Source organism: Eulemur rufifrons, chromosome 7 (genome assembly GCF_041146395.1).
Source record: "Eulemur rufifrons isolate Redbay chromosome 7, OSU_ERuf_1, whole genome shotgun sequence".
Lineage (NCBI taxonomy): Eukaryota > Metazoa > Chordata > Mammalia > Primates > Lemuridae > Eulemur > Eulemur rufifrons.
The window spans coordinates 117167282-117228522 of NC_090989.1; the positions used below are offsets into that span (position 1 = coordinate 117167282).

Genomic DNA, 61241 nt, shown 5'->3' on the forward strand with positions numbered 1-61241 from the left:
TTGGGAAAGTTATCCCTGACTCCTTCCCTTCATCCTTCATTAGTCTTTTGACAATAGCTGGGCCATTTTTCACTCTATATTCCTGACTCCAGTATATTTACTGAAAGATAAATGTTCTGTTTTATATTCCTCAAATCATGCATAGTCAGAGCCATTTACCTAAATTTCACAGCACAAGAATACATATATTAGAGCCCCCAAGTGTCACCATCAAATTGATCTCACTTTGGGGACTCATGGTATACCTATCTCAGCCCACACCTCCATTCTTCAGAGTGGTGAAGAGGTCCCTTCTCAGACCTGACATCTCAGAATGAAGTATCAGAGCAATAAGCCAACCCATTTTCTGGCCCATGGAGTCAAACAACTTGGAGAACAGCCCTGAACCAAAGGTCCTTGTCCAAGCACCAGCTATGCCCCTAACTTAGTCCAGGTAATCCTCAGCTTGATCTTAGGGTCTTAAAGCAGAATCCCACTGCCCCTCTGCCTCATATAGGGCCTCCCTCTAGGCCCAGCTTGCTTTTAGCAGACTCATGTTCTCAGAACATGCCCTTCTTACACAACCCTGCTGTTTGGAAGCCCATGGGGCACCTTCCTGGGATGAAAGGGAGGTTCAGGCTCTCAAGTCAGACTTCAACTCTCTTTCCAAGGGGACCTAGAATACCCCTGAGGAAAAGGCTTTGGAGCCAGAGAGGTCTGGGTATAAATCCTGGCTCAGCTACTCACAAATTGTTATTAGTCATGGGACTTAACCTCCATAAGCCTTTTTCATCTGTAAAATGGGGATGATTAAACATAACTCACAGAGTTCTTGTAAGCTGAAATAAGATGAAGTATGATGCTGCCTGGCACAATGTCAAGTAGAGCTCAACAGGTTTGAGTTCTACCTTTTCAGCTTCACCAGCCTGGCCAGAAGTGCTGGCTACATGGCTGACAGACTCCACATTTGAGGCCTGAGTACTGGTGACCTGTGTGCATAGTGGGTGGACACTGGGTGTATGTTTTCCTCAAGTGCGGGTGAAGTATTCTGGGTGAGTTCAGGAGCCCAGTGGGAGCCCAGCCAACTCTGAGTGACCTGCTTTAGGGCTTTGTGTACGGTGGAGATAACTGGGACAGCCACACCTGGCCACACTAGGACTTTGTGCCTGGGTCACCCATTGTCTTTCTGAACCTTGCAAAGGGAAGGAAAGTTCTTTTGAGTTGTGCTTATGACCTTTGAACCTCTTATCTGCAGAGCCATAAACCTGGTCCACTAGTATAAAAGCAACTCATTCCAACACATTCTCCCTGCAGCCTGCTCCTTGACGTCCACCACACACCCACAGGGAACCAGAAGCTGCCGCTATGACAAGGGACCAGAATGGAACCTGGGAGATGGAGAGTAATGACAACTTTGATGGCTACATGAAGGCCCTAGGTAAGGGGGAGGCTGGGGTTGCGGAGGGAACAGGATGTTGGGAGGACTGTGGTCTGGTCCTCTAGACAGTGCCGCTGTGGGGTTCAACAGACCTGTATGCAAATCCTCACTCCTCACATACAGCTGTGTAATATCAAGCAAGTCGTAAAAATTCTCTGAGGCTCAGTTTCCTCGTCTGCAAATTGGGAATAATGATAAATGAGATTTTGTTTAGAAGGTCCTTAGCAGAGTGCCTGGCCCACAGAAAACATACGCTGAATGAAGGACACACACACACACACTCCCAAACCTGAGAGGATGATGTAGTTGCTCCCCTGCCATGTGACCACCATCTTTTGACAACCACTTGGACCTGATGTTACCCACCAATGACCCTTGCATTGCTCTTTTGTCAGTCTTATAATGGGGAAGCAGAAAAGGAAGCAAATCTCTCAGCCTGGGAAAATCAGGCGCGCGGGAGGCTAGGAGAGGCTTTTGTAATGTAGCTCACACAACCCACTGTTTACCTGACTTCTGAACTGGGCTCCAGGCCAAAGGCTGCCAGTCTGTGTGCGTCCTGAGTTGACTACAGGGTGGGTCTCTTGTGGAGCTGGCAGAAAACACATCGCCCTGTGCAGCCTGCGGGCCCCGCGTGAGACCAGAGTGAGTGGGCCCACAGCAAGGGGCTCCCGTGCCCCTGCACTGGGCAAGGAGCTTCAGCTGCCTGTCCCACATCATCCCTGCAGCAGCCTCTTCATCCCCTGTTCCAGCTTCGCTGTTCCCCACAGGTGGAGTTACCTCATAGGACCTGCCCACACACGTAGGATGAGGAAGAAACATGGCTGTGGGTGAGGCTGGAGGCCCAATAACATGGAAATGATGGTGGGAGGTCTTTCCAAGAATGGGAATCATGGGTTTTTATGTGCAGTTAACTCCTAGCTTGAACATCTCCACATCAATGAACAAGGAGAGCAGTGACGTATTTCACAATTTATGGAGCTTAGCACCTTCTTCACGTACTTCAGACACGCTTCCAGCACTGACCAGCTTTCTTCTCATTCTGGTCATCAGAATTTTACTTCAGTATACTTGAGGGGGATGAAGGAAGAGGCAAAAATCCTCCTATCGGTGCCCACCCTCAACCCTGTGGCACTTGTTTTTGAGAACCATGAGTGGCCAACAGAAATGGAATTCTGATTCTACACATGGGTAAATGGTTTGGAGCATAGCTCGGAACTATATTTCTTAACAACACTATACACATGAGGAAGCCAAACCAGAAGGGTCAACACAACTGGGGCTACGACTTGCTTTGGGACCTTGAGCCAGTGTTTTAACCCTTTAGAACCTCAGTTTCCTCGTCTGCCAAATAAGGATAATAGCACCAGCCTTGCCTTTCTCTCCAGATGATGTTGGGTATAGTTGTGGTTTTGAGCAACTGAAAGTGCTTTAACGAGGGCTGTTTGGAAGTTTCAAGGTTTCAGCAGTATGCTGAATAAGCCAGACTCATTTAATATAATTAGAAAGCAACCTTGTGTCTTTTGCTGCTTATGCTTAAATAGTAAAAAGTCCTGTAGTGACTTTAGGTTTAAAATCCAGTCTCAGTTTAGTTGATGGCTCTGCAGGGTGGGCCCCTAAAGCTCATCTCTCCAGGCCCAAGGTGGGAGGCAAACATTCCTACCACCCTCTTTCCCCTCTAGGGGGTTGGGAGGATGCAGGGCACACCATCAGCTCTCCCCAGGAAATCCTCTAACAACAGCCTTCCTCTGCCCACTTGCACACCAGCTTACACCCTCGATGTGAGTCAGGGGCTCATGAGGCGTGAATGTGTTATTAGGATATCTCCATCAGATGATGGTTTGGATTGTTTTCTAATTCTCCTTGGTATCAAATACTTGTCATTTCTTAGAGCCTCAGTCAAAACTTCCAATTTAATATCATATTACATTGATTTAACCTTAATGAACAAATTGTGTAACCTCTGTGTACTAAGGTCTCTGCAGCGTAGAGAGTTAGGCTGACACTTTGCTGATTAAGATTAACACTGTAGGCGGTAGTACTAGCTACACCCAGAATGTGGATGTGCTTGGTGCCTGGTTTCCCCAGCTGCTGACAGCCCGCAGTGTCTCAGGACCCCAGGAATGTGCCCAGCTCAAGTCCATGATGCCATGTGCAGAAGTGCCTTAGCCAGAGTCACCTTCCCACCACTGAAACAAACAAGACACCTGGCCCCTCTCACCTGCCCAGGAGGATGTGGGTGGGGCAGCAACTGGCAGTGATTAAAGACAGGTCTCAAGGGGCTGAGCCAGAAGCAGGCAAGGTGGGGCTTCCCCCTCAATCTAAAAGCAGCCCCGCAGAGCTGTACAGTTTCCTGCATGCCCAGGCTACAAGGCAGATTTGCTTTCCCAACACTGAGAACTCAACGAAACTTGCCTTCCTTGCCCTTTTGAGCACTGAGTCTCTTGGCATTTGGGAAGAGCATGTGTGGAGATTTCTGCAATTCCCCAGATGTGTAAATACTAAGTATGATGCCATTCCCTGTCTAAGAACTATTAATTTCTTAGACTTTAACCCCCAGCACTAGGGCGCTGGCTTTCTCTGCGGGCCTGGTTGTTAGCTCAGTAAGAAAAGAGAAACTCTGCTGAGATGTGGGTCTGGGCAGCAAACTGGCTTTGTCACTAGCCCAGTGAGTCACGCCACACACTGGCCTCCCCGCATGATTCAGCAGAGGGACACCTCATGGCAACCTTTGGGTTTGCCTGAAATTGTCAGTCACTAAGAGTTCAAAGGGTAAGTGAGCCAGGGATCGATGGTACCTCCTCTCCTGCCTTCTTGGCCAGCTGGTGTTTCTTAAGTCCCCAGATTGTTTCTTGACAGCAAGGAAAGCAGGTGGGGAACTCTTTTTCCCTGAGGAATTTGTCATGTCCCAAGGTCCTCCTTCAGGTCAGATCAGGGAAGAAGGAGTGGGAGGGGTGGTCTTCATTTTAAAGGGGAGGCCAAGGAGGACAGATATAAGGAGGTCCCAGCAATGTGAAAGAAGAGGGAGAGAGTCCATTAACTCTCACGGGACTCCTCTACCAAAGCTTTAGAAGTTGCCTTGGAACCAGGGAACAGAAGTTGCCTTGGAACCAGGGAACGTGCCATCTGAAGCAGAACCAAAACTGGTCTCTCTTCTCAAGGAGCACAAATTGGTGTAGATTGTCAAGATACAGTCATACACAAATGGTGCTCCTGTTTTTAATTAGCATGTGACAAATCACCCAAAAATGTAGTGGTTTGAAACAACCACAGTCATTTAATTATTATCTCTCACAGTTCTGGGGATTGACTGGGTTCACCTGGGTGTTCTTGCTCAAAGGCTCTCAATCGGTTACAACTGGACAGTGGCTGGGGCCGGAGCCATCTCGAAGGCTTCCCCACTCACGTGTGTGTCTGGCAGTCGGTGCTGGCTGGCAGCTGAGGCTTTAGCGGGGGCTGTTGACATCTACATGTGGTCTCCCCATGTGGCCCGGGTTTCCTCACAGCATGCTGGCTGGCTGTGTTTGACAGGAGAGGAGGCAGAACATGGCCTTTTGTGACCCAGCCCCAGAAATCACCAGGTGTCATATTCACTGTATTTTATTGGTCGAAGTGTTACAAGCCCACCTGTGTTTAAAAGGAAGTGATGTAGATCCTTCCCTCAGTGGGATGAACGTCAAAGTCACATTGTAAGAACAACATGGAGGATGAGAGGTATTGTCACAGCCATTTAAGAAAATATCTGCCACAGATGGGCCAGTGGGTGACTATATGCCTTGGGCCCTAAAGAGCAATAATATCATTAGAACAATAGTAAGAAAAAGCATGTGCAGGGTGGTGAAGGGAGCTATAGTACGTGAGTCAGTACTTCCTGAGGACTTCTGGGTAGGGTTTTGAAGGAAGAAGAGGAGTACTCCATGCAGAGATGGAGGCAGGCCTGGCCCCATGGGCACGTGCACAGGCATGGCCTGGGAGACCAAAGGGAAGTACATTGCCAGAGGGCGAAGTGAAGGAGGCAGAGAAGGAAGAGTCTGGAAAGGCAACAGGAGCTTTAAGGCAGTGTGCCACGTGTGGACTTCATCCTGCAAGGGGGAGGTTGGGGAGGAATTATATGCAGAGGAGGGAGACGTTATCAAGGCTCACTCTGACAGCAGAGGACTGAAGAGGTTATTGCAATGGCCTTGGGAAGGTGGTGACAGGTGGGAGAGCAGTGCTGAGAAGGGTGGATGGGGAGGTGTCCAGAGCAGGCAACAGACTAGATGTGGTGTCTGGATTGGGAAGAACCAGGGAGGGGTCAGCCTAGAAAACGAAACACCACCATGTAACTTTAATCAGTGAAGATGAGGAAGAAATGTGTCCTAAGATTATTTGGATAATGTTAAATTTAGACCATCTTTTAGGAACTCTTTATTCCCTAAATTGTAAATATTTGGAAATAACCCATTCTTCTCTTAATTCACAATAGAAGGTGAAAACCATCTTCAATGAAGAACTACTTTTTCATTTAAATTAACATGCACAGACTTTAAAGAGCAGTGACTACTCTAAACAGTTCCAGTGGATCTCTGGAAAGCTCCACTAGGAAGGTGGAAGCCTTAAAGGCTGAAATCAGACAGCCCCCACCTGAGTGGTCTCTGCCAGGTAACAGTTCCCGAATATCTGCAATGTGCAAAATTCCGTCCTGACCCTTTGGGAGCTCGAAATCTAGCATCAGAGGTGAGCATGTGCACAAATTATTCTCACACCATGATAAGCATCGTGCTAGAGCTTTATATACATTATTTCATTTTAATTAATTAAATTTTCAACAAATGCATTGATCACCTATGACACATCAGGGAGTGTGCTAGGCATTGGCGATACAGTGGGGACAAGGAGACAGGTTCCCTGCTGTCATGGAGTTTACATGCTAGTGGGGAGACAGATGAGTTTAGGTAGTGGTAAGTGCTTCATAGAAAATAAAAAAGAATAATGGGATGGAGTGTGATGGATGTTCAGGGAAGACCATGTGAGGGGGTCACAGTGGAGCCGAAGCTTGAGTGCTGAGAAGTGTTGTTCTGGGCACAGGGGACAGCAAGTGCCAAGGCTTTGGGTGTTTTCAAGGACACAAGAAGGCTGGTGCAGTGGGAATGTGTGAACAGGGAGAAGGCAAGGGAGAGGGTGAGAGTGGAAAGGTAGACAGAGAACAGACCACACTGGCCTTACGCTTATAAGACCAAATCAATCTTTATATTCTTTGAGGATCTCTCTGCCCACGGTGTGGAGAATGAATCATAGGAGGGCAAGGCTGGAAGCAGAGAGGCCCGCCAGGAGGCTGCTGTGCTGTCCACGCAGGGGCTGATGGTGACTTGGGCTAGGGCAGTGCCTGTGGGGCTGGAGCAGAGAGGATGGATTCAGCATATATTTGGGGGCTTGCAGATGATTATGGAGAGGAAATGGAGGAAATGAAGATGAGTCCCAGATTTAGGCCTGAGTAACTGGGAAGGCTGTGATCCCCTTGGCTAAAATGGGGAAGACATGGGGAGTGGTGAGTTTGGGTGGGGTGCCAGTTGGGGGGGATGCATATTTTGCATTTGCATATTTTGCATATTTTGGTTTCAGATACCTGTTACACACCCAGATGGAGTATTAAAATTGGTACATTGATATAAGACCTGGAGCTCAGGGTATAGTCAGGGATAAATACAGAAAGAATGTTTTCCATTTTATGGGGTGAGGAATCTGAAGCCCAAAGAAGTGAGAGACTTGCCCGTGGCCACATGTGGCTGGGAAATGGTGGCACCTGGACAGGAGCCCAGTCTACCAGCTTCTAACACCCATGGTCCTTTCCACAGCACTGCTCTAGGTGGGGGTACCAGACATGGGGAGAGGGGAGGAGCAGCTTTATTCTGAATAAGTTTGGTCAGGATGGAGACATCCAAAAGAGACAGGCAGGACCCTCAGAAATATTGTAAGAGTCACTCAAAGTCACTGGATAAAAATGAATGGCTGTGTGGAGGGATGGATAGATGAATAAATAAATGTCTGATGGCCCAAGGATGAATTTATTTCCCAAAATTTGGATTCCTACTGGTGCCCACACGTCAATGAAGTTATACACATTTGCAAAGTCTCTATTGAACCACATGGTACCTGGTTGGACTTTCGAAGGAGAAAGTGCTGAGTTGGAAAGAGCCCAGGTGGTAATAAGTGCAGGTCCTTCTTACAGCTCTGTCTTTGCATGTTTCGGCAGCGCCTCCACTCCCCATCCCCGTCCCCGTCGTCTCCATGGTGAGAACTAGACTATGGGGGTGGGTAGTGCATGGGGATCAGGGAGGCTCCCCAGGGTCTCCAGCCTCCGGTGGCCAGGAGGGAGTGAGAGGAGGAGGTAGGCAGGGAGCCAGTCTAATTCCTCTCTAAATGTGTTCTCTGGAGGAGGAAATGGCACGGAAAAAAGAGAAGATTGCTCTTCCACTCTGCTTCTCTCAATTGCCTAAGATTGTGGATGATTTGAGAATTAAAGAGTCCAGGTTCGAAGCCCATCAAAGCTGCACTTTGAATGGTTCTCAGATTTCATATGATGAATATGTGTGCCTCTCTGCTCTTTAATTTACAAAGAACACCTGCCCTTTTAGCCTGCAACTATAGCTTTTTTCACAAGCACATTACAAAGCATTTTAATGTTGAGTAGCATACTCATATTTCAACTTTATGGCTTGCATTGTTCAAAATGCAGTTATGAAAAGTATGGTTTAATAAAGTCAGTTCGGTGTTTTTTTTGTTTTTTTTTTTTTTCGTTCTGCAGCAACTATAAGCCACATATATTATTCAGAAATAGCTTGCCTTTGGACCTTTCCTTCTGAGATAGAAATTCATTTTACCTGGCTATAAATCAGACTCAGAGATACCTTTAATCCAGAAAATCAGATAAAACATACTTGATAACCCTGGTGTTAAAATAGCGTATCAGAAAAATAATTTTCTCTGCAAAGTACAAAGAGGAAGTGTTTTTGTAATCTGTGTGTGTGTGTGTGTGTGTGTGTGTGTGTGTTCTACAGCTGCAGTTAAACCCTTTTGATTAGAAATATCATGAATCCACCAAGGGGACATTTGGCTCCCTTCCCTGGGGTGGAGCAGAGGTGACATGATTTACTGGCCTGTGCAAACGCTAAAGGGTGGCCAAGAGGCCAAGCCATTTTTCAATCCAGAGGAGAAGTGATGCTTGATTCCATTTGCGTAGTCTTCTAATAAGATTCCCCCGGCACTGGTCAGAAAGATTGACTAGGGATGCAGTTTCCAGGACAAACCAGTCCTCTCAGCAATAGACATTTTTTAGCTGTGATCTAGCTTTCTAAGCAACCAGGGACAAGCGACAATTTTTATGGTGGTGGCATTAGTTGTGAATGACAGAGTGTGTCAGGAGCTCTATGCTCACTGGGGGACTCCAAACCCACCACTTAAATTCCCTGGGCCTCAGTTTCCACATCAATAGAGTGAAAATAGACTTATTCTTAGGGAAACACTTCAGTTCTAAATTTTTCTGTAATTTCCAATTCCTCCTTAGTAGTTTTGCCTGGAGCCCTCTCTTTTGTTTCGTCTGGTTAATAGATGACCTCAGATTTTTCTCTTCCCATCTTCCAACTATGGTTCCAGCAGTATGGCCAATGTGCATCGAGTACCCACAAGCTCCTTGCTACTCTGTAAAGCATTTTACCATCGTTTTTACTAAATTCACACCATAAATAGTCCTATGAAGTGATCTTTTCCTCATTTTCCCAGAAAAAGAAAGGGACTTCTCCAAGGTCACATAGCTGAGTAATAAGGGACAGGATTATACCCAGCTCTTCCCGTTATCTTTGCTCTTTAATACCAGTGGTTCTAAACTTTAGCATGCATGGAATTACTTAAAAGACACGTAAGAACAAGCAGGGCCTGGAAGAGCTCTTATTTAACAGGTCTGGGGTGGGCCCAGAATCTTCATTTCTCACAGCTTTCCTGTTGCTGATGGTAATGCCAGCCCAGGAACCTCACTTTGAGAACCACTGCCCTAGACCGTGCTGCTCCCATTAACCGATACGTCATGTTTCTTGAGCGCCTACTATGTTCCTAGCCCTGGACCTGAAAGAGTCAGGAGAAAATGCTGAGTAGTGTTGGGGACAGGGGGTAAAACCATGTGGCCTGGATAGCAGGTGAGGAGGCAGGCAAGTAAGAGCAGAGGCTGGAGGAGGCAAGGCTGGGGCTGGGCCTGATGAGATTTGGGGGGCTGGGAGGACAGCGGCAGGGATTCAGGGAGGAAATGGTCAAGGAGTATTTGGGAAAATGCAAAGGACACGGGGGGAACCGGCCTGTGAGGTCAGGAGGCTTAATAATGATGATTACGATGATGACAGCTACCACTTACGAAGCTGTCACCACAGGCTGCCAGCCACGGCAGAGCTCTTCACAAACACTGTCGCATTTAATCCTCACAACAAGCTGATGCAGTTAATAATAGCTCCACTTATGGCCACCACTCTCTGCTGCTTCTAGATCTGGACCCAAGTGTCCAGCAATGCGACTGGAGCTAGACACACAGACGTCACCTGACTTGCTAGACTTTGTCTCTGGGGCAGGAGAGAAATAGGAGTGGGAATGTGACATGTCAGCCTCTTGCCAGCTCCTCTGCCTGCCACAAGCCCATGCTTACACTGACTAGAATGTGGAGGACATTTTCAGTGGCTTTTAGCAATTTTTAAGGAAGCATTCATTTTTAAGTCAGAAATGCTTGACCGCTTGGTCCTGTCTAAACAGATGAGCAGTTGCCTTGAAGGGAGAAAAATTAAATAGACATTTCCATGATTGCAGGGCCAAGGCGGCCGAGATCAATGCCTCAGAAAGGGTTTTCCACATTATGTCGTGTGGAACACCTGCCCAGCAGGATGTCCCTCCACAGAGGGGTTTCACAGCAGGTGCATAAGATTTTGAAAGGCTGCATCCTGTGTCCTCTCCTCCCACCTTGGAGTTACAAAGCATCTTTCCTATATTAAAGTTTCCGTGAAATTCTTCAGTGCAGAAACCAGCTTCTCTTCATTTTAATACCTCATTTGACCAGAAGCCTATTTTTTAACCACTGCACATCCCACTGAGCTGAGGCCCACAGCAAATGCAGTGGGGACCCCTGGGCTCTGTGAATGCTGGCCAAGAAGACTAGAGGTATTCACAGCACCGAGGGCAGCCGAGAGAGCCTTCATCTCACCCTGCATCTATGGCCTGCAGGCTGTGTGGCTTGGACATGCCCACAGACAATTCCATAAGCCAGAGCTGAAGCTAAACAAGCTGCCAGGGAATGTACAGGGGATGGCATGTGATTGCTCCAGTTCTGACTTATTATATGAGGTCTGTCCGGAAAGTATCCAGCCATTATTAATATAACAAGCACAGTTCGCGCGACATGTATGTAACCTGGCAGCCAAGGAGAGTGGACTGGAATGCACATGCGTGAACAATCACACCCTCACTGTACTAGTCAGCGGGGCACTAGACACTGTTGAGTGAGCATGTGTGCTGTGTGACCATCGCATTCAAAATGACTGAGCAAGTAGAGCAACGAATTTGCATCAGATTTTGTGTTAAGCTTGAACATTCCTCCGTGGAAACTATTCAGATGATTCAGAAGGCCTTCGGGAACGATGCAATGAGTGCAGCACAAATAAATGTGTGGCACAAACGCTTTAAAGATGGTTGAGAATCTGTTGAAAGTGACCACGTTCTAGAAGGGCTGCAGCAAGCAGAACACCTGAGAATGTTGAACATATACAGATGGGTTAGGTTAAGAGATGCTGGGAGAACTGTGTGAGGTCCCAAGGTGCCTACTTGGAAGGGAGGCTTCCTTGCCCTATGTACAATGTTTCTTGTATCTTCTTCAATAAATGTCTCTATTTTCATATTACATGGCTGAATACTTCCTGGACAGATCTCATATAGCCCTGGGCCTAGAAAACTATTGCTGGGGCTGGCAGGAGGTCGGGGGGTAGTATGCAAGAGCCCTGGAAAACAAACTGCCTCAAACAGGGGGGACTTACCCAGCTGGATCCAAAAGCCCTGTGTCTCCAAGGGAAATTTAACAAGAGTCATCAGTTACTTGTGTCTTGGACAGCCATGGAAAATGCACAAATGGGGATGGCCTATCTGGGCTATCCAGAGCTTTGGGGGCACAGCACTGGCACTGGAGACAGACCGTCCATTCAGATACCACCTCGATTGCTTCCTCACTGTATAATCCCGGGCAAGTGACACAACTTCTCTGAGGCAGTCTCCTCACTGGTAAAATGGAGCTAATAGAACACGTATCCTGTGGGTGTGTTTGGAGAATACAGTGAGCAACGTTTCCCAAGGGAGGTTCCACCATGGGGCACCATTCCTGGTTGGTGCCAAACAGCATCTGAATCACCACCCCAAATATTACTGAGTCCACACGGCATGGCCCATAGACTCACCTCACCTAAAATTCAGCTCGCTGTGTTCCCCTGTGAAACTAGTTCTCTCTTTAACTTCCCTGGCTCTCACCTTGGTCACCCAAGCTCAAAACCACTCTTTTCTCCTCTCAGCTTGATCTCTCTACACATCCATCCAATTACCAAGCCCCTGTGACCACTGTTTCAGCTACTATGTGTAGACAAGTCCCCTAGCCACTCTAGGTTTTCACTTCCTCATCTCTAACATGACAAGTAGGCATTTAAACAGTGGCTTTCAAATTTTACACCCTGGAAATCTTTCTCCAAACAGCTTCCTAGGACAAAGTCCAAAATCTAAAATCACTGGGCCCTACCATCCAGAGATGCTGGACCTGGGATAGAACCCAGAAATCTGTAGTTTTTGCATCTCCCCGGGGGATTCTGAAGGGTAGCTAACTTTGGGACCCACTGGTGAATTCTTAGACATGGCAGATGCTCAATAAATGTTGGGAATGATAGGTGAGTAAGGCACTGGCATTCGTGCACCAGCTCACACCAACTTGAACCTATTTCTCTTTTTGACTTGGAATATGTATACGTAATCCTTTTACTTCCTGGACTATCTAATGCTACTTGCAATTATTCCCTCAGGCCCAAATCTGACTTTATACAATTTAGGGTCCAAAAGATTACCCAGGGCCATTCCCTATGCAGATTGTGATTCCATTGTGGGTTTCCAGCTCTGGCCAACCTGCTGGCCCAAAGTGAGGTTCAAGCAGCCAGCTCAGCATCTCCTTGGTCCTTTGGGAGAAGGGGAGTAATAGCAACCAAAGAGGAACTCAGAAGGAAATGGGTCAGAAAGGAAATGGGGGAGAGGGTGAGGGAAGTAGTGCGTGGCTCCCATGGGAAGGGCGGGAGCGGTGTCACTCTCCAAATGGACAGGAGCTTCCTGAACTGCTGATAACTGCTCGTCTCTCTCATGAGCACAATATTGTGTTTATCCCACACCAGACAGTGAAATTTAGTCACCTACCTACCATAGAGATGGGGCTGGAATTCTCAGAGAAATAGCACTCAATAAATTTGAAATGTTCTTACTCTTGAGTTCATTACTACCCTTGGGTTTTAATAGAATCAGTCTTAGCATTTCTGAAAACCTTCTGGGGGATTTTCTGGAAAAAATTACAGATTTACATTGGTAACCAAAGATACCTGCAGCATTCACAGGCACAAAGGATATGATTTAACTAAAGACCAAGAGCTTGATGATGTTCATCACAAGGATAGAAACTTGGCAGTCCAGAATTACCCTCTGTTCCTAGATCTATTCCACTGCACAACTTTTTGTCTTAAGTGACATTTTATGCTGAACCAGAGTTTAGCAAGTAGGTGGGCTCAGCACTTAGCTTCTTGTAACATGCAAAGCTTAGGAAATCAAACACACCATTGGTTTGTTTGACAGTTTTCCTAATAAAAACCTAAATTGGTGTCGTGCAGATGGGAGGGGGGAGGAGGGGATGGATACGTACACACCTAATGGGTGTGATGCGCACCGTCTGGGGGATGGACACACTTGAAGCTCTGACTCAGGTGAGGGAAAGACAATATATGTAACCTAAACATTTGTACCCCCATAATATGCTGAAATAAAAAATAATAATTATTAACCTTTCCCTTAAAAACAACAAAAAAATCTCTGAGCAAGTGTTTATTGTGTAGAATATGCATAAAACTATACTGGGGGCTTATAACTGAGGCAGAACAGCCTAGCTAAGTAAGCCTCCAATCTCCTTTAAAAGCGAAAGTTTGTAACTATCCCTCCCTGCTGTGGACATTAACAAAGTTTCATCTTTATCCATGATCAAGACTAGTGGTTTTCCAAGTCTTTTTTCTTTTAAACCATGAGATCTTTTTGTTCAGCAAACTCTTAGGAGGAAGGCCAATGTGTCCAGAAGATAGAACAGAGCTGCTGTGGCGGAAGGGTGTGTATATATGTGTGTGTGTGCACGTACATGTGTGTTGGGAGCCGCAGCTCAGGAGTGAGCCCCACCTGCTATGTCATCCTCCCATCAGGACTCCTGAGGAGGTGTGGAGAGACCCCTAGGTTTCCCAGCAATGGACTGAGATGTCCGACTTGGCCATGTGTAAGACAACTGTTTGTTTTCTACTTAAGCAAAGACAAGTGGCTTGTCCATGATCTGTGTTTCTGGTCCTGAATGTTTGGCCTTGTTAAAGAAATGAATGAGTCTGGCTGAGCACATCATAACCTCCTCAATTCCCTTTGCCAACAGATATTGATTTTGCCACCCGCAAGATTGCAGTACATCTGACTCAGACGAAGATCATTGATCAAGATGGTGATAAGTTCAAGACAAAAACCAACAGCACGTTCCGCAACTATAACTTGGATTTCACTGTTGGGGTGGAGTTTGACGAGCACACAAAGGGCCTAGACAACCGGCTCGTTAAGGTATTGATCCGCCTGGTGTTTTCCACTCACATGCTCTGTGCAGGGGCTGGCTATTTGGCTTCATGATGAAAAAAAATGATAGAAACAACCCCAGAAGGATCAGGAAAGGGGGACCAGAATAAACTTAACGATGCTGGCAAGAAGCAGGTATTGAAAGTTTGGTAGGAAGAGGCAGGATAAGGAGAGATTAATATCCCAACCTCTCCAGGATGTGGGGCAGGGGCCTATGGGTCACCTATGGACATGGGCCCAGCAGGCAAAGGGAAGAGGGTGAGGTGCAACGTCATGGGACAGTGACTGTGCCAGCTGGGTAGTACAGCTTCGTGTAAGGGACAGCTCTGCCCAGCTCCAGCCTGGCACTGCCATGGAGCAGCAAAGCCTTGCAGTGCCAGATTTGTTTTTAAGAGATGTTGAGGAATCAAATGTTTCTATATAAAATATCTCAATTTTAGATAATCCCAACTGATTTAATGTTTTTTAGAAAAGTATGAGGCAAATCAAACAAAAAAAGAATCAGTAGACTAAACAAAGACAGAGTTTGTCCAGTTGTAGTAACTTGGAGAAGTCTCAGGCAAGATCGTGGCTTCCATGCTAGCATTACCTTAACTCACAAGATGTAACCTAGGAAATCCTCCGGGCATCCAAAGGCAGGACTTGCAGCTATTTGAACTATTTGAATGTAGGTAGGACCCTGAAAGCGATCAGAAGACAACCCTGGGCAGGGAATGGGAAGTTATCTCAAAGCCCTAAAACCTGAGTCTGCAGAAGAGGCAGGCCAGGCCCTCTCAGGCAACAGGGAGAAGTGGGATGGTGCTGGGCAGGCAGGGCTCACAGCACTGGCACCCCGGCCCAGTGACCTGCCCCCCTGCTCACATGCATGCTCAGTGTGCCTGCCTTTGGTTTTCCAAATCAAATTACACCTGGTCAGTCCCCACCAAACAGGAATAGGGAGAAATCCAACCTCAGCTGTATTTAAGGATTCCTTCATAAAGAACCCCAGAGATACATGTCCAGGACACTTGGAAGGGTTCCTGGTTTATCACGGTTGCCACTGACAGTTCACCGTCCATGCCCATGCAGTTTATATGAGGGTGGGCAGTTTCAATATTCATAGGATCCTTTCCCATTGTGCCATATCAGCCTCTGGCACAACTGTCCCTGCTCCCAAGCAGAGGGAGGGCAGAGCTGAGGACTCTTTCCCAAGGTACCCATGCTCTCACCCCCTGCAAACAGCCAGTCCCTAGGGTTCCAAGGTGACACAAAGAAGCAGGATCCTCCACCCTGCCCCTCCCCTCTCACCACGAGCCCCTTCCTCCCAGGGTCAGGCCACCACCCTCCAACTCTTACCTTGTGCTTTTAGGAGGTCTTTCAAAGTCAGAGGCCTTAATTCTCCCTCAAAGCAGGGGGCAAAAGCTCTGGTCTTTCTCCTGGGGTGGGGAAGAGAAGCTATTGTAATTCTTTGGTGATGACTCTTTTTTTTTTTTTTTTGAGACAGAGTCTCACTTTGTTGCCCAGGCTAGAGTGAGTGCCGTGGCGTCAGCCTAGCTCACAGCAACCTCAAACTCCTGAGCTCAAGGGATCCTCCTGTCTCAGCCTCCCGAGTAGCTGGGACTACAGGCATGCACTACCATGCCTGGCTAATTTTTTCTATATATTTTTAGCTGTCCATATAATTTCTTTCTATTTTTAGTAGAGATGGGGTCTCGCTCTTGCTCAGGCTGGTCTCGAACTCCTGAGCTCAAACGATCCGCCCACCTCGGCCTCCCAGAGTGCTAGGATTACAGGCGTGAGCCACCGCGCCCGGCCGGGTGATGACTCTAAAACCAAGAAACAGGACATTTTATTTCTCAATCAAGTTGTCCTATAGCATTGATAATCTCAGCCATTAAATCCAGGTTGAATTACATATAGTGTTCCTTGTTAAAGAAAGTCGGGACATGAAAACCACTTTGGAAATTCTTCCATCAGAGCAGTCCTGGCATGAGAGCATAAGCTTCTGGGCCCTGGAACACCCACTTATAGACCCCCTCCCTGAGCGGGTAATGGATCCACACGCCTTTTCTGCACCTCTGAACCACGTGGCTGAAAGGCAAATTCATCCGACACCAGAACTGCTAGGAAAATTTGTCTCAGAATTTTTGCATCACTCTACTGTTCCAACCTAATCAATGCAAAATGATTCATTTTCCATCACCTTTCAGTTTAGGGTATAGGCTCTTGAAAAATAGGCCTGTTCTGTCAGACTTATTCCTTTATCACCTTTGATGGTGGAGAACTTGCTCTTCCTGAAATAAATCACACTCTTCCGGTCTTTCCTAACTCTGAAACGACTCCACCTGTTAACACCCCAGGTACCCTTCTCCTGCCTCTTTCCTTTCCATTCTCCTTCCTCCCAGGACCAGCCGTCAGCCCTTCAGAGAGAGACAATCCTTTCCCACAGCTGTCTCCTCTTTGCCTGCAGCAGAAAGCTAGAGCAAACACACACACACACACACACACACACACACACACACACACACGATCAGTGGGGGGTGAGAAGTACCCAGGACAGTGTGCCCAGCTTCCAACAATGGGCCTTTCCCGTGAGGATCACAGTGCAGAGCAGGTGCCCTTGGGACTGCCTGCTTCCTGCAACTGGACTGTAACCCTTCAGCCGGAGAGGACGCCAGGGAGTGGATGAGCCGCTCTCTCTGGTTAATTTCTGTTGCCCACGCTTCGTGGCATGCCTGAGTGCACACACCCGTGTGTGTGTATGTGCTGCACTCCTCATGCTGTTGTGCCCCAGGGCTCCACTTCTCAGCTCCTCGGTCACCCTCAGGAACCCTCTGAACGTCTCCCCGCTCCCGTTTGGAGGAGAGGTGCGTGTAGCGCCCTCTAGTGGCCGGTTCTATGCCAGCCCAGCACAGAAGCAATGAAATCACGTTGATCATGGGGTCTCCTCTTCTCTGAGGGTCCTGGCACCCCCTTCTTCCTTCCTGTGGGTCATACATATTCCTAACTGCCTATCTTGACTTGTTTCCCAGAGGGTTTAAGGCTCCTTTCCAAACTACACAAGCTACCCCAAAATAAAATTATATTAAATAGAAGTAATTGATATTCATGTAACGGAATATGGAGTGTCCCGCAGCCGTAAGAGAGGATGAAGTACTGATTCATGCTACAACATGGATGAACTTGGAAAATACATTAACTGACAGAAGCCACACACAAAAGGCCACATATTGTATGATTTCTATGAAATGTCCAGAATAGGCAAATTCATAAAGACAGAAAGTGTTTGCCACTGGGGTTGGGGACAGAGGAAATGGGTAGTGACTGCTAACAGGTACAAAGTTCCTTTGGGGGATGATGAAAATCACCTGGATTTAGATAGTGGTGGTGGTTTAGTGCACAACCTTGCGTACTAAAAACTACTGAATTGTAGACCTTAAAAGGGTGAGTTTTATGGTTTGTGAATTATATCTCAATAATAAAATAAGTAATTGAAATTGGGGGCAGATAGTAAAAGCAGGGAAAGTAGGTGTGGACGATGACAGTTAGAGCCCATGATGCTGCTGTGATGCCAGGAGAAGACAGGAGCGCGCGGAGAAGGTGGCAGGTAGTCGAGGAATCTGCCTCCCCCCTCCGGCGGCGCTCGAGGGTGGAAAAACTCTTCCCTGAAGACAAGTGCGTGGATGGGTTAAGCATGTTAATCAATGCTCTGAATTTAAAGATCTGTCTTTTTCCTTTCTAAAAAAAATTTATTGGGGAGTGATTCAAATTTACAGAAAAGTTATAAGACTAGAACAGCGAACACCTGTATACTGTTTACCAAGGGTTACCTATTGTTAACATTTTGCCCTGTTTGCTTCATCGTTTTTACATGCTTTCTCTTTAATAGACATATATTTTGTTTCTGAAAAACCTGATGCATTACCCCTAAATAACTCAGTATGTATTTTCTAAGAATTAGGAAATTCTCTTATACAACCACAGTATAGGTATCAACTTCTATAAATTTAACATGGCTACAGTACCTGTATCTAATGTACCATAAAGGGATATTTTTAAGAATGCTAATTTTGGACACTGTGATAGGAGACATCATAGCGAGGGCCCGGCTTCCTCCTTCTGTGCACAACCACCTGCCCTTGGAACGCCCTCCCCCTTCATCCCCAGCTCAGAAGCAATGACTCTCTTCGCTTGTATCTGTTTCCTCAACCTCAGGATCTTTTAAGGCAATTGAGTCTTTCCTTAAAACCTCCTCTGATGCAGGGATGAAGGGCACCAACTAAAAGCAAATTGAATTGTGGAATTTTAGTTCATTTAACCATTCTCTTCTTTGTTTCTGCTTCTCATTGTCTGTTTCACGTAGGAGTAAGGCTATAATATTGTAAGTATTATCATGATTTATTGGTAACCAATTTACTTTAGGGTCAGAATAACTTTTAATCTTGCTGTCCAATATGAGTTATTAAAATAAAATATCAGGACAGGCCCCTTACATTAACAGTTTTCTCCTTCCTTCCTTCCTTTCTTCCTTCCCTCCTTCCTTCCACAAAATTTGCTAAACCCTTACTACATGCCAGGTCTGAGTCAGGAACTAGAGGTAAAATGATGAATCAGATGCCCTTCCTGCCCTCAGGCATCTCAAGCCTCAGGGGGAAGACAGACAAGCAGATGGACAGGAACTATACAGTGTCCTTGTTGATGTACATGTATGCACTCTGGTGGGACCATGGAAACTAAGGCAAGGAGGCAAGTGGACTTACCGCAAGATTCCGTTTCAATAAAATCATTCAGTCACAGAGTCATTCAACAATGCTGGACATGGTGCTAAGTCTGATGTTGCAGAAATGAACAGCGGGCGTCCCCTCTTCTTTCATAGAGCTTATTGTCTATTGGGGGAGACAGACATTAATTCAACTGACATGCATTAGGTGACTATCATGTGCAAGGCAATCTGGGAGTGGAGAGAATAGAAGACATGAGTCCTTTCTCATTTATTTGGGAGGAAACTCAGCGTCTGAAGCCAACTGTGGACAACAGCAAATAAGTATTCCAGACAACATCCCCCTCCCAGAAGAGCGAGGAAAGCACCCTGCGAATTGAGCTTCTCTAACACCTCAAAGGTATGAGGCTTTGGATGGCCCTGAAGGAGGAGGAGACTTTCTTTATAAAGCATGTAGAATTTTATTTTTAAATTAGCTGTGGGAATATTAATATAGACAGATGGTTAAAAAAAATTCAAACAGTAGACCGTAAAATTTTTTTCCCATCCTAGCCCCCCGGCACTCAGTTCCCTCCTGAGGGAAAATCACTATTAAGGGTTTCTTTTACCTCCTTGCAGAGAATGTGTGCAAATATATGCATATATAGACATCTCCCTCCCTGTTTTATGCACATAGCTCTACTCCTTGTTTTTTCAACTTCAACAATACACTGTGGCTGTATTCTTTCAATGACTGCATAGCAGGGGTGAACCAACCATATTTAACTAGCCCCCCACTGACAGAATTTATGAAGCTTCTAGTCCTTTGCTGTAACAAACAATGCTGTAATGCATTGGGGAGTAAAATGAGGAGGAATAAAATTGTACATAAAATATATAATATGGTAAGGTCAAATATTATTTTAGAAATAGGTAGACTTAACAATCTGTGGAAAACAGATTTGCACCAAAACTCAGCTCTGAATATGCAAGGACAGTGGAAAAAGACCACAGGTGAGTTTATCACCAACTGGGTTTACAAGATATAAAGGAAAGTAAATGTCTGGTCCTTAGCATAATATTGTTCAGAGAGGCGTGATATGGTTTGCACATAATTGGAAGAAAATCAACTAGCATCAGGGTCATGCCCAGGGAAGAACTGCACAGACACAAAGCCATTCTTGGATGGGAATAACAAAATCATCTTAGGAGGTGCGTATGCAAGCCTAATTTGGACAAAGAGGTGGTTGTCCCTGCAGGACCACTTGGGGGTGGTACAGATTATACCAAGGGAGGTAGTAGGGAAGGTGAAGGTGGGGGATAGAAGCAGGGGGAGTTACCTAATAAGTAGCATGTGCACAAGGGTTTGAGTGCTGTTGGGGTTCAACAGGCCTATGGCTTCTCCAACCCGCTGGCCAGCTCACCTGGTTGTTCATCACAAGTTGTGCTGCTGCCCCTGTGCTACTAACCAGTTGGCACTGCTGCCTGGCGGAAACCAAGGACCAGGAGAAGGTCCACCCTCCTGGTTCTGGAAGAGAAGACTGGCACTGGAGCCATCTGGGTGACCCCTGATTAGCAGCTCCCCTGCCTTTTTTATATCCTACAGTGGACAATCCTCACAATGTGATTCTTGTAGGAAAAAAATCCCAGAAGTAGAATTTCTAGGTCAAAAGTATATGCAATTTTACATTTTTGAAAGGTAATATAAAAGTTCCCTCCAAAGAGATTTATACTAGTTTATATTCCCCCCTGCCATACCTCCTCTAACTCAGTATATTATCAAGCTCTTGGATCTTTGACCATATGATGAATTATATCTGAAAAGCAAAGTCTTAGTTTGCATTTCTCTTATTATGAGTGAAGCTGAATATCTTTTCTTCTGTTTAAAAGCCATCTGCTAGGGTTTTGGTTTTTTTTCCCCTTACAAGCTGTTGGTTCATGTCTTTTGTTGACATGAACTATTAAGTTAATGATCATTTCTTATTTACAGGATCCCTTTAAGGAAATCAGGTCTTTGCTGATAAGTAACACTTTTTCCCCCAGTTTTTTATTTCTCTGTTGACTTTGAAGGTATTTTCCCCTTCCAGAAATTTTATATTGTTATATAGTGAAATTTATCATCTTTCCCCCACTGATTTGAAGTGCTATCTTTACCCTATGGAAAAATGACAGAGTAAATTCCTTAAAAGAGAACAGAGCAAGCCACAATACGCCAGTTTGGCTGGAATGGAGGGTGTATGTAGAAAATAAGATCGGAAAGATCTTGGCTCCCTGAGGCTGAGGGCTCTGCAAGCAGGAGCCAGGAATGGCTGCAGGAATTGCAGGTGCAGGTTTAGATTTGTTCAGTCCCTCAAGACCACATGTTTGATTTGCCTGGGAATCTGTCATTGCAGACACTGATCGTCTGGGAAGGTGATGTCCTTGTGGCTGTGCAAAAGGGAGATAAAGAGAACCGCGGCTGGAGGCAATGGGTTGAGGGGGACAAGCTGTACCTGGTAAGTCCTGGGATCTGCCCAGCTCCCTTCCACTCTGCTTGTACAAACTACTGTGGTCACCTAGCTGGGTCCTTTGACAAGAAAAATGGCCTTGAGCTTCTCCCCTGAGCTCCAGCCAAATGTGTGTGGTCATATAGTCAGAAGGCCATTCCTATCTGGCTCAGGGAACTCCAGGAAGAAATCTATATATATGGCTGTTTCTGTGAATGGCTGCAATTAAAAAGAAAGTTCAAAATGCTGAGTTGGGAAGCCGAGATCCAAGGAGAAATGCAAGGAACACGTTAAAGACCAGCTGGGGAGATATGTGAACCATAGAATGTAGACGCCCTCTCACAGTTATGGGAGCCTGGAAGAAAGGGGGCATGGGGAGGAGAAGGGACAGCTGGGTCTGGGAACTGCCTCAGGCATTGACCTCTCTCTATGACGTGTGTCTGCCTGACCCCCAAATATTTTAGGTTAATTTGGTACTAAAACAGAGCTGTAGGAACAATAGGTGATATACTTAAATAATTTATATCTGTCTAGACAGTTAAATTTTTCATTCTTCAATCTTCAAGGTAATTTATGGATCCAGCATTCAAATGGTGAAAAATCTTTCACTCCTTCATGAATTCAGTCATTCATTTGTAAATGAAGGTCTCAATCAATAGCCCTTCCTTCCTTCCTTCATTCACCTGTGGAGTCAGGCAAGTACCTGGCTCCATTGTCAGTATTCCTGGTGCCATCGTGCCCTTCAGAGCCAGCCTTGCTTCCTCTGAGATCGTTATTTCGGAGGCAATGTCAGCGGATGATATATGGGAGGCATCCACCATGTTTTCCATTGACGATTTTCCCTACCTGCTCTGGGTTAGATGATGGATTTTTTTAATTGTAATACAATCCCAATGGTCCCTGTGGCTGAGACAATGGATCCATCATCAGCTGCATGATTGTGGTGGTTGTCCCCACGCTCATGTTTTTCCGTCCTCCTTCAAGGGTCAGAGAGGGTCAAATAAGACCTGGATCTCCCTCTGTCTGTATGAAAAACAGCACCTGTGTCTGCACAGGCAGGCCTAAGGGAGCCCTTCCACAGGTCACCCCAGTCATTTCCTGTGCCTCCACCAGCCTATGTTCTAATCACCAGAGGACGGAAAGCCCACAGGTTGGGGGCAGCTCCCCAGCCAGCATCCTCTGGGTCCTTACCTGCCAAACACTTCTCCACACTAGATCCTTCCCTTCCTCATGGCTTTGCTGCCTTTTATAAATTAGGTGATGTTGCTTTAATCATAAGAGTAGGAGAAATCCCACCCGAGAGGGTCATTTCTTTGCATTTTTCATTTTTATAGTTGTTCAGGCTCAATTCAAGTGTCAGAATTGAATTACTGCTACCTACAGGGCATGCCAGCTGAGGGGTCTGTGAGATGCCCTTTGCCCAGAATGACTAAGTGTCTTTTTTATTCCGACCTCCCATCCCCAGACACGGGGAGGGCCAGCAGCTGGGCAGACGGAAGCCCTGGCTTGTTGGCCCCTCATCCACTTTCTGATGTTGCAGGAGCTGACCTGTGGCAACCAGGTGTGCCGTCAAGTGTTCAAAAAGAAGTAACAGCCGCACGGGAGGCCTGCTCCCCAGGTGCTCCCCACTTCCCTCACGGAGCTCTCCGCTGGCCTTGGGAAGCAGCGTGGGGACCTCCCACTCCTGATGGAGCCCCATCAAGGCATCTGGGTGGGTTTTAAACAGAATGGCCACGCAACAGTGACAGACGCATTCTTTCTCCTTTGAAACCTAGCATTAAATGGAAAAACAAAAATCACTCCTGTGCTTTGAAACCTTTTATATCTGTCTCCCTTTATTTCTAGACCTGTCAGAAGAGGTGACTGCCTGCTTGGGTTTTTGCATGGTTTCGTTGTTGGTTTTTGTTAATTTCATTTCGTGTTATTTTATTTTTTCATTTTTGTTTGCTTGTTGGGGTTACGGATGGGGGCCTGTTTTACCTAGAAGCATTCTCTGGCAAACACAGCATTGCCTACTGATTCCTGAACATCCCTCATTTGAGATTCATTCCTTTGAACAGCACATTATTTCTCAAAAATTCTATTTCAAGATACATGTGACTTCCAGCTTACACCTTGCCCTGAACAGCCCGGGCAGAGATATCCCCAAAAGCTTCAGCAGATCGGCAGTGCCAGCTGCTCTTGGCCCAGGCCAGCCCTCTGCCCTTCAGCCCTGTGCTGCAGAGAGTCACTGAGGACACGTCTGCTCAGCCTCAGTGTGGCTTCTCAACCACTGCCCCATGCAGGACTCTGAAGGCTCTGGGGCCAGGGGGCCTGAGTTCAAGTCCTGCCACTCTACTTCTTAGCTGGGTGACCATGGGCCTGGCATTTGGCCTCTCTGTACTCATTTTCCTTTCCTATAAAATAGAGGAGAGATAAAACTATCATCTCCTCCACTGGGTAACTGTGAGGATTAAGCAATTTAATACCCTCAGAATGCTTGGAACAGGTCCTTGTACCTGGTAAGGGCTCAGTCCCTGTTATCTCTGAGCCTTATGCTAAATTACTCCCTCCACGATCTCAGGGGTCCGGGTGAGTGGATGCTAAGTAACAATAGGTTAGTACCTCCATGGCCTCCTGGTGATTTCAGAACCTTAGGTTTATTACTCTGAGCAGAAGTGCATTTTGCTGCTGCATACACAAATGAAATAATGCACCTGGAAGGGCATAGTGGTTAATGAGGATGGATTTGTGATGGATCATTCATGGGGTCCTGAGTCCATAGGGTCCTATAGGTCAAAGCCATCTCCTTCATCCCTCTGTAGAGGGCCTGGAATCCCTCCATGAGGAAAGAATGTCCTTTGAAAAGCAGGTGTATCCCAAGAGGGTAGCACATGGTGTTAGCACCATGTGTGATTTGAATGATCAGATCTTCCCATTGACCCTGAGCATCGTAAACGGGACTAGGGGGATGGCTAGAAAGGCTGCAATCTGGCCATGTGGCCCAGGGCCAGCCTTGGCTCAAACCCTCTGACCAAGCGGCCATGCCATGGGCCTCTTGGCAAGCTGTGGTCCCAAATGACCGTGCCACGTTCCTGTAGCAGGAAAGCAAGGAAAGCACCTGGCTGGAGCCTCGTGCCAGCTGGGGAAAAGACGGGGGGCTCTGCAGAGGGACTGATGAAGTGGGCCCTTTGTGCTACCTTCCCAGAGGGTTCCCAGGAGCCCCACACCCCCAGTGCTCCCCGAGTCTTCTCCTTGCTCCCTGAGCAGCCTCAATGACCCTCTCCTTTGCCCCTCAAGAAAACCCTATTGAACGAGATGTCTGAAGCCCACTGGGAACTGGGAAGTGTTCTTCCCAGGGAAGGGGTCAGCATTTATTAGTGACTTTTGATCCTGGTTTTCTGGAAGACAATAGTCCCCCAAGATTCTGTGAAGACGTTCATAGTCAAATTAACTTTAGAAATTTGGAGAACCATATCCCCTTCCTACAACTCCACAATGAGAATTAGTATTTTTAAAGCTCTGAAAAATCCTGCAGCAAATAATCCTTGGGGTCCCTTTCACCCAACAGAGTTTCCCTCCACGGTGTTTCGGAAGCACTGTACTCGTTCCCCACACGTGCATACCACTTTTTCCACTATGGATAACAAACAATATAATTTAAAACTCTCATTTTCCAAGTGGGATACTCTCAGTATACTTTTTCCACAAATGAAAAGTAACTGAATGAATTAGTTTACCTATTGTGTGAAAGACTGATAGTGGCTGTATTCTTGCTACTAATAATTCTTTTTCCAAAAAGATGCATCTTAACTTAAATTTGAGGCCCCACTTCAAAGCCAGGGTAGTTATTTGGGCCAGGGCCTCCCTTCTGTTTCTGACTGTGGACAGGATAAGTCATCACCTGCCTCATATTTCTGTTTCCTTGGCCTGTTTCAAAACCCAACCATGGCAGGAATGCTTCACTCCAGCACCAACAAGCCTAGGTGGGAACGGAAGGGAAAAGGTTACCTTTTAATTCCCATCTGGGACTTACACTTGGGGGTGGGGTGGGGGGTCTGGTGGGAAGGACTCTCAGAATCTCAGAACCCAGCCCCTAGGGGTATCATGAGAAAGGTTGGACTTAGCTATCAACCGGGGTGGCTGTTCTTGCAAGTTAAAGAAAACCTGTGCCAGGAAAGTCCAGGCTCATAAATGGGCAGCACTGCAGGGTGGCTCAAGCATGGACTTTGTCATCAGCCCTTGGTTCAAACCTCAGTACTCTCCAGCTCTGTGACTACGTGGCAGTTACTTCCCCTCTCTGGGCCTCTATCTTCTCATCTATAAAATGAGGACTATAGAACCTGCTGCATAGGGGGTAGTGAAGGTTGAATAAGATCCTAGCACAATGCCTGAAACAGTCAATTCTCTCTCTCTGTCTCTCTCTCATACACACACACACACACACACACACACTCTCTCCTTCATATATATATGTATATATATGATGAGGTGGTGATTCCCTTCAAGAAAACTCTTTGCTTTCTAAAAGCTTTAGCACCGTGATCCCTCACCATGGTCATTTTCAAACTTGAAGATCAAACAGAAGGACTTACTGAAGACACAGATTTCTGCCCACTCACCAGTTCTTATTCTGAGGTCAGGGACAAGGCCCAGGAATCTGTACCGTTGCAAGCTCCTCAGGTGAGTCCCCTGCAGGTACTTGGCAAGCACACTGATAAACCCTGCCTCGTTCATTTAAAACACGATCATTTTAAAACATGTATTCACCCACTTACGCATACCCACACTCTCAAGCAAAAGCCCGAGTCCATCTCCACAGGTGGGCAAAGCTAGGTTAGTTGGTGTCCAAATTTCCTGTGAACCATTCATATATCTCTCTGCTGATGCAGTATCGGGGCGCCTGCCTGTGTCCCATGAGTCCTGCAAGAGAAGTGATGTTGCCCTCTCTGCAGCAGCTTTGTGATGGGGAGGTGTTTAGGCACAGGGGGATGCCTGCGGGTGGTGGGACAGGGTATAGTGGAGAAGGAACTAGCACAAGCAAAGGCACGAGGCAGAAAAAGGCAAACAGGGTGGGGAGAAGTGGGTGTGTGGCCACCAGCCTGTGGTGGAAGAAGGGAGGGCCAGGGACTGTCATCTCAGACTAGGGTAGGTTGTGAACACCTCGCTTGGCCTCAGTCAGTGCACCATGGGAGCCAGAGCAGGCTTCTGAGCACAGAGTGATGGGATCTGGGATACTGGAGCTCAGAAAATGATACCCGCAAAGTGTGCTGCTGTGGCATGCTGAGTACTTAGAACTAAAGAGCATTGGAAGGCCTCAGAAGCAGCTCAGAACCAAGGTCTCACTGACCTCCTGCCCTCGCCCTCATCCTCCCCCAAAGCGAGTTATGGAAACCAAAATTCCTCTTCTCCTAGGTGCGTCATAGAAACTAGAACCCCTGTCCTCCAAAGCTGGCCACGAAGCCTAGAAATATTACTCTAACCTTCTCTTGCCTTTCTGTCTAGGAAAAGACTTGGCCTAGTCTGATATTAGGTCATAAGACCTTCTTTCCAGAAGGATCCTACCCCACACCTGGGAGGAGAAAATGCTACAACAGAGAGGCCATAAGAACCCAAACAGACAGTACTTGCTGGGCTTCTCCGCTCAGTCTATGACCGTTAGATCACACCCTTTTTGTGCAATCACATTTCTACACGGCTGTCCACTCTTCATCGAACATAAGCGTAAAAGTTCTCCCTGGGTCTTTGGGTCTTCATTCCTGAAGGCTCCCGTATCATAGAAAATTTTGATTAACTGAATTTGTTATTCTTTTCTCTTGTTAACCTGCCTTTTGTTCTTGTGATGGGGAGGAGAGGGATCACACCTTTTCACCCCTACAGGGACGTGGCCCAGGAAAGCACTCCAGCCATGGTTGGCAGGAGAGATGAAGGCGGGGAGAGGAACCCAGGCTCAAGTAGCTCAGGGGTGGTGGGTGAGGGACCCATATGCGGGCTGGGGAGTGGTCACAGGAAGAAACGGAAGAACAAGAGAGCTGCTTGGAGGAGCTGCTGCCCTGGGCAACAAGGGCATGAAGCTCATAGGGAGGTGAGGACATGGAGATGGTTGTGGATTTTAAGAAGGGACAGAAGGATGGTCCTCAACACAGCTCAGCAGCTGCAGGGGGAGAAGGGGGTGCCAGAGCGAAGATCATGGGCTTGGGTTAGGCCTGTTCATGTGAGGCGACAGAGCAATGATCACAAAGGCCAGTGTGCCCTGTCCCCCTCACCCACTGCCACCCTCCAATAACTAAGCCTTGCCTACTTCAAGGAACGTAACTGCACCTGCCAACTGCGGAGGGAGGGAGGCCTGGGCCAGGGCCAGAGCTGATGGAGCAGTCAGCCTGCTGCGGCCAGGTTTTTAAGGCTGGGAGATGACAACGTCACCAGGGGTAAGGGGAGTAAGAGAGGAAGGGAGGGGAGAATGGGAGAGAAGAGAAAGGAGGAAGAGAGAGAACAGGAGGGAGAGGAACGGGAGGAGACAGGAGGTGGACAAGAAGGGAGATGGGGGGGAAGGTGGGGAAGTGTAGGAGGAGAGGGAAGAAAAGGAGTGGAGAAGGAGAGCAGGGGGGAAGAGGAAGGAAGAGGAAAGAGAAGGAGAGAAGGAGAAGAGGGCAGAGGAGGGGGAATGATGGGAGAGAGGATAGGAGGGAATAGGAGGACAGGGAGAGGAGGGGAAGAGATGAATAAGTGAAAAGAAGGGAGAGGGGTGCAGAGGAGAAGCTGTTCATCACCAATGAGCACAGAGAGGAGGAGTGATGGGAACTGCATCTTGACTAGCCAGGTACCCAGGCCATAGCCAGAGCTATAGCAACAGCGATAGATCCTAGGGGCTTTCTCTAGTTTTTGTTGTTTTTCTCCAAAGCACAAGAAGAGTCATTTAAAAACAACTAGACAATTAAGGCAGAGCTAGTGCACCCACAGGGGGCTTGGCCTGGACCCTTAACTGGTCCTCAAAGCAAGGAACAGATCCAGGTTATAGGCTTAACCCTTTAAGTGTCTCCTCTGTCCTTATAAGAGCTCTCTCCCATATTACAAAGTAGGTGCCCATTTCACAGATGAGGAAACTGAGGCTCAGACTGGATCAAACACTCACCCAAGGTCCCCTATCTGGTAAGTAGCAGAGACAGAATTTGAACCCAGGTGGCTCCGTGCAGAGCCTGAGGCCCTCCACATAGGAGGCAACCCCTGACAGGCCAGGGCAGCCCTTTTGCAGCAACCTCCAGACCCTGGCATCTCCAGAGACCTCTAATCCTATTTCTTCCTGATCATTTGAAATCGGCTTTACTTTTCTTAAATCAGTATTCACTTGAAGTCTCCTTCAAGACTAATACCACTGCAGATGGTGGGTTTTCACTGGAAGTGACTCATTTGCATTTTCCCTGCTGGGGGGTTAGGTCCTGCCTCTGTGCAGAGCCTAACAGAGCTGCCTCCCAGAGCTGCCTCCCAGAGCCGATTCTTCCACTTGAACCTGCTCTTTTCATCTGTGATTGATTACAAGGGCAGGGGTTGGGAATATTTAATTTCGGCTCACTGATTACACTTGTTATGGAGATGGATACAATTAGAAGCTGGGGCTTGAGAAAATGAAATAGAAATAGACAGACCTTTTAAGAACTTTAACGATTTAGCCATGAATTTCCTGGGACTGGCCCTCACTTGGATTGCTCATGCTTCTGGATTGCTGAAGTTATGGACAGTGATGGGGGACCAAGGGGAAAACCTAAAAAAGGTGAACAAAATCCCACCTTTTCTGGAATATTACAGTGGAACATGTACTCAGCCAAAAAGACCTTCCTGAGATCCCACCACAGGTTGCGTGCTGTGTCAGAGGCTGGGCACCCCGAGTGCACCAGTCTGAGCCCCGTCAGGGAAACAGAAACCATGCCAGGCACCAGCACTGTCGCCTGTCCTGAGTTTTGGAGAGTGAATGTGACTTGGAGAGGACATCTCTGAAGCAAAGGGAAGAGGCGAGGGGGTCATCCTGTACTAACACTGCCCTCCTGCACCCTGAGCTGTGCCAGGTGCTTTACACGCACACCTTGGCACTCCTCATCCTCAATACCACCTCAAACTGTGGCATTGCTCTCACTCTACAAATGAGGAAGCTAAGGCTTAGCAGGACATGATAAACACGCCCAGGTGACAGCCAGGGCATGAGGGGCGGGAGCTGGAATGCAGTTTCGCAGAGCCCAGTCTCTTGCTGGCTTCCCCCAGCATGGGGGGGCCTTACTGTCGGCACCTATCAGTCCTCAGGCAAATGTGACCTTTTCCAAATGCAGACAAACCTTAAACCAAATCTTAAAAGACAATGACGTTAATAAAAGAAAGCACTTAGTGAATTGGAACAAAACCGACTATTTATTAGCATTACAACTTTTAACTCCTATTAAGTGTTTAAAAGCTCAATGGAAATGTTTTCTCTTATCATAAGTTCATTGTTTTAAGCTTAAAAGGCAATGTTTTAGAACTTAAAACCTCTCCAGAGCCCAGGTCCTTGGCCTAACCACAAACTCACAGGCTGGACGGGCCCTGGGCAAGCAGGCGGTCTCAACCTGGCAGAGGCTGGGTGGGCTGCGCCGGAGCGTGCGCATGCGCGATCTGAACCTCCACTTTGCAGTGCTCCTCGCACTTGCAGCTATTTAATGATTTGTACCTATTGTTAATCGTTGTTCCCGTTTTCCTGGGTCAGAAACTCCACCAGGGCCAAGGCAGCTCCACGTGTGTCCTGTCCTCTGTTGCATCAGAAGCCGGCTGGTGTCTCTGTCCTTTGCCTGGCTGCGTCACTCCCAGTCAGCCAGTCAGTATTTATGTAGCACTTACCAGTGCCAGCGCCTGTGATAGATGCCAGACATGTTTTTAATCAGCCTATTCATTTAAGGAGCATTTATTGATCATCTGGGATAAAGAGATAGTGGTAAGTAAAGCAGACACGTTCCCTTTCATCACAGGTTTTGTTTTTAAGCCTCACAGCCTTGCAAGGCAGGTGTCATTGTCCTCATTTTATAAATGGGAAGACTGAGGCTCACGCATGGCGACCAGAACGTTCAAAAGCACACTCCTAAGGAGCGGCGGGGCCAGGACTCTTCTTTTCCCTGCCCAACATGCCTCTCCCTGCTGGGTGGGACAGCAGGCAGAGGGAGAACCTGCGAATTATTAATAACCAGAGAAACTGGAAGACCCTGTTACTGTATGTGTTTCTTGTAATGATAAACAAGTGGTCCTCATAATGTACTAGTCACAGATAAATGAGATCGTATCTGTAAGTCTTAACACGGTGCCTGGCAAGTAGCAATCAGACAATAAATAGTAGCTAAAACAATAGTCTATTATTACTTTCTTGTTTTAAACCAAAATGGGACCATATTGCTCTAATGCAGTGCTTCTCAACCAGGGACAATTTTGCCCCCCAAAGGACATTCAGCAATGTCTGGAGACATTTTTGGTTGTCATAACCGGGGGTAGGGTGCTACTGGCATCCAGTGGGTAAAGACCAGGGGTGCTGCTAACCACCCTGCAACACACAGGGCAGCCCCCACAAGAAAGAATTTTTCAGCCCCTAATGTCACTAGTGCAGAGGATGACAAACTGGTCTAGTAAGTACTTTTCCAGGATTGTTAATTATTCTTTTATAACATTATTCTCAGTAGATACAGAGTGATTGATCACATGGCTGATGACTTCCTGGAATAAACTGGAAAAAAAGACGTTTTGTTTCTTGTAACCCAAGCACAGGATTAATCTGCTTTACCCCAACTTCAGAGACTTCAGAAGTGTTGCCGTTGCCTATAGATTCCACCAGAGAATGGCTCTGGGGTGTTGCCCCGGTTTGGCTCATCCCACCCTCCCTGGGCCTGGCTGGCTCTCTCAGGAGCAGGTGTGTGGAAGGATCCTTGCAGGATAGTCAGGGTTCCAAAGCTTGAGTTACAACTGTAAAGGATCACGGTCTCAGAGTTCTTTCTCTCCCACATCACAGGCCTAGAGGCCCCTTCTTAGCCCACTATGACCTTTGGGAAATGTTAATGCACTTCTCGCTAATGGGAACCCTGGAAGCCAGTGCCATGTGATATGAGCCCAGCCAGATTATAACTATTCCAAATCTTTTTAGGATTACGGAACAATGGCCTTGTCAGAAATGTCAGGATAATTAGAAAAAATAGTTCTGCTTTCCTTAATCAGGGTGAGGCTCTGGGGGCTGCAAAGGCATCAGCTGGGAAGCGACTCCATTTTCTCTTATACAGGAAGCTATGAAATACCTACAAGGGTCGAGACTCTGGTCCCTGGTACTTTACCTCAGCCAGAAGTGGGAGTCCCTGGTTTATTGTATGTCAATTATACTTCAATAAAGCTTTTACTTATTTTTTATTTTTAAGTCAAGACTCTATGATGGGACCTGGTTCTCTCTGGCTCTGGGGGTAAGGAGTTCAGTAACTTACAGAGCTAGAGCCAGAGGGGCCTCAGAGGTCACCTGACAGTCCTCCTCCCTGCCAGAGGCCAGAGAAGGGACTTACTAAGGTCACTTAGTGATAGAGGAAGCAGGGACTCAAATTCAGATTTTCCTGACTTGCTCTACAGAGCTCTTCCCAATTTTGATGATGTCTAAGGAAAATAGCCACCTCGCTGAAAGCCATACTGCCCCTCCCATGCTCTGATTTCCAAACGGGAAATGATTTCCAAATTTCCATTGAAAAGCACAGCATTGAGCTGGAGTAACTAAAAGGACCACCTTACATTTATGAAGAGTCAGTCTTTATGACATTTTCATACTTATCTTGTGTAATCTTTAAAAGAACCAGGAAGAAAAGATTGTATCAAAATCCCATTGGCAGATAAGGAAACTGAGGCACAAAGAGGTTAAATGATTTTCCCGGGTGCAGGAAGCTAACGGCAGAGCGGGCACTTTACCACCCCTCTCCTAGCCCTTGTCCCAGAGTTTCCCCCACTCTTTTGGGGCTCATATTTACTGCCTGGAATTCCAAACAGGAGAAGAAACCCAAGGGTGCCCAGGAGTCCCCATTCACATTTGGGAGATTTCCTCTGAGAAGGAAGAGCAGGAGCCCTGGAAAAAGTGAGAAGCTCAGGCAGCCCCTGGTGCTGCCTCAGACTCCTTGGCCTGGAGGGCGTCTCAGTGTTCAGAGTGGCCTCCTTGTCAAGGGCAGGAGGGAGAATAGATATTCCTTGACTCTGGTCCTCCCATTAAAATAGGAAGATGATAGAGAAAAAAATCACATCCCCCTCCTTTGCTCCCCTCCAGCAACAAAAGTTAAGCCCACCAGCCAATGAGTGGACTCTGCCCCTTGGCTACTTTGAAAGCCAGCTTGTCCAAAGTCCTACTCCCAATCCCTTATTTTACACCAAGTATCAACAGCAAAACTGCTTGGAAGGAACCACATCTTCCAATGGACAAATTGATGTGTTTGCCCTAATGGAGTTGCCACTCTGGCAGCCAACCCCTGGGCCAATGTGCCCACATCTGCTCAAGTGGGCTTCACTGCCAGGTTGCCTTGGGGGCAGCTGTCCCAGCCTCTGCACAAGAAAGTCCTTCCTCTCTCCTTCCTCCTCATGCTGGGAGGCCTTTGCTTGCCACACTTCCATTCGAAGGCCTTTGTCATTCATTGATGTCAGTGAGGAGTCTTGAGACAAAGGTCTCACAGAGGTGGACAGAGAAAACATGGAGAAGCAGGGCATAGGTAGGACATGTGAATGGTGGCAGGGAAGGCCGGGAGTTGGTGAGCAATTAGTTGGCTGGCTAAGGGCTGGGGGTGGGGGCAGGAGGGGAGTCGAGTGCCAAAGTTCTAAGATATTCCTGTTGTGGGGTTGTCCTTGAGTTAATATTAATAGTTATCAACCACCCACAGTCCTCCCTCTCGCCCTCTAGACCTCCATAGGATACTAGACCACAAACGAGCTATAAGTGGACAGGGAGGTAAAAGAAAGACCTGTTGCTGCTGCTTCTCCACCTGTGTGACCTTGAGGTTGTTTCTTAACCTCTCTGAGCACTTTTCTGTCAAGTGGGTCAACTAATCCTTGCCCACCTCCCAAGGTTGCCATGGCTCTTCAAGGAGCTGGAGGATGTCACGGCCCTGAAAATCTGGGAGTGCTTACCGTGTGCCAGTGTGAGGAATGTTATTCATTAGGACAGGACTGAAGGTTGCTTGCCTACCCAGCCCACATTTCTCCCTGCTCCTTTTCCAGTAGAGCCTCACATTTGTTCTGGGGTCTATCCATCTCCAGAGGAGAACCACAGTGTAGGTCCAGGGTTTCCTACATTGGCCCAGACGGGCTGAAGAGAAAGACATTTCATGGTTGGGGGAGAGGTCTCTTGTGCTCTCCCCCACCCTCACCAGAAGGCAAGTGTTCCCTGGCCACCATCCTGAGACTCCGAAGAAAGGCCTCTGAGGAGGAGGTCCACTGTAAGGGTGGCAGAGCCAGGACATAAGGAGCGCCAACATTCTTGATGACATTGTTGGCCACCAATAGTCCCTTACCTGGAGTCTGCCTTACCTCTGGACTTCTAGAGTCATAAGAAAACAAATACGCCTATTTTTCAAGTCCATTTGAATTGGGGTTTCTGTTACTTACAACCCAAAGCATCTTCACTGCCGATGGTGAGGGCTTTTTCACAAGCCAGACACTGACGTGGTGGCAGGTGCTGGTGGAGGCTGCGACATCTTCTCCACACACACTAGGAGGTAAGGCAGCCACATGGCGGAACAGGGGGAGGTCCCCAGGATCAACGGTCACTCTCAGGTCCAGCTGTCACAAAGGCTCTCCCTTCCTCCCAGCCTGCCTTAGGTCCTGAAATGTTTGCCCAGATCTGTTTCGTTCCATTCCAGAGTCTTCCCTAGACCTGACTGAACCCTGGACTCTGACCCTTGCAGAACCCCGAGCCCTTTCCCCAAGGGGCAGTGTCCTCAGTTGGGCACATCTCCCCGCCCCAGGCCCCAGGTAATATTAAGGGACTCTCTGGTCATGCAAGAAGCCCCAGCTGTATCCTATGGTCAGTGGCAGCCACTGAAGGGCTTCAGGTGGTGCCGGAAATACGCTTTGGAGCTACATTATTAGAAAGACCCACTGGAGGCCGTGTGGAGGGTGAATCATAAACTGGGCCCCAGTGACCACTGTCTCAGCATCCAGGCCCCAGGGGCTGCGTGCTGGGCTGAGGGATTGGTTGATGGATCCTCTCTGGGAGGCCCAGCTTCGACACTGAGTCATCTTTTGAAAGGACTAATCCGTCAGTATAACAAAGGCCACCATTTTTTAGTATTACCTTGTATCAGGTGCAGAGCTGGGCCCCTCCCAAGCATTTGCTTATTTAGTTCTCACAATAACTCAGTGGGTAGGGACCATTTTAATCCCCATTTTACAGACAAGGCTTCCTGATGCTCGGAATGTTCAAGTAACTTGTCCTATTTCCCCCAGCTGCAAAGCAGCAGAGCCTGCAGCGAACCCAGCTCTCAAAGCCCCCCTGGCTCTTAAGCAAGTGCTGCTTAATGTCCTACAATAGGACCATTACAGCACCACGTTTCTTAGTGCAGGGGAGCAGAAGTGTCAGCTAATGGGCTTTCTCAGGAATGCCGCGGCGGCTCAGAGGAGCCTGCGTTTGTTAAGCATTCACTGGGTGCAGAGCCCTCCCCAGGCTCTGGGATCTGAGCTGCCACCCAAGGCAGAAGCCTGTCCTAGAGCAGGCCCAGTGCCTTTTGAAATCCTCATTCTCCTCAGCCCCTTCTTTCTGAGCTCCAGGATGTGAAAACAATACGTGTGGGAACAGTGGGCCCCACTGTATTCAGGCTTTGTTCTCTTTATGGGTGGGCGGCCGGCGGGCGCAGCGCCAGGAGGGAACACTGCCAAAGGAAACTGAGGTTCTTGTGTGTCCAGGAGATGGGCTCTGGGGGGGCAAGCAGGTCAGTCCATGAGACCAGGCACTTGCAAACAAAGGGAGGAAGAAGAGTTTTTAGGTTCTGTCGCCCTCTCGGTTTTCTGAATGCCAGGAGGAAATGTTGGCCAGAATCCAGTTGGGCCATCAGTAATGTCGCTGACTCTCAGGACCTGCCATTTTGCTCCTATTCACTTGTCTTTCATTTTTGCCATACACCGCCCTGCTTTGCAAAGGGACTTTAACTGATTGCACAACGACGTCCCTGCGCAGGCAGGCGTCCCAGCCCTGCCCTGCCTCTCCCCTGCATGTTTCCTCAGACACACTGGCCGTGCAGGCCATCCTCAAGCCTGGGAAATCACCGCAAAGGGAGTCTGGCTGAGCCCCAGCTCCCAGCACAACGCTTTCCCTCCCTGGTTTCAACTCTGTTAATTAAGAAAGCTGGCTCAGACTTGGCGTGAGGGACAGTATTGTGCCCACCTCTGAAAAGCAATGGGCACCACTCTAAGAACCAGTTGACATGGTGACTGAGCCAGGAGAATGCTTTCAAAATGAGCAATTTAATTTAAAACGATCACTGCATTTTTAACTGAATGGCACATTCCGGTAATTGCAAGGACAGCTAATTGGGCAATTGTTCAGAATTTTTTTTCTGTTCTTATTCCACTTAATGGGTGTGTGCGCAAACACACACACACACACACACAATCACACTCAAGATGGGCCAACTTACTAATTCCATGGTTACCAATGATCTAAATTATGAATGGCTTGGCCTCAATGCCAAACTATTTGGTGGTGGTTGATTCATTGGCATCGTCATTCCCTAATACGTTCAACCCAAGAACCCTCAGAGCTTCCCCACTCCCCTCCTCTCAAACAGAGCACGTTTGTGAGGTTCAAGATGTTGTCAAGCCTGTGCTCACACACTTGCCCCAACAGAAGGGAAATCTGCGTGGTCAGGGACTCTGACCTGGGCAAGTTACTACATGGCCCTTTCTACATTTTTTATTCCCGAAGCCCCTGGCCTAAGCAGGCATCTAGGTTTGCTTGTGAATCCATCCTTCCTCAACATTCAAACACAAATGGCAGCTGAGGGAGAACTGCCTGGACTATGTAAAATGTTTATTTGTTCCGATTTAATCCTGGATCCCATGGCCACATGCTTGGTGCCCAAACTGGAATCCAGCTCTTTGCACTCACTGCTTTGGTATACTCGTTGCCACAAAATATTTTTTGTTTTAAACATTGTTTCCAGAACTCTAATATGATGAGCAATTCCTTTTTGCTTGGTTCCTATGTTAAACTGACCTTAGGGAAAATGTTTCCACCACACCCCAGGAAACCCTATCCCTCCAGAAAGAGCATGACTGGTTAACTCATCTTAATTATTTTTTAAAATCCCAAATTGCTGCTCTGAATAAACTGGAGTAACCAAATGTGCTCAACTTGTGTTTCAGCCCAGGGCAGCAGGCTGACTCCGCTGTTTAATTGAGCTGAAATCCAGAGATGAAAATCTGGGAGACAAGAGCCCATCACCCTGCAGGGTAACGGAAACCCCATCTCTATCTCAGATGACAGAGGCCATCCTGATCTTTTATGGCTGCTTGTGAGCCTTCTGAGTGCAAAGCATTCCCTTTTGTTCTGATTTTCTGACAACTGTTTAATCATGTTCTATTCATAGAAATTACAGTAGAATTCTCTTGTTTCTCACATATCAAATGAGATAATGCATGGGGAAATCAAGTTCTGGAAACAAATAGTCAAAGTATAAGACTCCTACCAGTCGTGAAATCCTGAAGTGTGTTGACGGCTCAGTTTGTGGGGTAGATTGGGGGCAGGGAGGGTGTGCACCCTGACACAAACATTTCCAAATATATTTGCCCTCAACCCAAGGTCCAATCATCAATAAAATGAAAGTCTAATTATAACAGCAAAATGGAAAGACTTCAAGGAGGGAGCTGATATTTGACTGGCTGCTGCTGGAGACAGGGGGATTAGAGGGGGAGATGGTTTTAACTTTAAACTTTAACTTTTAACTTTTTTAACTTTTTTTCATTAAGCATTCTGGAAGGGCAAGTTTATGATCCAATTTCATTCTCTATCCAAAGCCCAGGAATTCCATTCCCTATTGGAGCCTTTTGAAATTGTAAAAGGGTGATCTAATCCATAACCCCTAACAAATCTCCTTGAAAATCTAGTTTCTTTTCTTCCTAAATCTCTTGTACCCCACTATCTCTAAAGCCCCTCATTAGCCAAAGGCCCTCAGAATTCTCTCTACCCCTAGCCTTCTCAACATTCTCTCATCTTTTTCTCAACTCTATTCTTCAGACTGACCTCCTTCCCTAGAGGCTGAGGTCTTCCCCTCTTCCTCCCTTCTTCCCTACTCTCTTGTCCTTCTCCACCCAATTAGTTCTGCAGAAACAAACTCAAACTGTCATGGTGTGGCAGTGGGGGTGGAGTGTGGAGGAATCGAGGTAGGGATAGAATCGAAGCAGGTGGAAAACTGATGGGTGTTGTCTTTCGTGGGCTAGAAGAGGTGGAATATCTTTAAGAACTTCCGTGCTAATAACTGATATCGCATCTCATAGTTCAGTGGTAGACTTCACAGTTGAGGGGTTCAAAGAGCTTAAGGAATTTGCCCAAGGTCACATAGCTAGTCTGGAATACAGCTTAAACCCAGATCTTTGGATTCCAAAGCCTGGGGACTTTCTATCTCATGATACTGCTTCTCTCACGTTTTAGCTGTACATTGTAAAAGAGATATTAGATAACATTCATTACCTGATGGCAAGTGCAGTGGTCACAGTGATTGATTCCCCAGTATCTAGTCCACCTCTGTGTTACTAATTTGCTAGGGCTTCCATAACAAAGTATCACAAAGTGGGTGGCTTAAACAACAGAAATGTATTGTCTCACAGTTCTGGAGGATAGAAGTCCAAGATCGAGGTGTTGGCAGGATTGGCTCCTTGTAAGAGCTGTGAAGTTAAAAATCTGTTCCATGCCACTCCCAGTCCCTGGCATTCCTTGCCTTCTGCTGCATCACCCCAATCTCTGCCTTCACGTCGCATGATGTTATCCCTGTGTGAGTCTTAATTTCCCCTTCATATAAGAACTCAGCCAGAGTAGATTAGGGTCCACCCTGCTTTATTATGACCTCATCTTAACTGGTTACATCTACAATGACCCTATTTCCAAATAAGGTCACATTCTGAGGTACTGGGGGCAAGGACTTCAACATATGAATTTTGAGGGGAGGGACATGATTCAACCCATAACAACCCCAAGAGATTGGTATAAACCAATTATGTTCTTCCCTTCTTCCTCACTAGTTTATAAGTAGGCATGTAATTTAGGAATAGCCAATGAGACTTGAGGGGAAACCTTCCAGAATCTCATAGGAAGGGCTTCTTCTTTCCCAAAGAGTCACAAAAATAGGCTTCCTCCCCAAAGTGTTGTCAAGTCTGGGTGTGGCATCTGGAACTACTGCAGCCAAATGCCCCCACCCTTAGGATAAACCAACACGGAGATGCACACAGAACAGAAGGAATTCCAGAGCAGCCAAGTGCCCTGATGGACTCTTTCCAGATGCACCCATCTGTGGAGTTTTTATCAGACGAACTAATGCATTTTCCTCTTTCTTAAGCCAGTTTCAGTCAGGGTCTTCTATTATCAGCTGCCAAAAACATCCTAACTGGTGCCAAATAAAAAGGCACTACCAAGTAGATACAGTGTAAAATATTGTTCAAAATTCATTCAACTCACTAGATTTAAAATGATACCAATCATGATGACATATTTATTTGGAAAATTTGAATTATTTCAAATTTGGTACATAAAATGAGACCAATTAATGTATTATACTATACTATTTAAATCTTCTTAGCTCAAATTTGCAAAAAAATAAAAAAGCATAATTGTTTTCAAACCCGAGTGTGCATCAGAATCATCTAGAGGGCTTATTGAAACAGATTACTGAGCCTCACTTGCACAGCTTCTGATTTAGCACATCTGAGGTGAAGCCTGAGAATTTGCATTTCTAACCAGTTCCCAGATACTGCCAGTCAGCATGCCACACTTTGAGAACTACTGATCTAGTAAAATGAACCTTAGTGTACCCAGAACAGTCTGGTATATGTGATCCTTTCCTATGGCAGAGGTCTTAAAACAATTATAAAAATAATCACCATTTATGGAGTATCCACCAGTACAGACCACTGCACTGCACATTTTGCATTTATTTAGTTACTTTTCACGATGACTCTTTGAAGTGGGTTTACCAACCTCATTATACATATGGGGAAACTGAGGCACATACAAGCTAAGTTACTTGTGTAAAGGCAAGAACCAAAGTCTGGACCCAGGTGGATGTGACTACATGGTCTTTTTACAAAATATGTGCCCATCAGAGACAAAATGCTGGTCTAGCTAGAACTCGGGGCTGATGCAGCAAGGGCAATTCAGAAATTACTGAGTATCACAGCTTGAAGAAAAAGGGCATCTCTGGCTAAAACCAATCACCCCCAGCCTAGGGAGGCGAATGGCTCTTCTTTGGCTCTTTCCCCTGAGGCTGCTCAGCTGCCTGCTTGAAGGCTCTGCCCTGGAGGCTGAAGCCACAGGGTCCACAGTGGTGCTCTGCCCTCCTCCCCACACAGCGGGTGCTGCTGGAGGCCTGTGCAGCCAGCCACGCCCCCGCACATCCTAATCCTGCCTTGCTCTCGTGGGGGCGGGGGCCTCCTTGTTCACTGCAGAGACCAAGCCCTACTTCCTGGAGGCCGGCAGGGAGGACAGGAGGGGATCTGGGAATGCAGACCTTATTGGTGTCTGGTTAATCTCAGGACATGAAGAACTCCCTGAAAGGGCAGTTTATTCCCACAGGGAATGTCTTAATCATCACAAGGAAGACAGATAAGGAAGGAACCAAATCCACTCTGGAATTGCCACTCATCAAAACATCCCAAAATAGGCAGCTCCCCCAAGGAGACAGCTGAGAAAGTAGATTTTTTTTGTCATTGCTTTGGCATTTAAGCCTGACAGAAATCACAGGGCATTATTCTTTGAAAACCAGTAATTCAAGAAGATGGGCTATGGCCAAGAGTCATTATTCATTGGAAACTATTGATAAATCTGATGTGCCAGGGAGCACCTCTGGTTTAGAGCACTCAGGGCCTGACTTTCCTTGGAAAAAGGACAGTGTCCCCACCCACCACTCAGCACTTTGCAGGGAAGGGCATTGTGCAGGGGGTAAGTGGGACAGGAGCCCCCTTGATTTCATCACCCTTTTCCTCCAGACAGACTCCTCCCTAAGGCCCTTTTTCCACTCTGGGCTGGACCACAGACCCAGGCCCAAGGTCTCAGAGGATCTTACTCCTCCCTTGGACTTTCATATGCAACTGCTTTTTCATTTCTGCTTTTCATTCCTGAACTAGAATCCTGGAATGAAGAAGCTGAAATTGGCACCCATAGAAATCATCTGATCCAAGCTCTTTACTTTAGAGAAGACACCAGAGAAGGAGGTGGGCTTGCCCAAAGTCACATGCGATGTTAGGGGGTAAGGTGTACCCAAAAAGGACCCCACTGAGGGCTGGTGCTGGAAAGAAGCTGCCTAGGAGACATATTTGACCCAGCTTAGGTTAGTGTTTACATTTCGTAAAGAAGTGAGGTGGAGGGAAGGAGCAAGGCACAGGGGGGTCAATGGGAAGAAACCAACAGGGAGGGAAATTAATCTTCACAGAGTTCCACTGTGGCTCCTAGTGTGAGACACTTTTCCTGTAACCCCAGCTCACCTCTCACTCTCCTTAGGGCTAGATTTTTATTCCTATTTTACTGATGAGAAAACTGAAACCCAGAGTGGTTAAGTGACTTGCCCAACAACATACATTTTATACCCAGCACAGCCAGGATGCTAAGGCAGGTCTCTGTACAATTCCCTTGATGTTCACACCTCCCTCTCTGACCAACCCCCAGCTCCATCCGCCATGAGGTCAGGCCAGGGTAACCAAACCTTCCACCCTGGGGATCTCTGCAAGTCAGGCCACCCGTATATCACTACGTTGTTTTTCCCAGAACACCCTTATGTAAAGTTGCCAGAATGTCATATAAGTGGAATTTTGTGACATGTAGACTTTTTTATCTGCCTTCTTTCATTCATCAGGTTTCTGGGAGCCATCCATGGTTGCATGTTCACTCCCTTTTGTTTTTGTTTGTTTGTTTGTTTGTTTTGCTGAGTAGCAGTAGAAGAATTCCAATTAATAAATGTACATGAAGTGAGAATTGTTTTTAAAAAATCATCATTAGGCAAACACTACAGTAATAATTATTACAGGCAATATCTTCTAATAGATGCTCAAATTAGTGTGAGAAAGTTTGAGCAGAAACCAAATAGTTGCATAGTCTCAAAGTGTCTCCTTCAAGATATTTACTACTTATGATATAGAGGGAAAAATGGTAGTTTTGCAGTGGAGAAAGCCAGCAGACACCACCTTAACCAAATGATCAAGGTTAATTATCGCCAGTGATAAGACGTGTTGACATCATGTACACCGATATATAGGCTGAGAAGGTCGCATCACTGTGGAATTCATGCCCAAAACGCATGACCTCAATCCAATAGTGAGAAAACATCAAACAAACCCCAACTGACAGCTATTCTGCAAGATAACTGACAGTGTTCTTTAAAAGTGGCAAGGTCACAAAAGACAAAGAAAGCCTGAGGAACCGCTACAGATTGGAGGAGACTTAGGAGACGTGATAACCAAATGCAATGTGAGATCCACATTGGTGGAAGAACTGGTGAAATTCAAATTAGGCCTGCAGTTTAATTAATAATAACTAATAGCATCAATAATAACATTAATAGTACCAATGTTAATTTTATGGTAACATGTAATTTTAATGTAAGATGTTACCTAAATATTCAGAGAAGCCAAACAATGAGTTTACGGATACTCTCTGTCTAGTTTTTTTTTTTTTTTTTTTATTTGCAACTTTTCTGTAAGTCAAAAGTTGTTGCTAAATAAAAAGTAAAAAAAATCAGCTGTATGTGTAAGTGAAGTTGAACATTCCCTAGCTGCTGCAGTCTAAGGATCCCAGCAGGGAGACCCCTGTCTTCAACATTTTCCTCTGCAGCCTGTCAAGGTGTTTGAAATCCCACCATTCAAGATGCATCACTTTCAACTAAGGTTTTGTGTTCCTAAAGGTCCAAAGAGTCATGAAACAGTTATTTGTTGAGCACTTTCTGTATTCAGGCACCTGCTAAGTACTAGGGATAGGTAGTAGATAAGGCAGACAGGACTCTGTCTCCCTAGAGATTATATTCAGCCACTAGCATCTTACTATGATGCTAAGATTAGTTGGGTCACTCCATTTCCTACAGGAGCCACCAACTAGGGTCCTAAAGAGAGGTAAATCTGAATAAGTAAAAGAGGAGAAGCTAAGCTTAGAGCACAGAGCAGGTGCCATTTGGAGAAGGCAGGCCCTGCATAGGGGCTTCTGGAAGATCCAAGAACTGGGCACAGCACAGAGACAGACAAGATGAGGCACTGGGAAGAAACACAGCATGGCCTGGGTGTGAAGACCAGCCCGAAGAGCCCAGCGCACGTGAGGTCTGAATTGAACTCCAAATGGTGACAGTAGCCAGCACTTGGAGAGCTCTGGTTATGTGGCTGGTATTATATGTGTGATAACTCATTAGATCCTCACAGCAACCCTGAAGGGTGAGGTACTATTGTTAGCCCCTTTTATAGATAAAGGAACTGAGAGTTCAAAGCCGCATGGATCTCCAGAGTCTGTGCACCTAACACCCATGCTCTGCTGCCTTTTCCAACGCTGAGTGACAACACCTTGCCAAAGGGAAGGAAGGAGGGTGATGCATAACACAGAGCCAAGACCAAGACCTCATCTCTGGGTCTAACGAAGCAAAAAAGCTGAGCCTTGTTTTGTATGCGTGCCTACTGTGTGTTAGACACAATACCCAGTGTTTTCCTTGTATAAGTCATACAAAATTCCTATTTCTGAGGTGCTATCATTCTCATTTTGCAGATGAGGAGCCCTAGAAAGGTTAAGTATTTTGCCCAAGGTCACATAGTTCTGGCAATAGGGAAAGCCAGGATTTAGCTGATGTGTGGAAACCTTTGAACTTGGTCGCTCCCTGGCCTAGCTGGCACTAAATAAGTACACATTCTCTCTCTCTCTCTCTCCCCTCACCACTCTCCCTCTCCCTCCTTCCCTTTCCCCCTCTCTCTCACACACTAAAGTTAATTATTTAATGCCCATAATATATATCTTGAGGATGGCATTTTGTAGCACTGAGCTTTAAATAGTACATGTTTAAATACATTTAATCCGCTGAATATTTCGAGGTAATTAATCTCCACAGGATAAGAGAATGCTCAGGTTTCCCAGCACATCATAATACATCTGAATCAGCTGAGGAAATGATTTGCACACTCTGCAGTGGGTTGAGAAAGAAAGATTCACTTACAAGACTTTTAGAGCTGACTTCCTGGTGTTAACTAGCAAAAAATGCTGCTAAAGAGAAGAATTAAGGCACCACCTAGTGGTTGGAAGTATTTCGGCAAGGAGAGAGTATGGCTAACGACTGTAGGGCAAAATGCTTGTTTGGGTTTTGTGGGGGTGGGTATTTTGGTTTTTGAGAGGAATGCCCTGAAAATGTGTGCACACACAGACATACACACACACACATAGATACACACACACACACACACACACACACACACACTTCACATGAGTTTTATGCATCAAATACACATCACCATGGTACACAGCATCTGTGTCACATGCTGCTGTTTTATGGGGTGTGGGAGTGCGGTATTTGAGCTGTGTTTTGAAAGTTGGGTAGGATTTAGGTGGGCTGCAGGAGCAGGTAGTGCTTTCCTGGGAGGAGGCTACCCCAGAATGCTATGAAACCTGGTGAAGTAGCCACAAGACACTAGGCTGAGGGCCTGGAGCCCTGGAGACTTAGTCACTGGCTTGCGGGGGATGCTTAGACAAGGCAACCCTCCATCTTTGCACCTCGGTTTCCCAAGTGTAAATTTAGGTGGTTGCCCATCTAAAAACCTTTTTGGCCTAAAATTCCATAAGTCTGGAAATATGAACTGAATCACAGTTCATAAAGGACTACAGAGTGTTAGGGAGTTTGATTGGCGGTAGAGTGGCTGAGCTGTCATTTCAAACTGCTCATCATCTGGAGAAAGAAGAGGCAATTCCTCCCATCCACACTCATAAACATGCCGAAGTGTCCCCTTTGTGGTTAATGGCAGCACGCCGTCTGACATGCACTGAAGGACCAAGACATGCGGTTCCATTACCTAGATGGGGGGTATGGCATTTCATATAAAAATGTTTTGCCTGGCATCATGATTGGTGCATTACACACATGTCACTGTGTAACAGAAGAAACACAGCACAGTATCAATGGGGACTCACCCTGACAAATATAGCCAATTGGTGCACTTTCCCATGAATGGTTTGAAACTCCCCAAGTGTACATTCTCACTTTTATCTCCAGACCTTGGAACATGCTGTTTCTGCTCAGAACAAACACACATACCCATATTCATGCACACACTCCTATATACAAATATCTTTATTTACCAACATTCACTGCCATTTATTTGATTCTTACCAGTGGGTATGAATCCCAGGCAACAGTTGCTCAGGAATGCAAGAAATATAACCTTTATTTTTCTATAATACAAAATAGATTTTAGCTTGGACCCCTATTCTGCTAGGTGGGCAGCCAATTTGGAGGGTCTCCCCATCCTCCTAATTGCATCTAGATCTCAGGGCAGAATGAGGTGGAACTTATATAATGTCTTTGATGTTTCCAGTCCATGGTGGCTGAGAGGTCCCCTGACCTATCTGTCCAGGGAGCTCACTGTGGAGGTTCCCCTTGTTCCCAGCATATGAGCTTTCTTAGAGGCCCCCGTGCCAGTCTCTGGCACACAGGAAATTATTCTGCCATGCCACACCATGCCAGCTGTGATGCCCTGTCCACCCCGAAACAGCCCTCACAGTCATCTCCATCCCTCTCAGGGTAATTCCAGCCCTGCTGGGCCTTTACCCGGAAAGGAGGCACAGGTTCCTTTAGCACTTGGGTTCCACAAATCTCTTTGGTGCTTCTGTGGTCTTTCTCCAGGGATACGTCTAAAAGCTCAAAGAGGGAAGGATCTTGTTTTACAGGACCCAATAGCAGCTGTGACTTTCCTTCCCTGCCCCTCCTTTTTCTAGGAATCCTGTCTGAATTTTCAGAAGCTGGAAGCTTTCAGATGGCTTCATCGTGCAAGAAAGAGCTCAGTCCAATCAGGAGAATTACCCTGGGCAAGTCTGTAATAAGGGACATTCGATAAAATAACGGATCCTTAGAGGTATCAAGGTTATGAAAGAGGAACAATTGGAGATTGTTGGAGAAAAAGGAAAAATGACAATTGAATACAATGTGGAATCCTGAATGGGAGTCTGGAACAACAACAACAACAAAATTAGTGGAAAAACTGGTAAAACTTGCAAGGAGTCTTGAACTTAGTTTATGGTGTTGTGCCAAAGTTAATTTCCCAGTTCTGATTATTGCATTATGTTTATACAAGATGTTAACAGTTGGGAGTGTATAGGTAAAGGACATGTGAAAATTGTAATATTTGGCTATTTTTCTCTAAAAGTAGTTGAAAATATAAAGTTAAAAAATACTCGCTTAAACTTCTAGGGCAGTTCACAATTAACGTGTTACAAAGTACTGATATTTTTAATTAAACTTTTTATTTTGAAGTACTTTTAAATTTACATGTAGTTGTGAAAAATAACACAGAGATCCTACATACCCTTTGCCCAGTTTCCAACAATGGTTACATCTTGTAAAACTATATCACAAGATCACAGCTAGGTTATTGGCATTGATAAAGTAAAAACACAGAAGTTTGCCATCACCACAATAATCCCTCACATGGCCCTTTTTAATCTTGTCTACTCCCCTCTCACCCACTATCTCCTTAGGCGCCGGCAACTATTAGGTCTGTCTGCCATGTCTATAATCTTGTCATTTTATCCATACATACTATATGAATCATACAGCATGGAACCTTCTGCAGTTGGCTTTTTTTTCACTCAGCATAATTCCCTGGTGATTCATCCAGGTTGTGGCACATCTCAGTAGTTTATACCCTTTTACTGCTGAGTGGTATTCCATATATGAATGCTCCACACGTTGTTTAACCATTTTCCTGTTGAAGGACTTCTGGATTATTTCCAGTTCTTTGATATTATGAGTGAACATAGTTTCATTTCTCTGGTATAATTGCTAAGTTTTATGGTAGCAGCATATTCAGTTTTTTAGGAAACTGCCAAACTGTTTCCTACGATGGCCTTCCTGTTTTGCTTTACCACCAGCAAAGTATGAATAGTCCAGTTTCTCCACTTCCTTGTCAGCATTTTAACTATTCGGATCAGTATATGGTGATATCTTATCACTGCACTGATTTCCCTAACGGCAGTGATGTTGAATGTCTTTTCATGTCCTTATTTGCCTTCTGTACATTCTCTTTACTGACCTGTCTCTTCATATCTTTTGCCCATTTTATAATTAGATTGTTTTACTATTGAGCTTTGAACATTAATTATATACTCTAGTTACTAGTTCTTTCTCAGCTATATGGTATACAAGTATTTATCCCAATCTGTGGCCTTTTTATCCTCTTAACACAGACTTTCACTAAGTAAAAGTTTTTTTTAATTTGATAAAGTCCAATTTAATGATTTTTTTTCATTTTATGGATTATATTTTTGGTGTTAAGCCTAAGAACTTTTTCCTACCCCAGATATGAAAATTTTCTTCTGTTTTGAGTTAATTTTTGTACAAATGTGAGACTTAGAGTGAGAGTTGTTTTTTGGGTTTGGGGGGGTTTGTTTGTTTGTTTTTTCTGTGGATATCCAACTGTTTCAGTATCATTTGTTGAAAAGGCTGTCCTTCTTGGATTGGTTTTGTATCAGTTGGTTGTATTTGTATGCATTGATTTCTGAGTCAGGGATTTTCTTTTCCATTCCATTGATCTGTATGTATAACCCTCCTCCAATACCACATAGTCTTGACTATTGTATCTATATAATAGGCCTTAAAATTAAGTAGACTTATTCCTCTTACTTTATTCTTTTCCATAATTGTTTTAGCCCACTCCAGTTTCTTTTATCTTTTCATATAAATTTTAGAATAATCTTGTCTATATCTATAAAATACTTTGCTGGGATTTTCACAGGAATTGCATTATACCTATACATCAATTTGTGGACAACTGACATCGTTACTGTATTGAGTCTTCCATCCATGACCACAGTAGATCTCCTCATTTATTTAGATCTTCTTTGATTTCTTTTTATCAGTGTTGTGTACTTGTCAACATACAAATCCTACACGTTTTGCTACATTTACACCATAGTGTTTAATTTTTTTAGCAATTATAAATAGCATTGTATTTTTAATTTTAATGTACACATGTGCATTGCTAGTACATAGCAACAAATTGTTTTATGTTTATCTTGTATCCTACAAGTTTGCTGAACTCACTTATTATAGTTTTTATGTAGATTACTTGGGATTTTCTATGTAGACAATTATGTTGTTTGCAAATAGGGACAGTTTTATTTCTTCCTTTCTAATATATATATACTTTTATTTCCTTTTCTTGCCTTATTGCATGGGTTAGAACTTCTATCACTATGTTGAATAAGAATGATGAGAATAAACATCTTTGCCTTGCTCCTGATCTTAGGGGGAAAGCATTCCATTCTTCACTATTAAGTATTATGTTAGCTGAAGGTTTTTTTAGATGATTTTTATCAAGTTGAGGAATTTGCCCTTTTCTAATTTTCTGAGAGTTTTTATCATGAATAGATTTTGAAATTTGTCACATGCTTTTTCTGCACCAATTGATATGATGATGCAATTTTTATTCTTTGACCCATTGTTGGATTGCACTGATTGGTTTTCAAATATTGACATAGCCTCACTTCCCTGGAATAAATCCCACTTAGCCATGGTGTATAATTCTTTTTATATATTGCTAAATTCTATTCACTATTATTTTGATGAGGGTTTTTTGTTAAATTCATGAGAGATAATGGTCTGTAGTTTTCTTTTTCTTTTGTTTTTTGTATTGTCTTTCTCTAGTGATATTAAGGTAATACTAGCTTCATAAACTGAAGTGGAAAATGTTCTCTTCTATTTTCAGGATGCAGTTGTGTAGAATTGGTATTAATTCATTTTTACACAGTTAGTAGAATTCACCAGGGAAACCATCTGGGCCTGGAGATTTCTTTTTGGGGGCAGTTTTTAAATTATGAGCTAACTATCTTAATAGACATAAACCTATTAAAATTATCTGTTTCATATTAGGTGAGTTGTGGTAATTTGATTTTTGTTGTTTTGTTTGTTTGTTTAAGAAACGGGTCAATTTCATCAGCGTGGTTATATTTATGTTCAGATGTTTGTAGAATTCTTTCGTTATTCTTTTGAGGTCTGCAAGGTCTATAGTAACAGCCCCTCTTTATTTCTGATATTGGTAATATGAGTCTTTTCTCCTTTATTTGTTTGACAGTCTTGCTAGAGATTTGTCTGTTTGATATTTTAACCAGCTCTTTGGTTCACTGATTTTCTCTTATTTTTCTGTTTTCAATTTCATTGATTTCTGCTCTTATCTTTATTATTTCTTTCCTGTTGTGTGTTTTGGGGTTTTTTGTTTTTTTTTTTTTTTTTGTTCTTTTTTTTCTAGGTTCTTGAAGTGGGAGCTTAGACTATTGATTTGAGACTTTTTCTTTTTGCTAATATAGGCATTTAGTGCTATAAATTTCCCTTTCAGCACAGCTTTAGCTGTGCCCTACAAATTTTGATATGTTGCATTTTCATTGTCATTCAATTCAATGTATTTTTTTAAATTTCCATTGAGACTTATTCTGTGATCCATTAATTATTTAGAGGTGTGTAGTTTAGTTTCAAGCATTTGAAGTTTTCCTGCTATCTTTCTGTTACTGATTTCTAGTTGAGTTGATTGTGGTTGGAGAACAGACTCTGTATGATGTCACATTATTTTAAATTTGTTGAGGTTTGTTTTATGGCATAGCATATGGTCTATCTTGGTATATATTCTATGGCCATTTGAAAACAATGCAAATGTGGTGATGTTTGGTGGAATGTTTTATATATCTTGATTAGAGGTCAGGCGCGGTGGCTCACTCCTGTAATCCTAGCACTCTGGGAGGCCGAGGCGGGTGGATCATTTGAGCTCAGGAGTTCGAGACCAGCCTGAGCAAGAGCGAGACCCTGTCTCTACTAAAAATAGAAAGAAATTATCTGGCCAACTAAAAATATATAGAAAAAATTAGCCGGGCATGGTGGCGCATGCCTGTAGTCCCAGATACTCGAGAGGCTGAGGCAGGAGGATCGCTTGAGCCCAGGAGTTTGAGGTTGCTGTGAGCTAGGCTGACACTATGGCACTCTAGCCCGGGCAACAGAGTGAGACTCTGTCTCAAAAAAAAAAAAATATATATATATATATATATATATCTTGATTAGATCTTATTTATTGATAATGTTGAGTTTCTAGAATTCTCCTATGTTCTTGCTGATTTTCTATGTAGTTGTTTTTAACAATTGTTAAGAGAGGGGTATGGAAGTCTCCAACTATAATTATAGATTTGTCTAATTCTCCATTCAGTTGTATCAATTTTTGCTTTACATATTTTGTAGATCTATCATTGGTGCATTCACATTTAGGATTACTATGTCTTTTTGGTGGACTAATCCTATTACCAGTATATAATGTCCCTCTCTTTCCTCTGAAGCCTATTTTATCTGAACTAATTACCCTAATAGACATAAAGCTGACATAATTTTATCTGACAAAATATACAACCAAAAAACATAATTTGTTCTGAAATATATAGCCACTTCTGCTTGCTTCTAACAAATGTTTGCATAATGTTATCTTATTCTATCCTTTTATTTTTAACTGTCCATATAATTATATTTGAAGTGAGTTTCTTATAGTTATCACATAGTTGGGTCACAATTCTTAATCACTCTGCCAATTTTTGTCTTTTAATTAGTGTATTTAAACCATTAACATTTAATGTCATTATCGATATGTTAAGGCTTAAGTCTGCCATTTTATTTTTTGTTTTCTGTTTGTTCTCTCTGTTTTTTACTTCTTTGTGTTCTTTTTCCTGGTTTACTTTGGGTTACTTGAATATTTTTAGAAGTTCATTTTGTTTTATTTATACTGTTCTTGAGTATATCTCTTTACATAGCTTTTTATTGGTTCCTCTAGGTATAATGTTATTTATACATAATTTATCACAGCCTACTAATACCATTATTTTACCAGTTCAAGTGAAGTGTAGAAAGCTTAGCTCCCTTTACATATTTTTACCCTCTCCTGCCTGTGATATAATTGCTAAATATTTCTTCTGCATACATGTAGAAGCACATCAGATAGTGGTATAATTTTTGCTTCAAGCTTTGAATATAATTTAGAAAACTTAGGATAAGGAAAGCCTATTGTATTTACCCATATTATTGCTTACTACATTCTTTTTTCTTTCCTGGTGTTTCAAGTTTCATTCTTTTATCATTTTCTTTCTGTTTAGAGAATTTTCTGTAGCCACTCTTTTAGAATAATTCTCCTAGTGACAAATTTTTTTAGTTTTATTTTATTTAAGAATGTCTTAATTTTTCCCTTCAATCCTGAAGGTTATTTTGCTGGATATAGGATTCTGTGTTGACAGTTAAAATTCCATAAGCATTTAAAAATGTGCTACTTCCTTCTGGTCTCCATGGTTTCTGATGAGAACTGATGTCATTCAAATTGTTTCCCTGTATAAGTACAGTGTTGTTTCTCTCTTGCTTCTTTCAAAATTTGTAATTTGTTTTTAGTTTTCAGAAGTCTGACTATGATGTAATCTTCGTGTGGATTTCATTGGATTTATCCTGTTTGGAGTTCTTGCAGCTTCCTGAGTCTGTAGGTTTATGTATTTTGCCAAATTAGAGAAATTTTCAGCCATTATTTCTTTGAGTGTTGTTTCAGCTTTGTCCTCTTTCTCTTCTCCTTCCAAGACTTTGATGACATGAATGTTAGAACTTTTGTTATAATCCCAGAGATCTCTGAGGTTCCACTCATTTTTTTTTCAGTCTATTTTCTTTGTGTTGTTCAGATTTGGGTAATTTCTAATGTTCTATCTAACAGTTCACTGATTTGTTCCTCTGCTTCCCCCATTTTGCTATTAAGTCCATTCACTGAATTATTTTTTTAATTTCAGTTACTGTATTTTTTTAGTTCTAAAATTTTCATTTGCTTCTTCTTTATTTCTTTTATTTCTTTGCTGATACTTTCTTTTTACTTCTCTGAGACTTTGTACTTTTGTTTCAAGTATATTCATTAATTGCTCGTTGAAGCATTTTTATTATGAGTAATTTAAAATCTTTGTCATATAATTCTAAACTTTCTGGCATCTTGGTATTGGCATCTATTGATAATCTTTTAACATTCTGTTTGAAATCTTCCTGATTCTTGGTATGATAAGTGATATTCAATTGAAAACTGGTCATTTTGGGTATTACGCTTGATTCTTTTATCTTATTTGAACCTTCTGTTTTAGCTGACTTTCTCTAACACTGCTCCAAACAGTGGGAATGGAGGATGGGGAAGGGCATCTTGTTATTTCCAGATACAAGGAGAAGTCCAGGTTTCCCACTCCGCCTCTATCAACACCTGAAGACAGGATGTGAGAGTTCCTTGCTACTGCTAGGTAGGGGTAGAAGTTCCAATTTCCCATTAAGCCTCTACGGATATCTCTCCAGCTGAGAGGAGTAGGAATACCTCATTGCTATTCCCCACATGGCCTCTACTGATGCCACAGGGGTAGAGAGCAGGGTGGCCTTCTTATTGCAAGGCCTTCTGTGATACTAGCCCGCTGAGATGTTGGAGAGTTATCTCATTACTGACAGATAAGGATTGATGTCCAGGCGTCCCACCTGGTCTCCACTGACACTGTGTAGAGGTCAGCCTCCTTATAATCCAGTGAGGATTGCAGTCTCAACTCTCTACTTGACCTTCTCTGATACCACCCCAGCAAGAAGGTTGGGACATTTCATCACAGTTTGGTGAGGATGAGTGTCTAGGCTCACTACTAGGTCTTTGTTGGAGTAAGTGATGTGGGGCACCATTTTTTTCTGTGGCTCTTGCCTGGAGTAGAACAGTTATCATCTAAAAGCTTTCTATCTTGCTAGACTACCCCTTTCCTGGCCCATTAGTTATAGAACAGGCCTTTGTTTGGGTTGGGTTTTGTGTGTGTGCCCATTGGTGTTTCCATGTTGCTGACTTCTTCAGCTCCAAGTCTGGGATATATAGTGCAAAAAGTAAACCCTGGTAACTCACCATTGTATCATTATTTGGGTCCTGAGGTCCCTAGCTTGTCTGTTAGGGAAAGGAATATGGGGAAGTATGTCTACTCCATGTTCCTGGAAGTGAAAGTTAAAAAAATGGTTTTACAAATTTTTCAACATCTTGAATCATTAGGAATTCTCTAGCCTATGTCCTGAGTCCTTTCTTTTCCTCCCCCACTAGACTAGACTAGAAGAGACTCGTTGTATATCTGTTTTCATCAGTACAGCTCATCCCTAGGATAATCATTGTAGACTAGCACCATGAACAAAAGGATTGTGACAAGTTGTAGCACAAATGGCAAAAGTAAATACAAGGTGCCAAAAAAATTAGGTTAATATTTTTAAAAGGTACTCTCATCTCAAATATATTATCTTTATGACCTTTGTAGCAATCTATAAGTTAGGTATTACTACCATTTTACACTGAAAGACTGAGGTTGTTAAAGGTAGCAAACTTCTCCAAGTCAAGAAGAAGGCATGAAGAGTTGGAGCCAGCTGGATCTATCCTCTTTATTATGTAAATAAAGGTTTTCCCAGATCTCCTCCCCCACCACCCCACCAGCAGACGTCTACTTACATCTCACTGCTACAAAAACTATGTCAATGTCCATTCCTCACTGCAAGGAAATATGGAAAAGCTAGTGAGTGCTTAAAGCAGACGGCAATAAGGAGAAGAAGATTGAGAATGGCTGTTGCATCCGCCACACTGCAGTTTTGCCATAATCCATGGCTGTTAACCAGGAGCCTCCTTCCTATATAGGCTGACCCAAATCTCCATGGAGCCTACTTCTTTTTTTGTTTCTTTTGCCCAGACTTAACTTTTCAGCACTGCTTCATTTTTTTCAAGGCATATTCAATATGCCTCCATATTTGGAAACTTTAAAAATGAAGAATAAGTTTAAATAAAATTAAACTTAACATTTACTTAGTATCTAGAAATCTGGAACAGATGTAATGTTCAATATATGGGGCAGGAGAATTTTTATATTTAACCAAAGGGGGCATGAATTTAAATAGGCCAAAAGGCACTGTATTTAGAATTGAGCACCATGGGCTCTATTAAAAGACACTACCCAATACCCTGAAAATTACAGGAACTCTAATGGCCACATACGAAGATGAGTTGATCACCCTCTTTGTCAGCTTGACTTATCTACTGAAGGAGGCTGTGTTCTCTGGGCCTGTCCAGAGTCAAGCTACAAGGTATCAGAAATAGTTTGGTGACAGTGTTAGTTAGCTCTTCCTAAAGTACAAGAGAGACCCACATGGGTAAGGAGAAAGGAAGATGCATGCTGTCAACCACAGCTAGGGCTAAGTGCCTTGTTTGGCAGCATTTTCCTTCAGGATCACCTAGCACACACAGTAGCCAAGTTCAGGTAATTTCAGGGAAAGTTCTTCATTCCACATGATTTGCCCAAGGAGCAAAGCACAGTAGAAATAGCAGGCAGATATGAAATTCCAAATGTTGGTGATAACTGTGTTTAACCTCTCCTAAAGGAACACTAAAGTGGCTTTAATACTTTGGTGGGGGAAACCCCAATGTGTGAAAAAAGAAACAGCAGTTGCTGACAGAGTCACTTTCCACCTGAAGGAACCTTGCCAAAATCAATTTCTAATAGGAGAGAAGGGTAATGAGAGTGCATTGTGGATTACAGTCACATTCTGCATCTCTAAAAGCATCTCTAGACAGACTGTAAATTACCTTGACCTTAAAGAAAATGTTCACACTAAGGCTTTGGTTTTTATGAACATTCCACCTGGATAGTCTGACCTGGCTTTAGATAAAATAAGAAATGAGCCAAGAAACCAACCGAGCCGCACAGAGCCAAGGGTCAGGCCTGGTTGGATGATTGATTCTGACTGTTTTCTTGCAGCCCATATATCTAGAGAGCAAAGAGCATTATTTTCATAAAGGATAATCAAACCCAAGTCCAATTTGGAATGGCTACTTGCTATCCTAACCTCGCTTTGGCTATCATTAAAATCAACATGACATTTGGAGAATTAAAAACAATAGACACAGACTCTGGAAAACTTAAGCCTAAAAGGTATGTATCAGAAGTATATTAGCCGGGGAACAAGACATGCCATGATCCTCCCACAGGATCTGTTTGCTCAGCACAGTGCCATAAGCACCACAAAAGTACTGCAGGTGTCTCTACCTTAGGTCTTCTCCACTGGTGCTGCTGCACTTCCCTGCCCTGAGCATGTCCTCTATGCTGTGACTCTGCTGCAAATTATCACGAGCTGACCAGCCTCTCAAGATTTAGCTCTGGCAGGAGCACTTTACAGGTTGTACTGAGGCCACATGGCCACATAAAAGCTCAAGTTCCCGGGGGGATGCAGAATTCTCCAACACAGGAAGGGTATGCTGGGCAGCCTAAACAACACATCAGCTGTAAATGAGTTTAAAAAAATAAAGAGCTACTCCCTTGTGATATCCAAATTTTTAATTATATAATACTACATATGTAATATTATTTATCTTATATACATATGTGGATATATATGTACATACTTTCTATGAAAAATTAGCGTTTTCTGGAAAACAATAAATATTTATAATCAGAGTTACCATGAGTAGGTTTGGGTCCTGGTGAAGACCTTATTTTCAACCCCTCAGCAATAGAAGACAGGCTAAGAATCTTTACATGGGATTTGCATGGATCCTCCTCCAGACAGTTGGGCCCCAGTGATTTGTACCAGTTTCCTGCCCTCCAGACCCCAACTGCATCCTCTAGCCCAGCAGTCCCTAACCTTTTTCACAGCAGGGACCAATTCTTTGGAAGGCAATTTTTCCACAGACCAGGGTTGCGGGGGGTGGGGGATGGTTTCAGGATGATTCAAGCGCATTACATTTATTGTGCAGTCAAACCTCTCTGCTAATGATAATCTGTATTTGCAGCCACTCCCCAGCACTAGCATCACTGCCTCAGTTCCACCTCAGATCATCAGGCATTGGGTTCTCATAAGGAGATGCAACCTAGATCCTTCGAATGCACAGTTTACAGTAGGGTGTGCTCCTATGAGAGTCGAATGCCATCACTGATCTGGCAGGAGATGGAGCTCAGGTGGCGATGTGAGCGATGGAAAGTGGCTGTAAAACTGTAAATACCGATGAAGCTTCGCTGGCTCACCTGCCACTCACCTCCAGCTGTGCGGCTCAGTGCCTAACACGCCACAGACTGTACCCATCTTGTGGCGGGGGAGGCGCAGAGGAAGGGAGGAGTTGGAGACCGCAGCTCTAGCCCCCTTCTTTTTGACCCTTCTATTAGACATTTACTTCTGAGTTAGGTGCTACAGGAGATACACTATAGAAATAAGAAAAAGGAACTGACATTTACTGAGTGCTCATTTAAATTAATGCTATAGGAGCCTACTTAGCTTAACATTGCCTTTATCATAGGTAGAGCTATAACCTTACGACACTCATCTGAGTTTGAGGTCAACTCTACCAACATATTGTAATTTAACCTCTGTGACCACCATATTTTTCATCTAATAGAATGGGGATACTTTCAGGGTTGTTGAATGAAAAGCACCAAACACGGTGACACATGGCCAACTGCTATCAATATCTCTTCCTTCTGAAATCTGGCCCAGTCTTTTTTTTTTTTTTTTTTTTTGCTTTTATTATTATTTTTAATTGACACATAATAATTGTACGTATTTATGGGGTACAGTGTGACATTTCAATACATGCATACAAGATGTAATGATCAAATCAGAGTAATTAGCAAATCCATCACCTCAAACATTTATCATTTCTTTGTGTTGGAAACATTGAAAATCTGCTCTTCTAGTTCTTTGAAAGTATCTTAATAAATTGATGTTAATTATAGTCACCTCACAGTGCTATAGAACACTACAATTTATTCCTCCTATCTAGCTGTCATTGTGTATCTATTAACCAACCTCTGGCTATCTCCCCCACCCCTACCTTTCCCAGTCTCTAGTAATCACTATTCTACTATCTACTTCTTTGAGATCAATTTTTGTAGCTTCCACAAGTGAGTGAGAACATGCAGTATTTGTCTTCTGTGCCTGGCTTATTTCACTTAACCTAATGTCCTCCAAACTCATCCATGTTGCCATGAATGACAGGATTGTGTTCTTTTTTATGGCTGAATGGTATTTTGTTGTGTGTATATATATATCACTTTTTCTTTACCCATTCATCTGTTGATGGACACTTATGTTGAGTCTATATTTTGGTATTGTGTGAATAGTGCTGCAATAAACATGGGAGTGCAGATATCTCTTTGACATACTGATTTCCTTTCCTTTGGATATACACCAAGTACTGAGATTGCTGGATTATATGGTAGCTCTATTTGTAGCTTTTTAAAAAAATCCCCATACGGTTTTCCATAATGGTTGTACTAATTTGTCTTCCCACCATAATGTATAAGAATTCTTTCTCCACATCCTCACCAGCATCTATTATATTTTGTCTTTTTAGTAATAGCCATTCTAACTGGGCTGAGATGATATCTCATTGTGGTTTTGATTGCATTTCCCTGATGATTAGTGATGTTCAGCATTTTTTCATATGCCTTTTGGCCATTTGTACGTATTCTTTTCAGAGATAGCTATTCAGCTCATTTGAATCTGGCCCATTCTTAAGTGTTTCCTCTTCCATGAAGCCTTCTTCAGTCTCCTAAGGCAGATGGTATCCTTCTCTCCTCTGTGTTCCTTTTGTCTTTGGTTTGCACCTTCTTTACAGCACTCAAGGTAGGCAGTGAAGGCAACTGAATGGCAAGACTCTACCATATCCCCAGCATCACCTAATAATGCCTTGCACAGGCTAAGCCTTCCATAAAAAGTCACTGAATTGAAATAGCTAAAGTGAGTTCTTCATGGTAAACTATCAATTTAGCATTCTAAATTTGCTAGTTAGTTTTCTAAATTTCCCTTTCTCAACAACAAAAAATATATATATATTGCATTTATAGTAGAGTCATGCAATCAAGGTCTGTTTTCTACATTTAGCATATTATGCAAAATTACAACAAAATAACACTTAAAAACATCCTTAGGAAGGAGCCATGCTGGAGACTGATGCACAACTGTCTTTCAATAAGTCCAACACAGGCATATTTACCTTTATTGTTTCCCAGGTTAAGCACTAGATGCACAAATGGTTTCATTTAGGGGCATGTGATAGGAAAATGATCTATTTTTAAACTCCAGAATCTTATTTAGTGGGGTGACAGGTTCACATTATGGGAGCTAAAAAGGAACCGAAGTATTCCAAGAGAAAAACAAATTTACTTCTAGCTTGTGCTCATTCCATGATAAGGAGAGAGGAATTACTAATACTGTTTAAATTATTTTTTATTTTTGAACTCAGCTGAATTTGTATAAATTTAAATGTATGATGTAATTCTGCTACATAGTCACAGGCTCATTGGTAATTTTCACCAGTCTCACTGGTAAATTTTGCTCAGGGTTTTGTTGTACACGCTAGCTTTTTAGCAAATTGTAACTGGGAGTAGTAGGGAATGAGACAATGGAAACATATTTGATCTGTAAAAAATGTCCCAAAGCTGCATCAAGAGCCATCTTTGCTGTAGTCTTGACTGTTGGAAGATGTGGCTAAATTTCTGGTGTTTCTCCCTTCTCCCCTATTGCCAAAAGCAATACTGATGCTCCTCTTTATCTAGGGCTCTTAAGTGGCAAAATGCAGATCACATTTCTCTTTGGTGTCCCATGGATGCTCTCTCTATGGGAACATGGCTCTCTGCCTACCATACACAGGAAGGGGCCTCTTGTGCAAATGCCACTAACCTCTGCAAGTACTACTTCTCTGTGTACTTTGTTTTTCACTTATGTGGCTATAGGTACTAAAATCTGTAGTTAGATCCCTGCTTTTGTTGCAATTGTAATTTACAACAAGAATGATTTTATAAAGTCCTTTCAAAGAGGCATCACCCTGGATATATTTGTGAGGACAAATATTATATTTTTGTAATATTTTTAATATATTATCGTAATACACTCAAGCCCCTTTAGAATAAAGATAATGTCTTTTTTATCTCTTTCCAGAACTTAACATTATTCCTAGCACATAATATGTCATCAAGAAATGCTTATTGAATTTAATTGTATAGTCTACATTATCAGCATGGTACTTGGGTTTGTAACATGGGTTCCATGAAGTCTTGAAATTGAGTGAAAAAATATCTGTGTAATATATTTTGTTCCTTCTTGGGAGAAGATCCTGCTCTAACCTGGGAATACTGGAGGATGCTGTGAAATTTTCTCTCATATACTTATCCAGGTGAGAGAGGAAGCGTGGTGGAGGGAATGGAGGGAGAACTTGACAGATGATTGAACAGAAGCTGTTAGAGAGTCAAGGCCAACAGATACTAGGAGAAAATAATCATATGAAGAAACCTGGGAAAAATTCTTGCCAAATATGTCAAAATTGTATCCTGCCACACCACTCATCCATGGGCTCAATTTTCAGGGGCCCTGGGAAAGCCTCCGTCTCACCTCCTTTTAAAATGTAGCTACGATTCTGTTATGCAGCTCCTTGCCAATTAAGCCTAGACCGCTTTCATCCATTCTAAATCAGAATAACTTAACATCATTATTGTCTTTCATCCTTATAATGCCTTTATTAAGACACAATTATAAACTCCCTCGGAAGCTTCTGGCTTCTGGTAATAGCAAGCTAAGTTATTCAGATCAACACACTTGCTGAAAACAACAACAAAAAATACTGATGATATATTTAAACCAACACTACTATCTTAAAATAATCAAATATTGGAAAACACAACAAAGAACTTCCAGGTCAACATCTGGATGAAAGCCTGCTACCAAAATGGTTAGAAGACTACTGGATGACCAAAACCCCTGGAGGCATCTGTCAATACTCCTGTAGCCAACAGGGGCCAGATGTGTACTAGTGAAGACCTGGGGCCCACACAAACTGGAGCGTCTAATAGGACACTCTCCCCTAAATTAATACATATGCAAATTAAAAATAAACCAGATCTAGATCTGCCTCCCCTACTGCTCAACCTGAGGGGACTGCAGAAAAACCTGCCTTGGCCCTCAGCAAAGCAGGAGAAGAAAAAAGAAAAGGGACAAAAAGTCCTTGAGAAGTTATGGCCACAGACCGAATTCTTGTCGATTCGTACTGTGGGTATACTTAGCCCGAGCAGGCCAGAGACCTTTAAGCCATGCACTTGGCATGAGGAGATCTCAACTGTTGTTGCCCTCAGGTGCCTGGCAAAAATAAATAAATAAATAAAGCCTCTCTGGACGAGGGCACATCCAAACTAGACTTCAGAGTACCCCCACAGATAATTTAAGGAAAATGACCAGTTATCTCATCAAAGATAATCAAGAACCAAGGGAACAAAAACCAGCAAAACAGAGGTAAGGAATAGACCGGCATAGACGTTAGCTATTACACCTAGGTTTAAAAACAATTATGCTTACAAATTAGAAATGAAAATATCGTAACTGAAATTTACAACTCAATGATCATATTTGCAACATATTGCCAATACCTGTATAAGGGAGAAACAATGAACTGAAAGGTGGGGCAGAAGATAATATATAGAATGCAGTACTGAGAGCAAACAAAAACAAAAAATACAAAAGGATGTAGGAGTTGTGAAAATATAGTACAAAGTTCTAACATTGGCATGTCAGGAAGAAATGAATGAAAGAATAGGATAGAGAGTGAGAATTTATCAGAACTGATGAAAGACACCAATTGACAGATTTACAAGACCTAGTGAATTCTAAGTAGGACAGAATAAAACCCGTGCTTAGACAACTTATCATTTAGGAAATTGCAGAAACTTAAAACAAAGAGAAAATCCTAAAATAGCCAGAGAAAGAAGAATTATCTTCAAAGGAGCAACTGACGACTGACTTTTTAGAGCCAAGTCAGAAAAGGGTGGACTGATACAGCTTTAATGTGCTCAAAGAAAATTAGTGCTAACCTAGAATTCTATGCACAAAAACAACAAAAAATACCATTCAAGAACAAATTTGGTCACTTTCCTTAGTGTGTGTTCCCCTATAAAATTCTGGACACTCTGGGAGAGGCTTGAAAAACCCATATTGATTGATTGTGATTTAAGAGTGATGCGTAAGATCATAAGTCCATCAGACCTGAGAATGTTGTAGAACAAGGCCCCGACATGGCACACAGAGTTGGTAAAAGGTAAGAGGCACCTGAGAGGTTGGAGGTGGCTGACAGAGACCAACCAGGCCTACCTTAAAATTTGCCCTAGTGTGAATATAGTCTGTTGGTGGAAAACGTCTGCTTTCTCCTTGCATTACCTCCTCATCTCTTGATACATCAAGGCCTAGTTCTTTATTCCTACCTTACAAGCAGGGTTTACATTCAAAATATTTAACAATGCTAAACACCAGCACTCATCTATCGGAAAGGATTCCCAGTA

At 44.2% G+C, this 61241-nt stretch overlaps 1 protein-coding gene across 1 annotated transcript; it reads left to right on the plus strand.

Annotated features, from left to right (window-relative positions):
• The first annotated feature begins 1287 nt into the window (after nt 1-1287).
• RBP2 (retinol binding protein 2) lies at nt 1288-23294 on the plus strand. Its single transcript, XM_069473165.1, has 4 exons — nt 1288-1417; nt 14118-14296; nt 21380-21481; nt 23013-23294. Exons 1-4 carry the CDS (start codon nt 1345-1347, stop codon nt 23061-23063), a joined length of 405 nt encoding a protein of 134 aa, XP_069329266.1. The 5' UTR covers nt 1288-1344; the 3' UTR covers nt 23064-23294.
• The last annotated feature ends 37947 nt before the right edge of the window (nt 23295-61241 follow it).

Coding starts and splice junctions, on each gene's coding strand:
- RBP2 (XM_069473165.1), top strand. CDS start 1,345: ATGACAAGGGACCAGAATGGAACCTGGGAGATGGAGAGTAATGACAAC. Junction 1,418..14,117: donor TGGCTACATGAAGGCCCTAG/GTAAGGGGGAGG, acceptor CTTTGCCAACAG/ATATTGATTTTGCCACCCGC. Junction 14,297..21,379: donor TAGACAACCGGCTCGTTAAG/GTATTGATCCGC, acceptor CTGTCATTGCAG/ACACTGATCGTCTGGGAAGG.